The following is a 70,002-nucleotide window of genomic DNA, read 5'->3' as shown; positions in this document are numbered from 1 at the left end:
CGCGTGCCGCAACTAAGACCCAGCACAGCTAAAAAAATAAAAAAAGAAAGAAGAAAAAAAAAACAAACATCAACAACAAAAAGACCTTGCAATTAAAAATTCAATGGAAGGGATTGAAGATAAATTTGAGGAAATCTTCCAGAAAGTAAAACAAACAGAAAAAGAGAGAGAAAAGCAGAGAGAAAAAAAGAAAATTAGAGTACTGGTCCGGGATACTCAACATCTGAATAATAGATATTACAGAAAGAGAAAGCAGAACAGAGAGGAGTCATCAATTAAAAATGGAAGAAAATTCCCAGAACTGAAGGACATACGGTTCCATGTTGAAAGGCAACTCCAAGTGCTCAGTGCCATGGGTAGCAACAGACCTGTCCCAGAGGTACCATCGTGAGACATCAGAACCATGGTGGTCAGGGAGGTGTGGAGTGGGACACAAAGAGAAGACCCTGTAGCTTCCAAAGTAGAAAAGGAACTACACACAAAGCACCAGGAATCAGGATGCTTTGGACTTCTCAATAGTAACACTAAAAGAAAATAATCCCCAAAGATAGTTGTTTTTTTTCTTTTTTTTAATTTAGGCTGTGCCGGCTCTTAGTTGCGGCACGTGGGATCCTTCGTGTGACATGCGTGCAGGATCTAGTTCCCTGACCAGGGATCAAACCCAGGCCACCTGCATTGGGAGCACGGAGTCTTACCCACTGGACCACCAGGGAAGTCCCTCCAATGAGAGTTTTTTATAATAATGATGGCAAAACACCTATAGAACTTCTTATGTGCCAGGCACCGTTCTAAGAGTCTTCATATATCCTGTACCGAAGCACATTATTAAGGGGAAGGTAGAATGAAGGTATTTGCAGACTTGCAAGGTTTCAAAAATGTCACCTCACACACCCTCTTTCCCAAGAAAATGTTGGAATAGGTGCTCCACCAAAAGGAGAGAGTAAAGAAAGCAGCAGTCCCAGGGAAATCCAACACAGAAGCGAGGTGACATGCTCATGAAGACCGCAGGATCAGAGGCGGGCTCACCTAGAAGCCTAAGCTTCTGCTTCCTGCACATTCCGTGGGCCGCTGCGAGTGCTGGGAGTTGTAGAGGGTTCTCTAGGCAGATGGGAGAAACCAATCAGAGAGCACTGTTGCTAGATTGCTCAACGAGAGCTCAGAAGAAAAGGTCCTGAGTCTCTAAGGGATCTCAAGCTCCAGGAATTTATTGATTTATCAATCCAAATAAATTACAGCTAACTTTGTATTCCTTTTTTTAAAGGGCCCCCAGATTGTATAAACTTTAAACCCTACAAAATCTGGATCTTTCCCTGCCCAGAATAATAGCCGTTCACCAGATATAAAGGTCAAACGCTCCAGACTGGAGCAGAAGAAAAGTTTCTTCAAGAAGATGGAATTGACAGGGATTTCCCTGGTGGTCCAGTGGTTGGGACTTCGCCTTCCAGTGCAGAGGGAGCTAAGATCCCACATGCCTCACGGCCAAAAAACCAAAACATAAAACAGAAGCAATATTGTAAATTCAATAAAAACTTTAAAAATGGTCCACACTAGGGACTTCCCTGATGGCATGGTGGTTAAGAATCTGCCTGCCAATGCAGGGGACACAGGTTCTAAGCCCTGGCCTGGGAAGATCCCACATGCCCTGGCAACGAACAGTAGCTTCTGCTCGCCACAGCTAGAGAAAGCCCGCATGCAGCAGGGAAGGCCCAACACAGCCATAAATAAATAAATTAAAAAAAAAAAAAAAAGGCCCCACCAAAAAAAAAAAAAAAGATGGAATTGACAGAACACATGATGTGGTAGTCATGGAGTCTGCCTCCCAGAGTCCCCTTCAAGGAAGGGCTTGTGGCCCAGCTGTGGGGAGTTCGAGCAGCAGACCACCTCCAGCTGTCAGCTCCTTCAGGTTCGCTCTCCGATGCAGAGAGCTACCTCGCCGAAGATCAGATCCTTCCTGGGGCAGCCCATAGGCAGGACTGAGCCAGGCAGGGTATAAAGCCCTGGCCATTTCAGCAGGGCTCAGGACACTCATAGGATGGGCCATACTTGCTCCAAGGCTTCCTGCCAGGTGGGCGGAGGCTTTCCAGGCCTCAGTGCAGTTCTTCTGCCTCCGCCCAATCCTGCTTCCGCCCACTTCCTCTCACAGGTGTTGATCCCTAGTAAACCTGTCTTATCTCCACCTCCGCTTCCAGAGACACCAATCTGAGACACCTGATATGTAGGAACCTCTTGAGAAGAGATTTAGATAACTGGTGGAGGGTGGAATACACAGAAACTAAGCAAGTGACACAACAGGACAATTGTTGACTCTGGGAAAAACAAAAAGTTGTACAGGAAAGGAAAATTAATCATAGCTTACATATAATAATGTAAACAAAGACTACTGAACGAACCAAAATTATGTTGGCAATTTGAGGATGTGGGGATTATGTGTATGGTGGCGCAGGTGATGGGGAAAGACAAAACTTTATCTTCCATAGTAGAAAGTCAAGAGATAGTGTTTAAAACTGAAATGTCTAGAAATGGCGAAACAAGATTACTAGGAGACTGGTTCAAGATGGCGGAGTAGAAGGACGTACGCTCACTCCCTCTTGCGACAGCACCAGAATCACAACTAACTGCTGAACGATCATCGACAGGAAGACACTGGAACTCACCAAAAAAGATACTCCACATCCAAAGACAAAGGAGAAGCCGCAATGAGACGGTAGGAGGGGCGCAATCACAATAAAATCCAATCCCATAACTGCGGGGTGGGTGACTCACAAACTGGAGAACAATTATACCACAGAAGTCCACCCACTGGAGTGAAGGTTCTGAGCCCCACGTCAGGCTTCCCAACCTGGGGGTCCGGCAATGGGAGGAGGAATTCCTAGAGAATCATACTTCGAAGGCTAGCGGGATTTGATTGCAGGATTTAGACAGGACTAGCGGAAACAGAGATTCCACTCTTGGAGAGCGCACACAAAGTAGTGTGTGCATCGGGACCCAGGGAAAGGAGCAGTGATCCCATAGAAGGCTGAACCAGACCTACCTGCTAGTGTTGGAGGGTCTCCTGCAGAGGCGGGGGGTGTCTGTGGCTCACCATGGGGACAAGGACACTGGCAGCAAAAGATCTGGGAAGTACTGCTTGGTGTGAGCCCTCCCAGAGTCTGCCATTAGCCCCATCAAAGAGCCAGGTAGGCTCCAGTGCTAGGTCGCCTCAGGCCAAACAACCAACAGGGAGGGAACCCAGGCCCACCCAACAGCAGACAAGCGGATAAAAGTTTTACTGAGCTCTGACAACAGAGCAACACCCAGCTCTACCCACCACCAGTCCCTCCCATCAGGAAGCCTGCACAAGCCTCTTAGATAGCCTCATCCACCAGAGGGCAGACAGCAGAAGCAAGGAGAACTACAGTTCTGCAGCCTGTGGAACAAAAACCACATTCACAGAAAGACAGACAAAATGAAAAGGCAGAGGACTTTGTACCAGATGAAGGAACAAGATAAAACCTCAGAAAACCAACTAAATGAAGTGGAGATAGGCAACCTTCCAGAAAAAGAATTCAAAATAATGATAGTGAAGATGATCCAGGACCTCAGAAAAAGAATGGAGGCAAAGATCAAGAAGATGCAAGAAATGTTTAACAAAGACCTAGAAGAATTAAAGAACAAACATCTAGGGGCTTCCCTGGTGGCACAGTGGTTAAGAATCTGCCTGCCAGTGCAGGGGACACGGGTTCGAGCCCTGGTCCGGGAAGATCCCACATGCTGCGGAGCAACTAAGCCCATGCGCCACAACTACTGAGCCTGCACTCTAGAGCACGTGAGCCATAACTACTGAGCCCACGTGCTACAACTACTGAAGCCCGTGTGCCAGAACGAAGAGTAGCCCCCACTTGCCACAACTAGAGAAAGCCCATGCACAGAACGAAGACCCAATGCAGCCAAAAATAAATAAATTAATTAAATAAATTAAAAAAAAACACCTAGAAGAATTAAAGAACAAACAGAGATGAACAATACAATAACTGAAATAAAAAATACACTTGAAGGAATCAATAGCAGAATAACTGAGGCAGAAGAACAGATAAGTGGAAGACAGAATGGTGGAATTCACTGCCACGGAACAGAATAAAGAAAAAAGAATAAAAAGAAATGAAGACAGCCTAAGAGACCTCTGGGACAACATTAAACGCAACAACGTTTGCATTAAGGGGTCCTAGAAGGCGAAGAGAGAGAGAAAGGACCCGAGAAAATATCTGAAGACATTATAGTCGAAAACTTCCCTAACAGGGGAAAGGAAATAGTCACCCAAGTCCAGAAAGCGCAGACAGTCCCACACAGGATAAACCCAAAGAGAAACATGCCGAGACACACAGTAATCAAACTGACAAAAATTAAAGACAAAGAAAAATTATTGAAAGCAACAAGGGAAAAATGACAAATAACATACAAGGGAACTCCCATAAGGTTAACAGCCGATTTCTCAGCAGAAACTCTACAAGCCAGAAGGGAGTGGCATGATATACTTAAAGTGATGAAAGGGAAGAACCTACAACCAAGATTACTCTACCCGGCAAGGATCTCATTCAGTTTCAGTGGAGAAATCAAAAGCTTTACAGACAAGCAAAAGCTAAGAGAATTCAGCACCACCAAACCAGCTCTACAACAAATGCTAAAGGAACTTCTCTAAGCGGGAAACACAAGAGAAGAAAAGGACCTACAAAATAAACCCATAACAATTAAGAAAATGGTAATAGGTATATACATATTGATAATCACCTTAAATGTAAATGGATTAAACGTTCCAAACAAAAGACACAGGCTTGCTGAATGGATACAAAAACAAGACCCATATATATGCTGTCTACAAGAGACCCACTTCAGACCTAGGGGCACATACAGACTGAAAGTTAGGGCATGGAAAAAGATATTCCATGCAAATGGATATCAAAAGAAAGCTGGAGTAGCAATACTCATATCAGATAAAATAGACTTTAAAATAAAGAATGTTACAAGAGACAAGGAAGGACACTACATAATGATCAAGGGATCAATCCCAGAAGAAGATATAACAATTATAAATATATATGCACCCAACATAGGAGCACCTCAATACATAAGGCAACTGCTAACAGCTACAAAAGAGGAAATCGACAGTAACACAATAATAGTGGGGGACTTTAACACCTCACTTACACCAATGGACAGATCATCCAAACAGAAAATAAGGAAACACAAGCTTTAAATGATACAATAGACCAGATAGATTTAATTGATATTTATAGGACATTCCATCCAAAAACAGCAGATTACACTTTCTTCTCAAGTGCACATGGAACATTCTCCAGGATAGATCACATCTTGGGTCACAAATCAAGCCTCGGTAAATTTAAGAAAACTGAAATCATATCAAGCATCTTTTCCGACCACAACACTGTGAGATTAGAAATCAATTACAGGGAAAAAAACGTAAAAAACGCAAACACTTGGAGGCTGAACAATACGTTACTAAATAACCAAGAGATCACTGAAGAATTCAAAGAGGAAATCAAAAAATACCTAGAGACAAATTACAATGAAAACACAACGATCCAAAACCTACAGGATGTAGCAAAAGCAGTTCTAAGAGGGAAGTTTATAGCAATACAAGCCTGCCTCAAGAAAGAAGAAAAATCTTGGGCTTCCCTGGTAGCACAGTGGTTAAGAATCCACCTGCCAATGCAGGGGCAGGGGTCCAAGCCCTGGCCTGGGAAGATCCCACATGCCGCGGAGCAACTAAGCCCATGTGCCACAACTACTGAGCCTGAGCTCTGGAGCCCATGAGCCACAACTGCTGAGCCCACATGCCACAACTACTGAAGTCTGCACGCCTAGAGCCCGTGCTCTGCAACAAGAGAAGCCACGACAATGAGAAGCCCACACACCACAACGAAGGGTAGCCCCTGCTCACCGCAACTAGAGAAAGCCCGTGCACAGCAATGAAGACTCAACACAGCCAAAAATAAATAAATAAATTTATTAAAAAAAAAAATAAAGAAAGAAGAGAAATCTCAAATAAACAATCTAACCTTACACCTAAAGGAACTAAAGAAAGAAGAACAAACAAAACCCGAAGTAAGTAGAAGGAAGAAATCATAAAGATCAGAGAAGAAATAAATGAAATAGAAACAAAGAAAACAATAGCAAAGATCAATAAAACTAAAAGCTGGTTCTTTGAGAAGGCAAACAAAATTGATAAACCTTTAGCCAGACTCATCAAGAAAAAGAGGGAGAGGACTCAAATCAATAAAATTAGAAATGAAAAAGGAGAAGTTACCACAGACACTGCAGAAATACAAAGCATCATAAGAGAGTACTACATTGGCTTCCCTGGTGGTGCAGTGGTTAGGAACCCGCCTGCTAATGCAGGGGACACGGGTTCGAGCCCTGGTCCGGGAGGATCCCAAATGCCACAGAGCAACTAAGCCCATGAGCCACAACTACTGAGCCTGCGCTCTAGATCCCGCAAGCCACAACTACTGAAGCCCGTGTGCCTGGAACCCGTGCTCCGCAATGGGAGAGGCCACCACAATGAGAAGCCCACACACCGCAAAGAAGAGTAGCCCCTGCTCGCCGCAGCTGGAGAATGCCCACGCACAGCAACTGACCCAATGGAACCAAAAATAAATAAATAAATAATTTTTTTTAAAAAAAGAAAGACTATTACAAGCAACTCTATGCCAATAAAATGGACAACCTGGAAGAAATGGACAAATTCTTAGGAAGGTATAACCTTCCAAGACTGAACCAGGAAGAAATAGAAAATATGAACAGACCAATCACAAGTAATGAAATTGAAATTGTGATTAAAAATCTTCCAACAAACAAAAAAGTCCAGGACCAGATGGCTTCACAGGTGAATTCTATCAAAATTTAGACAAGAGCTGACACCCATCCTTCTCAAACTCTACCAAAAAATTGCAGAGGAATGAGCACTCCCAAACTCATTCTATGAGGCCACCATCACCCTGATACCAAAACCAGACAAAGATACTACAAAAAAAGAAAATTACAGACCAATATCACTGATGAATATAGATGCAAAAATCCTCAACAAAATACTAGCAAACAGAATCCAACAACACATTAAAAGGATAATACACCATGATCAAGTGGGATTTATCCCAGGGGTGCACGGATTCTTCAATATACACAAATCAATCAATGTGATACACCATATTAACACACTGAAGAATAAAAACCATATAATCATCTCAAGAGATGTAGAAAAAGCTTTTGACAAAATTCAACACCTATTTATGATAAAAACTCTCCAGAAAGTGGGCACAGAGGGAACCTACCTCAACATAATAAAGGCCATATACGACAAACTGATAGCAAACATCATTCTCAATGGTGAAAAACTGAAAGTATTTCCTCTAAGATCAAGAACAAGACAAGGATGTTCACTCTCACCACTATTATTCAACATAGTTTTGGAAGTCCTAGCCACAGCAATCAGAGAAGAAAAAAAATATGAAAGGAATACAAATTGGAAAAGAAGAAGTAAAACTGTCACTGTTTGCAGATGACATGATACTATACTAGAGAATCCTAAAGATACCACTAAAAAATTACTAGAGCTCATCAATGAATTTAGTAAAGTTGCAGGATACAAAATTAATGCACAGAAATCTCTTGCATTCCTATACACTAACAACGAAAGATCAGAAAGAGAAATTAAGGAAATAATCCCATTCACCATTGCAACAAAAAGAATAAAATACCTAGGAATAAACCTACCTAAGGAGGTAAAAGACCTGTACTCAGAAAAGTATGACACTGATGAAAGAAATCAAAGATGACACAAACAGATGGAGAGATATACCATGTTCTTGGATTGGAAGAATCAATATTGTGAAAATGACTATACTACCCAAAGCAATCTACAGATTCAATGCAATCCCTATCAAATTACCAGTGCCATTTTTTACAGAACTAGAACAAAAAATCTTAAAATTTGTATGGAGACAAAAAAGACCCCAAATAGCCAAAGTCGTCTTGAGGGGAAAAAAAGGAGCCTGAGGAATCAGACTCCCTGACTCCAGACTATACTACAAAGCTACAGTAATCAAGACAATATGGTACTGGCACAAAACCAGAAATATAGATCAATGGAACAGGATAGAAAGTCCAGAGATAAACCCACGCTCCTATGGTCAACTAATCTATGACAAAGGAGGCAAGGATATACAATGGAGAAAAGACAGTCTCTTCAATAAGTGGTGCTGGGAAAACTGGACAGCTACATGTAAAAGAATGAAATTAGAACACTCCCTAACACCATATACAAAAATAAACTCAAAATGGATTAGAGACCTAAATGTAAGACTGGATACTAGAAAACTCTTAGAGGAAAACAGGAGGAACACACTTTGACATAAATCACAGCAAGATCTTTTTTGATCCACCTCCTAGAGTAATGGAAATAAAAACAAAAATAAACAAATGGGACCTAATGCAACTTAAAAGCTTTTGCAAAGCAAACTACAAACAAGACGAAAAGACAACCCTCAGAATGGGAGAATATATTTGCAAATGAATCAATGGACAAAGGATTGATCTGCAAAATATATAAGCAGCTCATGCAGCTCAATATTAAAAAAGAAAAAACCAATCAAAAAATGGGCAGAAGACCTAAACAGACATTTCTCCAAAGAAGACATACAGATGGCCAAGAAGCACATGAAAAGCTGCTCAACATCACTAATTATTAGAGAACTGCAAATCAAAACTACAATGAGTATCACCTCGCACCATTTAGAATGGGCATCATCAGATAATCTACGAACAACAAATGCTGGAGTGGGTGTGGAGAAAAGGGAACCCTCTTGCGCTGTTGGTGGGAATGTAAATTGATACAGCCACTATGCAGAACAGTATGGAAGTTCCTTAGAAAACTAAAAATAGAATTACCATATGACCCAGCAATCTCACTACTGGGCATATACCCAGAGAAAACCATAATTCAAAAAGACACATGCACCCCAATGTTCACTGCAGCGCTATTTACAATAGCCAGGTCATGGAAGCAACCTAAATGCCCATCGACAGACGAATGGATAAAGAAGATGTGGTACATATATACAATGGAATATTAACTTAGCCATAAAAAGGAACGAAATTGGGTCATTTGTAGAGACATGGATGGATCTAGAGACTGTCACACAGAGTGAAGTAAGTCAGAAAGAGAAAAACAAATATCATATATTAACGCATATATGTGGAACCTAGAAAAATGGTACAGATGAACCGGTTTGCAGGGCAGAACTAGAGACACAGATGTAGAGAACAAACGTATGGACACCAAGGGGGGAAAGTGGCAGGGGGGTGGGGTAGTGGTGGTGGGATGAACTGGGAGATTGGGATTGACATACATACCTGCTGTATAAAAAAATAAATTAAATAAAATTCAAAAATCAGGGCTTCCCTGGTGGCGCAGTGGTTGAGGGTCCGCCTGCCGATGCAGGGGACACGGGTTCGTGCCCCGGTCCGGGAAGATCCCACGTGCCGCGGAGCGGCTGGGCCCGTGGGCCATGGCCGCTGGCAGCGGGAGAGGCCACAGTAGTGAGAAGCCCGCGTACCGCCAAAAAACAAAAACAAAAAAACAAAAACAAAAAACAAAAAACAAACCAAGATTATTTAGAGATAATGGAGATAAATCTAAAATACAGTCAGCTAAAAAAGTTGAAAATAGATGCCTCTGCAAAAGTGGAAATGAGGGAAAAGGTAGTGGACTGCCTTCTGTTTTCATAGAAAACCTTATAATACTTGTTATTTCTTTAAACCATGCATATGTATAACTTTTGTTTGTGAAAGAATGTAAGTTTCCTGATGGCAGGGACCATGAGAGTCTTCTATTAAAATCCCCAGTGCTCCACCTGAAGCAGGTGTTCAAAAAGTATTTGTTATTCAAGTAACTGAAGTCACCGTTCTTGAGGCCCTAAACGGCTCCTTGTAAGGCACAGCATTAAGATCAGGATGCGTGTGATGCCTCCAGGGACTGCAGGCAGGGTCTGGCCCCTGCAAACTCCTCTCCCCGACTCCTCCTCTAGTGCCTCTTTCAGGTGCTCACATGCACATTGTTCCTTCCTGCCTCGGGAAATTTGCACTTGCTGTTCCTTCTACCTAAAAAAGCTCTTCACCACCATCACCTAGTTCTCTCCCATAAATCCGTTAGACTTCAGCTCAGATGTCACTTCCTCCAGGAGATCCTGTCTCCTATCTCCCTCTTCACCAGCCTGATGGGGCCATGGTGGGCCTACCCCAGGATCCCCAAGGACCTTGTAGGTTATGTTAAGGCATTTACTCTTCTATCTAGAAGAGAATAAGGAGCCACCAAAGTGTTGCCAGCCAGGAAAGATAAGATCAAATATGCTGGTAGGTCTGGGGCTCAGAGAATTGTGAACAGCAGCAGGCAGCTTACCTGGGACACAGATGACCTTTGCTCAACAAACAGTGGCCTCATCCTACCTCCCCAGGGTACCTCCAGTAATTCCCTATGGTAGTGTTTTCCAGAATGGGGCATGACTATCACCGGGGGCTCTAGGGATAATTTTAGTGGCATATAACCACATATTTTTCAAAGATTAACATATTTATTTCAATGGGGATTCAAAAATATAACCTGCATTCTAAACCCATGATTTCATGGCTGTTATTGTTTAGGACAAACTTCATGAGGTCGATACTCAATTGACTAACTAAAGCTTGGGGCCTCTTGCTCAAGTCAAACTTGCCAAGTACCCTGAAAATCCCTCTACATCTTTCTCTATACAACTCTCCTGCCTGAAATGTCCTTCTTACCCCCTGCTTTGGAAAATTCTACATACCCTTCAAAGTCCCAGTTGAATCCCCCGCTCAGCAAAGTGGCCTTATAATTAGGGTAGGAGATTGATATGGTGGTTAAAAACTAAGGCTTATCAAATGTAAATTTTGGACTTTGGGTGATAATGATGTATCAATGTAGGTTCACTAATTGTAACAAATGCACCACTCTGGTGTTAGATGTTGATAGAGGAAGCTGTGTGTTGGCACAGGAGGCATATGGAAACACTGCATCTTTGCTCGATTTTGCTGTGAACTTAAAAATGCTCTAAAAAATAAAGTCTATTAAAAAAAAAAAAAAGCCAAGGGGGTTCCCCGGTGGCCTACTGGTTAGGATTCTGGGCTTTCACTGCAGGGACTGGGTTCAATCCCTGGTTGGGGAACTGAGATACTGCAAGCCCCAAGGCTCGGCCAAAAAAAAAAAAAAAAAAAGTCAAACCAAGGCTTAGAAATTCGATCTAGCTGTGTGACTTTAGGCAAGTTACTTAACTTCTCTGAACCTAAACTTCCTCATCTGTTGGATAGGAATAATAGTGCCTACCCTTAGAGGACTGTGGTGAGAATTTAATGTTATCACGCATATAAAAGTACTCAGTATATGTCTGGCATACAGTAAGCCTTCCTAAAAGTTACCTGTTATTTTCATGAAAGTGGGGAGCCACAAATATGAGAGGGCTTTCCCTACTTATTTTAATTATTCATCTTTGTACGCCTTTCACATAGTAGATGCTTAGGAAAAGCTGGTTGGTTGTTGGAGGCCTTGCTGCCTTTGGGAGGGATTATTCTCAACCACATCTCCACACCTCCTTATTCAGTGAGCAACAAGATGCTGGCGGATAATGGGTGTCCACACCACAATCCCACGCTGTCCTGAAGAGGATTCAGAGCGGCTGGAGGAAGGCCCGGCGACTGCTCCGCCGCCGCCATGGCAACTTCAGCCCCATTCCTGGAACCCAGCTCGGGAGGAGCAGGGTATCGAAAGTCAGTCTCCCCAAGGGCGGCTCTCCCAAGGTCTCCAGGGCCTGGCCCCCCGCCCCAGCGCCGAGGAGTCTCCGGGTCCAGGCAGGCGCTGCTCCCTGCGGCCACACGGTGGCGGCGTAGAGTCGAGCTCCGCGCCCCACCTGGGAAGCGCTAATGAGGCACAGCCCCAAAGGTTGGGCCTCCTGCTCCCCACCCTTGCCAGGACAGGTCACGGTATCCAGGCGAGAGAGCCGTTGGGCCTAATCTCACCTCACCTCAATACCTCCAACTGGACCCTCGATTCCCGATACTACGCCGGGCACTCCCAGCTCACTTGACTCGCCCTCCACCCCCGACAATCGTTCCCAGGGCCACCCCGCCCTGCCGCCAGTCCCGCGCAGCACACCTGGCGGGCACCGGGCCAGCCCTTGCTCAGATTCAGGCTCGAGCCCGCCGGACCCAGACCGAGCGTCTCGTCCCACTCCCAAGTGCGCCGACCCGGAGGGAAGGAGGTGGTGGGCGTGCGCTCGAGCTTTGTGGTCCTCACTGCCCCGACCTCCGGCCCTTTCCATTCTCTGCTTCCGCTTCCGGGCCTGCATCTTCTCCAAACTTCTCTGAACGCCGCGAACCCCCTTCCCAACACTTCGAATGCAGGTCCCAAGGGCTGATAATATAGTCAGGGTTTAACCTGTAGAGGGGTCCCCTTACAGGCACTGAGAGGTAAACAAGCTAAGCGCGGGCACGTGCCAGGGCGGGGCTTTGGGGCGGGGCATCAGAAGGGCGGGGCCTCGGCGCTTGAGTTGCCGCGGGCCGAGGAGGTACCCCAGGCGCGCGCGGGGTGCCGGGAGTGCAAACTAAGCGGAAATGGGGCGGGGGGAGACGCAGAGCTGGGGGCGGGGCGGGCACTGGGGGTGGTTTGAGGGAGCGCAGGGCCGACTAGACTTGGGAGCTGAATGGGCTGGCCGTGGGGTTGGGCCTGGACTGGGGACCCAAAAGCGAGAAGAGCCTGAGTGGGGAGGGGAAGAGGAGGCAGGAACCCCGCCCACTTTCTAGGTTGGGTTCTTGGAACTAGTCAGGAAATCCTGGGACTCAATCTTGGGGCTTGATCTTCTGTAGGCGATGGTTTTTATAGAGAGCGCTGATAGGGCACCCATTTTCCCCACATTCCGGGAACTGCTCAGGCTTGTCCCCCAAGAGTTTGGGGGCTCAGCAGCTTCCTCCCTCCACACGCTGCGGGGCGGGTCCCACCCTGAGAGCCTGGCAAGGCCCTTTGGTCCCTCCAGAGCCCCCCCATCTTCAGTTTCAACAAGATTGGGGGAGCGGGGAAGTCTTGGGGGCCACAGGCCACATACATCTAGAAAGATCTTTAGGCCCCAGGACCTTCTCTTGCCCCTGCCCTCTTCTCTGCTCCAGCAAACCTTACTCTCCTTAGCAGAGGTATTAGAAGGGTCCCCATGGGGAGAAAGGGAGCAATTTCTACTGGCTCTCTTCTATTGCAGTCTGCAAAACAGGACGTGGAGGCAGGGGGGAGCCTTCGAGGGCTGAAGATGGGGTGCCCTGTTTACCCTTCCTGCCCAGCCTAGTGGCTGGCAGGAGCTCAACCGGCTCAGCGATAGGACTTAGGTGCGCAGAATCTTGGGGTCCTTCGTTTGTCTGGTGCTCTGTTCCGCCGTGGGCCTGGGAAACACACGGGAAACCCTACCTGCCAGTTTCCCCCCCCCTTCAGTGTTTTTCTTTTATGTAAAAGTAATTCATGAGTCTTTTTTTAAAATTAAAACCTTACAAAAATATGGATTTGAAAAATGAAAAACACTCATCTTCACTGGTGAGATAGCTGCGGTTTTTCTTATTTGTAGCATACTATATATATATATATATATATATATAAAGGGGGTCACACCACATATTGTTTTGCAACTTGCTGTATACTGTGGACATTTTTTCGTGTCATTATTTATAGAGATACCCCATTTTTAAGGAGTTCATAATATTCCAGAATATGGGTACCCCATAATTCATTTGATCTTCTACTGATAAACATTTAATCCTACACCTGTGTTTATAATGATCTTTATGTTGTTTTATTTTTACAAGCATGTACTTACTATAAAATTTTTAAATACTGATAAAGGCAAAAAATATGGATAAAGACAAAATAAAGTTCACCATATTCCTCCTATCTACAGGTAACTAACTCCTTTATTTTGTAAGCTACACTTTATGGAACGCTTGCTATATGCCAGATACCATGCTAAGTCATTCACGGAACAGCAATCTGAGGTTTGGAGAAATGTCTCCAGTGAGGCTTGCCCAAGGTCACACAGCTAGAAAGTGGCAGAGCCAGGACCTGGACCCAACTTTATCTGATTCCAAAGCTTTGCTGGCATCTTCCTGTTAACATGCGGGTGTCTTTCCTTCCAATCTTTTTTTTTTTATTTCCAGGCCACGGGACAAAAATACTCACATGTAAATATGCACTGCTTTTCCTCCTTCCCAGGCTTAGGAGCCTTTGTAAGGAGGGCAGAGGGAGAGAAATAGACCTATAAGCAAAAGAGTGGAGAGACCTGGAGGAATTTCCGCCCAGTCCCAATCAGGAAAAGCTGCTTCTGAGAGAAGGGAGGGGAGTGAGGGAGCTGGCAGAGTTTGGGTGGTCAGGAATTTGGAAAAAGAGAAAGAAGGAAGAGGTTTGGGGAGCTGTTGTAATGGTGTGGAACTTTGAGGAAGACAGATTTAGGAGGATTCTGAAAGGATGTCTTGCCGTGAGCTGTGCCGTGTAATCCCTTTGCAGTGTCCTCCAGAGACCTTTGGTAAAGACGTTTGTTTCCTGTCAGTGCTTTTTGGAGTTGGATCGATTTCTTTTGGCAAAGAGGGAGCAAATAAAAGACCAGCTTTCTTCAGGTTCACATGCATTTTTTGTATTTCTTCTTTTATGAAAATGAAATAGCCTCTCTGCCTTTGCTCACTCAGTACCCTCCCCCTAGAATGCCCTGCCTTTCCCATGTCCTTCTCCATTTCCCTCATCCTCCAAGGTCCACCTCTCTCCACCTCTTTCCCCTCCTTCTGTTGGCCCTAGCTCTTTGCAAGTCCTTCATTATACCCCAAATCAGGGCAGATGACTGGCCCCCTACTGATAGGCCATATTGAGTAGGAATTTTGCCAGCACCGGAATCTCTTTGATTACAAGAAACTGTGCTGGTTTGTTGGTTTTAGAAATCTCTTTGTGTCAAGTGGAGTACCCTTGCACCAGTTATCATTCTCCGGGGAAGACTCTAAACACTTCTACCCATTTCCTCTTGGTATCTGAGTAGTCAAGGAAGACACAATGCAGTCAAGCACCGGATGGAACAACGCTTTACTCACATAGGGAAGAGACAGCAGGATCAGCTTCAGTAGTGGGTGTTGGTCCCTCATTGCCGGGGGATCTCTCCCAGTGATCAACACAGGGCACTTCACCTATGCTCACCCTTCTTGTGCCATAGTGGAAGGACCCTATCCCCTCCAAGAGGAGGACAGATAATAACCATGGGGTTGGCTAGATGCCATATGACCGACATGCTTTAAGCAGAGACAAAAGAGTACTCATGACACCTGAAACAAGGAAAGATACTCCCACACAAGGTGATAAATCCAGCACAGGCTGTGTGGGCTCTTTATCTCTTGGTTAGGAAGTGTTCCAGGCTCAGGGCCCATTCTTACATAATTGAGTAAGGGTCAAAAAACTGCAGGCATGAGACTGTCTTTCTCAATAGTTGGCCATCGTGACTCCTTTCCCTCTTTGTTTTGGCTGCTAAGAAGCTCAGAACTATTCTATTTCTGGATCTGTATTTTCTCTTTGTCCCAATTTTCTTAATTATTTACTTTAAGCCTTAAAAAATGTTTTATTATGGAATATTTCAAACACATGAAAGTAGAGAGAATGTAATAAACTGTTATGCACCTGTAACCCATCCTCAATAATTACCAACATTTTGCCAATCTTGTTTCATTTACCTCCCCACTTTTCCCTCCCACTGAAGTATTATAAAGCAAATCCCAGATATCATATCATTTCACTGGAATTATTTCAGCATATATCTTTAAAAGATAGGGCTTTTTCAAATATAACTACAATGCCACTATCATACCTAACAAAATTAATACAAATTCCCTAGAATCATTTAATACCTAGTTCATGTTCAAATTTCTTTAATAGTTGGTTTGTTCCAGTAAGAACTCAAATAAGGCTCACACATTTCATTTGGTTGATATGCGTCATAAGTAACTTTTCATCTATAACAGTTTCACTTTTCTTTTCTTCTTTTTTCATGCTATTTATTTGTAAAGGAAACCAGAGCATTTGCCCTGTAAAGGTTCCCACATCCCAGAAGATTTGGCTGATTGCTTCCTGATGGTGTAGTTTAACTTGTTCTTCTGTCTCTTGTATTTCCATTAAACTGAAAGTTAGATCTAGAGCTTGATTAGATTCAGGTTTAATGTCTTTAGCAAGAATACCTTATTGGCGATGGTGCTGTCTACTTATTAATATGTCTCATCTAGCGGCACATATTTAGTTTAAATATTTTTATTGATTGATCCATGGTTTCAGGGCTCTTGGCCTGCTCTTTTCATTATAGAATTCCCCATCAACCTTTTATCTGTTGGTTTTAGCATCTGCTGATGATCCGTTATTTCATTAGGTGTTGCAAAATGGGAACCGGGCCCTGGCAGTGAAAGCGCCAAGTCCTGGACTGCCAGGGAATCCCCCATGACTTTCTAATTCTGTCATTCTTTCTTTTTTTTTTTTGGCCACGCCCAGCAGCATGTGGGATCTTTGTTCCCTGACCAGGGATAGAACCCGAGCCCCCTGCAGTGGAAGCACGGAGTCATAACCATTGGACCACCAGGGAAGTCCCTCTGTCATTCTTTTTGCATTCATTAGCTGGAATTCTTCCATAAAGAACAACTTTTCAATAAAAATTATTTTTAAAAATAAAATTAAATTACAAAAATAATTTAAAAATAAAACTTAAATGAGTGCTTCCCTGGTGGCGCAGTGGTTGAGAGTCCACCTGCCGATGCAGGGGACACGGGTTCGTGCCCCGGTCTGGGAAGATCCCACGTGCCGCGGAGCGGCTGGGCCTGTGAGCCATGGCCGCTGGGCCTGCGAATCTGGAGCCTGTGCTCCATGGTGGGAGAGGCCACAACAGTGAGAGGTCCACGTACCGCAAAAAAAAAAAAAAAAAAAAAAACTTAAATGAAAAAATAAAAGAATAACTTTTCCTCATTCATTATTTGATTTTCCTGAAATAGTTTGTACAAAGAAAGACAGGATAAATGCTTGATTCCTTTAATGTATTTTTATAAGTTGCCTGAACTCCTTTGTGGAACAAGGTGTTAAAAAAAAAAAAAGGGCAAAAAAAAAAAAAAAAAAAAAAAAAAAGGGCAAGCAGAGTAGTGGAATGGAAAGAGCACAGGCTTTGGACTCAGACAGAATCCTGATTCCATCACTTCTTACCTGTGTAACCTTGGGCCATCCATCTGAGCCTCAGTTTCCTTAACTGCAAGTTGGGGACCAATATCCTCAACTTCCCCAAACTTTCAGTAGCATCATTTCCAGGCCTAGATCAAGCAATTCCTTGTACAGGAAGTAAAATATAGTCACTGTGGAAAATTCAGAGGATGCAGATAAACACAAAGAATATAGAAGCTTTGTGAAAAGCATCTAGCATATGCTTGGCCTATAGTCAGTATTTCTGACAACTCCAGCTTGGCTCTTGGGCTGCCCTGTGTTAGAATCCTTCTGGAAGAGAGTAAATTTAGCCAGCAGAGACTCCAGCCTCAGTCCAAGAAAATCCTAGTAAGAGTCAGAGAGGGTGTTTTGGGGAGAGAGCAGGAGGTCTTATGTCAAGAGCTAGTGAACTGAAGTTAGACCTACCACAAGCTTGCAGTGAGATCTTGGGAGAGTCACTTAACCTCCCAAGCAACAGTTTCTCACGTGTAAGATAGAGGTTGTCAAGGCTGACCTGCCAGAGTCGTTGGGAGGGCCACCTGAGATGTTGATGTAGAGATGCCCACCTTGGAGGCAAAAATTGGGCAGTGCTCAGCAAATAGGGGTTAGCTTGATCTCTCTGGGAACTCCCTTTCTGAGCTCCCATCAAGTGTAAAGTTACAAGTGTCTCTTATCACTGAAGGGCTGTGTAAGGGCTTGGCTTGGAGCCCAGGCTCCAAGTGCTGTGTGAATTGGGTAAACCTCTTCCTCTCTGGGGCTTGGATTCTTCCATCTGTGAGATGACCAGATTAGGGGTCCAAATCTAAATGCCCCCAGGAGCAGACAGGTAGCAAGTGAATGAAGTGGGGGAGGCAGTGAGATAGTAGTGGGTGGTGGAGACTGTGGTGACCAGATGAGCTTGCTTTATCTGAGACAGGCTGCCACTCCATTCTGCTGATGGCCACAAAACTGGAATGTGAGCGCAGGTGGCCTTTTTTTAAAAAAAAAATAAAGTTATTTATTTATTTTTGGCTGCGTTGGGTCTTCCTTGCTGCACGCGGGCTTTCTCTAGTTGCGGTGAGCGGGGGCTACTCTTCATTGCGGTGCGTGGGCTTCTCATTGTGGTGACTTCTCTTGTTGCGGAACATGGGCTCTAGGCATGCGGGCTTCAGTAGTTGCGGCATGCGAGCTCAGTAGTTGTGGCGCACGGGCTTGGTTGCTCCGCGGCATGTGGGATCTTCCCGGACCAGAGATCAAACCTGTGTCCCCTGCATTGGCAGGCAGATTCTTAACCACTGCACCACCAGGGAAGTCCCTTGCCTGACTTTTAACGAGGCTGGAAAGCTGTATTTTAAATTTTCTTCTTCCTTTTTTTTTTTTTTTAATACCTTCTTTTTACAAAATGTCTGTCCAGGGCTGACTTTCAATAGATCCCAGCGAGGGAGCTGCTCTATTATGTAGGAAACCCTGACCCAGAAGCAGGTCATCTATGAATGGTTTAGCACCAGGTTCCCCACCAACGTGTGCTGTGTGACAGGTGAGGGGGCTGCTGCCTTTCTGGCCGCGCCCCGTGTCCCAGGCCCAAGGGGTCTTCCAACCCGACCCCGGTCCTGAGGGGCTGCGGAATGCACTGTGCTGTATTTTTAATTTTAAATTAAAGTGATGGCAAGTTACTTGAGATATTTAGCAGCCTGTATGGACTAAACAAAATGTAAAGTAGGGTTAAGAGCATGGATTCTAAAGTAAGAGAAGTTCATGCACCAGCTTTACCACTTAATTAACTGTATGTCCTTGAGCAAGTCATTTAGCTTCTCTGTGCCTCACTTTTCTTATCTGTAAAATGGGGGTAATTATTGCACCTACTTCACGTGATTGTTGTGAGGATCACATAAGCAAGGACAGGACTAGGGTGAGGTTAACAGAATGAGGTTAATGAGGAATCATCTTGGGTGCAAAATTTAAGGGGGTGCCAAAAAAACTCAACAATCAAGATATATTTTCAAAAGTTAAAAGTAATGCAAAAAAAAAAAAATCCATGATGACCAAAATAGCAACATTTTAAGTGAAGACAGGATATGACCTTGCACTTGTGTGACTTGGCCTTAACTCACCTCACCCTAATCCTGGGTCTGTGGGGTCCTGGCTTTATTCTTAAAATAGGATGGTACACAAGGAGAACACCCATCCTACCTCCAGGCCCAGTAGTTCACGGGTAAGAGAGAGAAAGCATTTGACTTTGTTCACTGCCATATCACCAGCACCTACAATGGTGCCTCACACATGGTAGGATCTTAATAAATATTTGTTGAATGGGGAAAAAGTTGGGATGATACATGTCCAACCTTAGAACAGTGCCTGGCACCAAGTAGGTGCTCAATAAAAAAATAATGATGATTATGATTGAGAAGATAATGATGTCATTGTGGGTCCTATTCTGTCTTTTTTTTTTTTTTTTTTTGCGGTACGCAGGCCTCTCACTGTTATGGCCTCTCCCGTTGCGGAGCACAGGCTCCGGACGCACAGGCTCAGCGGCCATGGCTCACGGGCCCAGCCGCTCCGCGGCATGTGGGATCTTCCCGGACCGGGGCACGAACCCGTGTCCCCTGCATCAGCAGGAGGACTCTCAACCAATGTGCCACCAGGGAAGCCCCCCTATTCTGTCTGTAAGCCAATGGTGAACCTAGTATGTTTGACACCCAAAATGTGGTTTTTTTTCCAAGTTATCAAATTTTATTTTTCTTGAATTTCTTCTTAGATTTTCTGGTAATGTTAAAAAAATGTTTTTAAATTTTTATTTTTATTGGAGTATAGTTGATTTAAAATGTTGTGTTAGTTTCAGGTGTACAGCAAAGTGGTTCAGTTATACATATACATATATTAATTCTTTTTTAGATTCTTTTCTCATATAGGTTATCACAGAATATTGAGTAGAGTTCCCTACTGCTATACAGTAGGTTCTTGTTAGTTACCTATCTTATATATAGTAGTGTGTGTAGAAAAGATCATTTTTTAATCCCAACATGACAAGAATTATCTTCAATAATAATCATGAAATAAAACAAATAATAATAATGGCAGAAAAGCAACAGAGACAGTAAAAACTTGCTTTTATTGAACTTCATGTATATACTCAGACCAATAAAATTTTTTAAATAAAATAAAAATTATAGTACAAATGGGAAAAAAGTAAAGGACTAATAGTTTATGGTTATATTAATGTATTTTTTAAACAAAAAGGTACATACACACACACATGAAGAAATGCCTCTAAAAGAGGCAACTTGGCAGGTTCAGAGAATGACTTGCACAGAGAATGACAGAACTACAGTAACCGTTTTACAATCACTGTGCTATCACCGTTGATTTCAAATCTGCTGTTTAAATGCAGGGACATGGGGACATGAACGCTCCTGATGTGAGCTCCAATGATGCTGACCTGCTATGAGCTCTCAAACTGAAGGTATATGTTGGCGCCAGTTGTGTAACTGGGAGTTCTTCAAATTAGCTTCCATGTAGAATATGTTATTTATTAAAGGTTAGGTGATAAAATGTACTAATTTGAAGTAATATATATATCTCATAGTAATCGCGGCAATTATTTAGAACTTAGACCAAGAAAGATCTCTTCAGGAGGGAGGATTTTATCACCAACGACATTGTTTAGAATTGCCAGGGCACAGTGATAAAAAAAAGCAGACCCACCCAGTTTCATTAATGTTTTAAACTTCTCTACAGACAATGCATGCCTTATTTCTTGCACATGGAGGACTGGCCACCACCCTTAACTGATTCACCTCTGCCCCAGGCCATCAGTTTCCTATCTCTGGATGAGACAGTCCCAAAGGCCCTTCCAAAGATGACATTGCACTACTTTCTAATTGTGGCTTTGCAAGCTATTTCAAGCCATGTGACCCTGGGTAAGTCAGGTTATTTCTCCAAGTCTCAGTTTCCTCATCTGTGAAATGGGAACAATAACCCCAAGCCATGCCTTACCCCATAAGGGCTCCATGAGGTAGTGTGGGAGAAGACTTTTTGCAAAGAAGGAGGCACTGCATACAAGTGGCAGGAACACAGGTGGCAGGCCTTGATGACAAAGGTGATGATGTTCCTCTGAAGTCATAAGTAAGTTGTTCCTAGATTGAGGATCTGAGTTAGGGGAAGGGGAACCAGCGGGTGCTGGACTTTGCAAATCACTGACAGTGACTTTTTTCTTCCAGGAAAAGTCTTGATCCTCTTGGCCCAGAAGCAGGGGGCTGATCACAATGACCCCAGTTCCTCTGCTGCTGTATTACAACCCAGCTGGATGGAGCACTTCCCTTCCAGGGGAAGGTGGCTGAGGCAGAAGCAGGGTGTGAGAAACTACTGATGCCAGCTGGCTCTTGTCCTCAGAAGTACTCTGAAATTAGTTTACCTGCTTGTTTAACCAAAGAGAATGTAAGTTCCTAGAGCAGGGGTTAACAAATTTTTTTTCTGAAGAGCCAGCTAGTAAACATTTTAGGCTTTCTCAGCCATATGGTCTCTGTTGCAACTACTCGACTCTGCTGTTGTAGTGTGAAAGCAGCCCTAGACCATACGTAAACGGAGCGTGGCTGTGCTCCAATAAAACTTTATTTATGGATACTGAAATCTGAATTTCATATAATTTTTGCACATTATGAAATATTCTTCAATTATTTAAAGATGTAAAAGCCACTCTTAGCTCATAAGCACATAAAAAGAGGCCAGATTTGGCCCACAGGCCGTTCATAGTTTACCCACCCTTATTCTAGAGGGCAGAGACCCTCTCTGTGTATTCCTTTGCTGTGTCCACAGTGCCCAGAACAGTGCCTGGCACATAGCTGTCCATAAGGATCTGTTGATGACCAACTGCTTCTTCTTCTGCCCCTCTACCTCCAATTCCATTCCCATCTCTTGCTGCTACTATATCCACCTCTACTTCCAGCTCCCATTCTCTGTAACCAGCAGCAACAAGCTTCTGTTGCCCCCACCCGGTCCCGGTCTCCAGGTCAGTGGAGGAGCCCACTAGCTAGTTCTCCAGTAGCCCTGGGACTGTCCCATCTGGATGCTCCCATTTTTCCTCTTCTTCTCTGACCACCCTATCTTTGGCCTCATTCTTCTTTTTTTTTTTCAGCATCCAAAATCTTTTTAATAACAAGGCAGGATCTGGGGCTGGTTTTTGTAGCGGCAACTGGCCTGTCAGCCTCTGGTGCGCTTGAACTTCCAGCCCTTGGAACGTAGGGTTTGGTGTTCCTGAGGTCTTGCCGAGATGCCTGTACACCTCTTGGTCTTTACCAGAGAGGAAGCCAGCGCCACAGCCCTTGGGAGTGTCCAGGGCCAGTTGGTCAAAGGTGAGAATCTTGCCCCAGGCCTTGGGGATGTGGCTCCAGGGCAGTGCCCACACCTTCAGTTCGGGCACCTACTGGGCATACACATGATCAGTTTTAGTTCCTATAACCACACCTGTTTTGCCTTCCCCTCCAGGAAGCTTCACCTTCCGGATCATCTGGGAAAGGGATAGAGGCCACCAGTTGGTGCAACTCACAAACAGCCTCTTCAGCACAACTTGACTGAAGGAGTTGGTTGGTCTGGCCAGAAACCTGTACAGCTTGACCAACAGCCTTAGGTAGCTGTCCTAGCTCTTGGCCTCATTCTTTTTTTATTTTTATTTTTGGGCCATGCCACACAGCTTGCAGGATCTTAGTCCCTGACCAGGGATCGAACCCATACCCCCCGCAGTGGAAGCACGGAGTCCTAACCACTGGACCACTAAGGAATTCCCTTGGCCTCATTTTGTTTTTTTTTTTGAGTAGGGATTTTTTTTCTAGTATTTATTTATTTATCATTTATTTGTTTCTGGCTGAGTCGGGTCTTAGTTGCAGCATGTGGGATCTTTCATTCCGGCGCACAGGATTCTCTCTAGTTTTGGTGAGCAAGCAGGCTCCAGAGCACACGGGCTCAGTAGTTGCAGTGGGCGGTCTCTCTAGTTGTGGCGTGCAGGCTCCAGAGCACGCAGGCTTCGCAGTTGTGGCATGTGGACTCTCCAGTTGTTGTGCCGTGGGCTCAGTGGTTGCAGCACGTGGGCCTAGTTGCCCTGTGGCATGTGGGATCTTAATTCCCCGATCAGGCATCGAACCCGCGTTCCCTGCATTGGAAGGCGGATTTTTTACCACTGGACCACCAGGGAAGTCCCCACACAAGCATATTTTGAAGGCTTGCCACATGTCAGCTGTAGCCAGCGAGACAGCAGTAAACAAAATAAAGTCCTACCTCATGGAGCTTTGTTCTAGTGGGAGAAACAATAAACAAACAGGTAAATATACAATATGATCCCTGGTAGAGAGGCATGCCATGAAAAAAAGATAACATAAGATGATACCGTCGATGGGGAGCTATCTTAGGTAGGGTCAGTCCTCTCCGAAGAGGTGACATTTGAGCAGAGGTGCGAATGAAGTGAGGGAGCAAACTCTGAGAGCTAAAGAAAGAAATGTTCCAGGTGGAGGGCACAGCAGGAGCAAAGCCTGAGGTGGGAGTGTATGTGGCATGTCAGTGAGCAGGCAGCAAGACTGGTGGCAGGGGGGCAGTGAGTGAGTGGTGGGGGGGGCAGGGGGAGTAGGGGGCCAGGTCCTGCGGGACTTTGCAGGCCCAGCAAAGTCCTTGGATTTTGTTTGAAGTGTGATGGGGGAGCTACAGGAGGGTTTCAAGCACCTCCATCCCTCAGACCTGGATGGGGCAGAAAAGAGAATCCACCCCCTTACTTGTTCACCACTACGCACCTCTGCATACTGAGTACCCGTGAAGCCCCTTCTGGGCTGACAGTGTAGTGAAGTGAATAAGAGCACTGGATTTTGAGTCTGAGAGAATTGGGTTCCCAGCCTAGCTGTAATACTTACTAGCTGTTGGACCATGGGCGATTGCATCACTCCTGAGCCTCAGTTTTCTCATCTGGAAAATGGAAACAATAATTTCTGTCTCATGGTGTTGTTGGGGTGACTGGATGAGCTCTTGCCTCTAAAACACTCACAGTGCCAGGCAGGTCACATAGTTCTCTCTCAATCAGCTGTCATAGTTGATGATGATGATTACTATTTAAATGCTGAGCCAAGTTCTGGCATTTTGTAATCACTTGTTAAAGGGAACTACCATTATGATTGTTCCCCTTATGCTGTTCCACCTGCTGCCAGGAGACACGTGTGCCAAGACCGTCCTCTACTGAATGGCCAAGAAAGAATAATGACAGGCTCTCTTCCTGTGGGGCAGGGCCCATCCAGAATCTGTGCTCTTGAACATTATAGCAAGCACATGCCCAGGTTGCGGTAGAAGGACCTAAAACCCAGCGCTCAGCCTGTCAGCTCAGCCCCCTGCTTCATGCTAGAATAACCTCTTCCATAAGGTACAGAATAAGAACCTCACTGTGTCCAGCAGAGCCCTTTCACACTTATGAGTCATTCACTTAACAAACACCGCAAGTGACTGCCCCGAACAGCCTGTTCTCACCCCATTATGAATAATAATATTAGCTATCATTTATCCACGACTCAGAGTGTAGCATTTCAGAGCATGAGTCCTAGATTTACTGTATTGTAGCTAGATGATGTTGTACATATCACTTAGCCTCTTTGAGCATCTATGTGCCAGGTAGTGTGTCAGGTGCCAGGAAGACAAGAGCCTAGAAGACCCGATTACTGCCCTCTCACAGCTTCCTGTCTAATTGGAGAGCTAGATGTTAATCAGGTAATCACAAAAACAAATGTAAAAGTACACCTTGAGGAGCACTAAGGAGAAGTATCCATTGCCACGAGTGTATATAACAGGCAGGTAAGGGAAGATGTCCTGGAGGAAGTGATTGTGGAGATAAACTGGCTTGAGGAAGACAGACAGTTTCAAGAACAAGGAGCAAGGCCCTGGGGCAGCAGAACTGAAGGAAAGTCAGTGTGGCTGCAGCCTAGAGAGAAACAGAAAACTGTGAGCTGAGGCTGCAGCAGGATCAGCACATTGTAGGCTATGGATTGGTCTCTATAGCTCTCTGCTGAGTGACTGTAACATCCCTTCAACAATCATGGGCAAGCTGACCTGCCCAAGCTCCCAGGCAGGGCCCAGGTGTCCTCTGGGCACCCCCCTTTTCCAGCATAACCCAATACTCTTGGGAGAGAGGACACAGGAAGTGAAACATTCATAGGAAAGCAGAGTCACTACTGGGTCCTTAAATTGAGATGATGCACTTGATATGGAATCCTTTCCTGTAAAAAGGGGAAGGAAGAGGCCAGGAGCCCCAGGAAGGGGGCAGATTGAAGGTAGAATCACTCCAGTTTTCCCCTCACCCATGCCCCTCCCACGCATCCACCTCATTTTCCTCGCCCAGCAGTCCTTTGCCCTCATTCTCTAGATCTCAATGTCTCTTCCCAAGTTTAACTTAAACCGGCTTGCAGCCAGATATTTGGCACCTGGGTGCAATCTGTTCTGAGCCCTGAGTAGGATGACTAGATTTAGCAAATCAACAGGACACCCAGTTAAATTTGAATTCAGATAAACAACAAGCATTTTTTCAATTTTGAGTCTAAACATTACAACACTAGCCCTGAGCAGCAGGGGTTGGGGCATCGGAAACTGGCTCCAGGCAACTGATACTAACACTGATGTCTGTAACAGCTGCCAACTTTGGCGCAGGTTGCCTCCAGTTTAGCCCTCATTAAGGAGGTAATAGAGTGAGTGAACAAAAGAATGAACTCTAGGGACTTCCCTGGTGGTGCACTGGTTAAGAATCCACCTGCCAGTGCAGGGGACACAGGTTCGATCCCTGACCTGGGAAGATCTCACATGCCATGGAGCAACCACGGGCCGTGGAGCAACTAAGCCCATGCGTCACAACTACTGAACCTGTGCTCTAGAGCCCGTGCACCACAACTACTGAAGCCCGTGCACTGCAACTACTGAGCCCTGCAAGTACTGAAGCCTGCACACCTAGAGTCCGTGCTCCACAAGAGAAGCCACCGCAATGAGAAGCCGGCGCATCGCAATGAAGAGTAGCTCCCACTCGCCACAACTAGAGAAAGCCCGTGCGCAAAGCCCGTGCGCAAAGCCCGTGCGCAGCAATGAAGACCCAAGGCAGCCAAAAATAAAAAATAAAAGGAATGAACACTGGGCCTAGACTACCAGGGTTGTCTTTCAGCTCTGCCATTTTCCAGCTGTGTGACCTTGGAGGGACCCAGAAAATGAAACGCTTAACTTCTCTGTCCTTGGTTTCCTCATCTATACACTGGAGATAATAACAGCACCTAACTCATAAGGTTGTTGTGAGGATTAAATGAGTTTACAGGTAAAGTGCTTAGAATAGTGCCTGGTCCATAGTAAGTGCTATGTTAATGTTAGCTCTAATAATTTATCTAATCACACCAGACCGAATGTAAACTCCATGAGAACAGGGACTTTCTTTTGTTCATTGCTATATCCACAGGAATGAGGAGCAGGGCTGGTTTATAATGCATGCTCGAGAAGAGGGCCTGGCTTGTAATATAGAGCCATAAATATTTATTGAATTAAATCTAGTCCTCAGGATCTACCTGAAAGATTGGAATTATATTAATGATTCCCCTTTCACAGATAAGGAAACAGGTTTAGAGGCATGAAATGAGTTTTCCAATGTTAAGGAGGTGGCAGAGCTAGGATTCAAATCCAGATTTGTTCGGTTCCAAAGTCTTTTCCACTCAAAACTCAATTCACTTTAACAGCTGAGGTGCTACCCTTGGAAAGTGATGGAATAACAGGAGCATCTGGATTTAGGAGAAATCCTCATGGACTTTGATTTTTTAAAGTCCTAATCTGTTCCCCATCTGCTGTGTACCCTTGGGTAAGTCACCTCATCTTTTTGAGGCTGTTTTATGATGTGTAAACTAGGTGGTGGTGAGGATCCAAGGAGATCATATATTGGTGAAGCCTGACTGGAAGAAGGCTTCTGATAAACAATCCTGCTTTAGAACGGCTTTGCAAATGGACATTCTTCCCCACCCATGAAACACGCAAGCCCGTCTCTCCACTCCCCCACGTGTGAATAAATCTCATCACACCTGAACCCCTAACACCTCTTTAGACGGAGGCTGAATCTCTCCGGGGGAAATCTCTCTCCTTGGCCTCCCTGCACCCCAAGCACAGCCCAAGTGTCGGTCAATCCTGGAACGTGGTCCCTGGTCTCCTCAGAGGGGGCACAAGCCCAAATGAGCCCAGAGCTGGGCCTGCAGTTGGGAGAGATTCGGGGAGACGGCTTGAAAAGAGCAAAACATGCGTATTAAGACATCACTTTGGAGGCACTGTGGGTCCTGATGGTGGTGAAAGACTTGTACCCTACCTGGAGCCAGGGCGCAGGAGATTCCAGTGTCGCCTTCCGGGGCGGGGTTAGGGGGTCCTAGAGCCTTGTAATGGGGGGAGTAGGGCCCAGGCTCCTTTCTAGCCTTTGCCGGGGTCAGGCCCAGGACATTCAGAGTGTGTGTGTGGGGGGCAGGGGGAAACAGCCCCCGCGGGGGGGGGGGGGAGAAAGAACATCTGGGGAGCTATTCCAAACGAGGTGAGTGGGGGAGATGGGTAGCCCTGGCATGGTCCCCTCCGGGGACCAGGTTTGGGAGGGAGGAGCCAAGAGGGCCTCTTCTGGGCTGAGCAGAGCGCGGGCCCAGGGCTCGCGGTGAAGGCGGGGCCCGCACTCTCTTCGCGGCGGGGGCTGGGGGTCTGTGCTGGGAATGCCGCGCCGCGGGGGCCGGGGCGGGGCTTCATTGGCCCCGCCCTTCACGCAGGTAGCCAATGGGCGCGGCGGCGCCGGGTGACGGAGGGAGCCGAAGTGCGAGTGCCGCGGCGGCGGCGGCGGCGCGGACGGCCCAGCGAGAGCGAGAGGGACTCGGCGGGCGCGAGGGGGTTAGGGGGCGCAGGGACGAGGGGACGCGGGAGCGCGGAGCCTGGGACCTCAGGACCTGGGAGGCGAGGCGGCCCGGACCGCCGGTGGAGCGCGGGCCGCCCAGCGGCGGCGCGATGCCGCTCGCCCAGCTCAAGGAGCCCTGGCCGCTCATGGAGCTGGTGCCGCTGGACCCAGAGGTGAGTGAGCTGGGCGGGGGACGGGCGCTGGCGGCCGGCGAGCCCGAGTCCCCACAGGGGCGGGGCGGCCCGCGGCGCCTCTGTAGCCGGGCGGGCGCCCGCGCGGACGCGAGTGCCCTCCGATCTCTTGCCCCCTCTCCGGCTCCACCCCTTCTGCCCCGGGTGTGTGTGCGCGAGGGACAGTTCCGCCACAGCGCCGAGAAACCCCTTAGCCCGGAGAGGGTATGCCGTGGTGCGCTGAGATCTGACCCCCGCCTCACTCCACACACCTAGGACCTGTACCGGGAGCTGTCGGAGTTTCCTTCGTTAGGGCAGGCGGCCAGGGCTGGGGTGTCAGATGTCTCGGATTCTACAAGAGACAAGGATCATGGGACCCCCCCCCTCACTTCTCCTTGATGTCTCCCAGCGCCCTACCCCAAGAGCTCCCGCTACTCGGCTGCTGACCCTAGAAGGATTGTCCCTCTTGACCCTAGCAGTTGTGGAATTTGGGGTGACACCGTCCGTCTGGGGCTGAAACTCTTGGTTTTCTTTGCCCCAGCCTAGGGTCAGAGGACACCTGTGTCACCTGCTCCAGGCTGGGGGGAAGAGAATGGGGGAAAGCCCTTAGACATTGTGAAAATTATTCCTGGAGATGAGGAGAACGTTGGTTCCTGCCCCCTCCCATAGGAAGGACTGGGCCCCTGGGGAGTTTGGCCTCTGCCTGCCTAGCCTCTCCCAGAAGCACCTCCTGCCCTCTGAGGTTTCTATGGTGCTAGGCCCTAAGCTTGCAGAAGGCCAGCTCTTCCTGTGCCCTTTGACCCCCAGGGTCAAGGTCAAGCCCATCTGCCAGCAGATGGAAAAAAAAAACTTTTCCCTTAGCCTCATTCTGGGAAGGAGGTAGGTGATACTGCCTTTCCAGAGGGGATGTGGGGATATGCAGGGAGGGTATGGAAACCTCAGTGAGCCTGGGAGCCAAGGTGATTTTCTTCTGGCTTGGGCTCAGAGCCCCTGCTTAGATCCCCTCCTCTGCCCTCTCTTAACTGGGGCAACCACCAAGTGCCCTGCCTCTCAGGGTCACAGGTTGAAATCAGAGTGAGGATCCCTGGTCCCCAGAACCCAGGGTGTGCTGCCCCTTTAAAGGGATGGTCATGGCTGACACTGGCTATTGGAGGGTGGGCGCATGGCAGGATTAGGTAGCCAACCTGAAGGCGCAATTTGGAGTAAATTGCTTTGGGATCCCTGCCATGGGGTTTTTACGGGCCCTGCTCAGTTCAGAAGTTCTCTCGCTGACTCACCCTCTGAGGTGAGGAACACTGCCCTCTGCAGCCCCTATCCACCACAGCCCACCCCCCAAGGACTGGGGCACAGGGGGTTGGGGAGGTGCTCAGAGGTGGATTCCTTTGCCTTGGCATACCGTTGAGACCTAGGCCTCCCTAGAGGAAGGTGGACTGGGAGGGGCCAGGGAGAGACTTAATCTGAGGACTTACCATGGGTTATACTAGTAGGGAAGAAAGACACCCAGGAGCTCAATTCCCGGTCCAGGGCACTACTTCCTGTTTCTCTTTGGGGAATCCTGGGGCAGGGGCCAGGTTTAAACAGGAAACTCAACTCAGTTTTAGTACTGCTGCAGCTGAACTCTGAGAGGAAGAGACTGGCTTATTTCCTAGGATTAAGGGGGCTGTGATTTCTCTAGGAGCTTCACCTTGGAAACACTGTGTGACCCCCAATCAGTCTTTAGCCTCTCTGGGCCTCTGTTTCTCCAATGGCCAGGGCTGGGTTCTGGCCTCTGCTTTCTGGGCCTGAGAGGGTACAGAGTCCCGAGTACCACTGCCCATTTTCCTCCTCCCCACTCCATGGAGGTGCCAGGCGACTGGGTGTTATTGTTTGGGTAACAGGAGCCATGGGGCAGCCAGGGCGCGGGTTGGGCTGTTTTCACTGGAGAACAGGGCCTCGCTGTTCTTAGCCCAGGTGACATGTAAGTGATACAGCAGCCTGACCTGCAGGTATAGGCGCTGCTGCTGGCTCCTGGCCAGGAAGGAGGCAGGCAGAGGGGCTGGTGGGGGCATTTGGCAGAGGCCTGGGATCTGGACTGCCCTGCCCTCCCCATGACGCTGCCGAAAATGGGCTGCTGGGAGGCGGGGCCTTGTCTGGGGTGTGGCCCAGGTGGAGTAAACCCATTGGAAGTGTGGTTGACGATTCTGCCTGGGCCTTCCCTGGCCTTGCTGAAAGCAGTAACCTTGACCCCAGGCCCAGCCTCGCTGTGTACAGAGCTTCATTATGTGCCACCCACCCCACTTCACCACTGTTACCTTATTAAAATAAAACAACTCTCAAAACAACTTCTCAAGGTAGGGATTATTACCCCCATTTTCATATGGAACAGCTGAACTCAGAGAGGAGAACTGGCCTGTGAATTAATGTCAGAGTCAGAATTGGAACCCAGATCTCTTGTTGTCTCCAGCCTAGTTGGGGGAGGCTTAAGGACAGGGAAGAGCTGGGATCAAACTGGCCCAGGTGGAAGGTACTCCAAGAGAGGCTCCGGATGTTGGCAGACTCTCCTGTCCAGCCTTTGCTGAGGGCTGGTGGTACCAGCCGGCCCTGGCACCTGGCCCCCAGCTTCCAGCAGCGCGCAGGGCTGCCAGTGCTGGGCTCTGAACCCAACTCCTGGGGCTGCTTCCTGCCTGTGGGGCACGTGCTGTCTTTGTCCATCTGCTGCCCGGCCTCTCCAGACGCTGCCCTGGCCCCTCTTCCCGAGACAGAGCTGGTTGGGTGGGAAGGAAGGATGCTTGGTGAAACCCATCTCTGACCTCTGGGGAGGGGGGACAGTGGTCTGGAGGCCCTCCGCAGCTGTCCCCATGAGTAGTGCTCTCTGAGGAAGAGGGAGGAGAGTGGGTCTCCATCCTCCAAGAGGCCAAAAGCCCTTTCCTATACCAGACTTTTTAGACAAGGTCTTCCATTCAGTATTCTGCAAGGTCAGTATCATTGTCCTCTTTCGTTCATTCATTCGTTCATTCAGCAAATATTTATTGAGCACTTATCATGTGACAAGTACTAACCCAAGCAGCAGGGTACAGCTGTGAACAAGATGGACCTGCCCTCGTAGTACAGATGAGGAAACCGAGGCTCAGAGAAGTAATGTGACAGACACAAGGTCAGAATGAGAGGCTGGCAGACCTAGCATTAGCGGCTGTGTCTTTGTGGCTGCAAACCTGTGTTCTTTCCACCATCTGTGCAGCAGTCAGACCAGAGGGGCAAATGAGCCCTGTCTTCCCAGGACCCTGGCTCTAAGCGGGGAAGCTCACCTGTGGTCCTCTTTGCACTTACAGTTCTTTCTCCAGGGCTGCCCACTCCCCTCTAGAGACCTTGTGCAACAGCTCTTACAGGCATGGGGCTCCATGAGGATGGCATCCAAGCTAGAGACCCCTGGACTGGAGGCAACCAAATAGGGCCTGTGGAGCCCCCTGAATCCTCCAAGATACTGCTCTGTAAGCACACACCTCTGGGTACACCCACCACCTCCTCCCCTCCCTCATCAGGGATTCAGGCTTGCAGCCACATGACTCTGGGTCATGGCCCGATGTCTTAGGGACCACAGGTAAGTCCCTCAACCCTCTGAACCTTGTCTGAAAAATGGGAGTAATAGAACTTTCTCTGGGGAATTCCCTGGCGGTCCAGTGGTTAGGACTCTGCACTTCCACTGCCGGGGGCATGGGTTTGATCCCTGGTCGGGGAACTAAGATACCGCATGCCGCATGGCATGGCAAACAAATAAACAGAACTTGCTCTGGCCTCCTTGCTCTCTTTGCTGGGTTGAGCTTTCATTTGACAGGCTACATGCTGGACCCTGATCTGGGTGCCAAGGAGATGATGCTGGACAAGTCATGGCTCCTCCCTGAGTTAATCTGCAGTTTGCTCGGTGCTTTGAGGCCCAGGGGAGGGAGGAAAGGGCTTGAGACTGTGTGGGCAGAGGAGATGACATTAGAACTGAGTCCTGAAAGAAGACCAGGGGTTTGCCAAAGTGACCAGGCAGGAAAGGTTTTCTTGGTAGGAGGAGCCACCGTGCAGATGCATGGGGATGTGAAACAAGCTGGTCTGTTCAGGGTCTCAGGTTGTTCTGTTTAGCTCCGTAATAGGGCCTGATAGTAATAATGGGGACTGTTTGTGGACCAGTTACGTGCCAGGCATATGTACTTTACAGACACTATTTTGCTTGCTTCTTACAGCCACCCAATGAGGTACATCACTTTTATCCCCATTTCACAGATGAGGAAACTGAGACCTTGATAAATGAAGTAACCTCAGGGTCATGCAGGTGGTAGAAGCCAGAATTTGAACCCACATGGTCAGGTTCCAGAACCCACATTAATCACCTGTGTTGGGCAGTTGGTGATGACGGCTTTGAACGCCATGCCAAGGAGCTGGGACTTTATCCTGCAGGCAGTGGGAAGCCATGGAAGGGTTTGGGGCCTGGTACGTAGGAGGTTCTCAATAAGGAGTGAGTGAGTGACCAAGGGAGTCAATCACTCAAGTGTAACGATTACAGTTGAGTTTTAGGAAGGGTGAGGATTTGGAATGGGGGAGGCTGGTGTATAGGCCGTTGTTACCATCTGGGGGAATTATGTCAAGAGTCTAGAATGCTGGGTGAAGTGGAACTCCATCTACAAATGCACCGTGCCTCCCCCTCCCCCCAGCCCTGGTCGACCTGGTCCTTCTCCCCAGGCTTCTGAGAGATGACAGGTATGTGTATGTGTGCGTGGTGGGGCCTGTAGAACACTGGCCCCTGGGGAGGATTAGGGGCATTAAAGGGGCTCAGGGGGCAGGATGTCCGGGGAGCGACAAGGGGAGGGCTGCTCCAGGGGCAGGGAGATTATGTAATGGGCAGAGCACAGCTATGCCTGCTGCGGCCGGGCAAAGCCGCAGCTGCCCTGTGGACCCGGCCCCTGGCTCCAAAGTCCTGGGTCTTCCTGGCCTCTGCACACTCTCGCTGTGCGGGAGGGGTGGGGACAGCTTCTTTCAGCTTCCCAAGGCCCAGATGGGGTAGGTTACTCACCTAATATCACACAGGAAAAGGACGGTGTACCCCAGGGTGAGTAGCACCCACCTGAGGGTGAGGTCTGGGGGCTGGAGGACTGCCCAGGGGCGGGCTCCAGTGCCTGCCTCTCTGCAGGTAGTTCCCCTAGCTGGGCAGTGGGCTGCTTTTCCTCAGTCCTCTTTTGAGCACCTCCTGGTGTCAGAGACCGGATTTTGAATCCCCACTTACCAGCGGTGTAACCTTATGCACTATTACTAGGCCCCTCTGCGCCTCAGTTTCTTCCTTTGCCAAGTGGGACCAGGGCCTGCCTCCCAGGTCAGGAGGGTTTAATGGTGCCACAGGTGTGAGGCACTGAGCCCAGTGCCGGGCATGTGGCAGGGGCTCGGAAGAGAAAAGCTGTTAGCACCAAGCCCTAATCTCTGCCCTCCCAGGGCTCCCCGTTTTTTAGGAGGGGCAGGCCCGTGTGTAAATAGTCCCTGCGTTGTGATAAGTGGTAAAATGAAGGATCGCAGGACCGTAGTGGAGCAGCAGTGATTCTGCAAGGATAGGGAGGGGTCCCAGAGCTGGCAGGGCCAGGGTAGCCACCATCACTGGGCTGGACACTCTTCCAGACTTTGTTGCCTTCAGCCCTTGCATCAACCCTGGGAGGTGATGTAAATACCCTCCTGCTACAGATCAGGAAACTGAGGCCTCTTGAGTTGGTTAGCTGGCATGCACAGTTTGTCTGTGGCAAAGCTGGGAGTCCTTTCCTTCTCACTGGGAGAAGGTGACATTTGAGCTGAGCCTTCAAAGATGAGGTATTTGCCAGGCAGAGAGCCCGAGGGAGAGATGCCGGGAAATGGTCCGCCTGAGTTGTGAGGGGCTGTTGCAGGAGCCTTGATGCCTGTGGAGGTAGAGAGGACACAGCCAGAACTCGCACCCTCACCTCCTTGGCCCCCTAGCTACTGGGAGCAGCCGAGGGTGGGGGTGCCCCATGGGGTCTCTCTTTGCTTTGTGCCACTCTGGTAAGTTTTGACAGTGTTTCCTCATCTCCCTTCTCTTTTCCAGAATGGACAAGCCTCAGGGGAAGAAGCTGGACTTCAGCCGTCCAAGGTAAGGACCAGGGCTAGCACCAGAGCTAGGGACTGTCAGGGGTGGGGGGACCGTTTGCATGGAGTGGAAGAGGAGGGAGGCCTGCCCTCGTCCCCCCCGGGCGTGAGGCCCTTTGGCCCAGCTCAGCCTTCCTTCTCTGGTCCCACCTAATCCTCGAGGCAGCCCTGTGTGTCAGGATTACTTGCTCCAACCTTCCTATTTCTCAGGTGAGGGGACTGTGGCCCAGACAGGGTCAGAATCCAGGCTAGACCTCTGGTTACCCATCACCCAGACCAGGACACTTCCTCAGTTTATTTACTCGTGGCAGCTTGGCCGACTGTATTGAGAAGGTGAAGGGGTGCTGAGAGAGGCTCAGGTCTGCTGGGCCTGACGTGGGCCTGGAATCATCTGGGCACCTGGCGCTGGAGGGAACCTGGTGGCCTCAAATCTAACCAGGGCCCAGTGCCTGGCATGTGGCGCACAGGCCATTTCTCAGGGACCCCACCCCTCAGCCCCAGGCTGGCTCCCTCTCCTCTGCTCTCTCTGCTTCCCCTGGGTTCCTCCCTTCAGCCCCTCAGCTCCTGTTGCTGGTTTTGTGTGTTGACAGAAGTGCCAGGGCTGGGTGACAGTTGTGTGACCTTGGGTGGGTCGTTTGTTTCCTCTGGGCCTGGGCTTTCTCATCTCCACGTTGAGCTCCTCCAATTCTCGAGGAGCTGTGAGGTCACAGAGCTGCTGGCTGTGGAGGGGCTTTGGAAGCCACCAGGCAGGACAAAGTATGGGTTCTGGCAGCAGAGCCAACCTGAGTTCGAGTCCTGGCTCCACCATCACCATTTGACCAGAAACTTCTCAAAAGTTTCCTCAGCTGTACCTTGGGAATAATAGTAACCTACTTCTCAGGAGTGACGTGAAGGACAAGTGAGGTAGCAACCGCCTGCCACACAGTGCCTTCAGCAGCAGCAGCATGGACGCCCTGCTGTATCGCTCAGCGCCACTGCCTGTTAGTGGCCACACCCTCCTGGCCTGGGTCTGCCTGGGCACCAGACCACGAGCTCGACCTTTGAGATAGACCCAGAGCTGGTCCTGATGTTTGCCTTGACTCAGCCTCCTAGGATAAGGGAGCTGAGCTACCCGGGGTGGGGCAGGCTGACAGAAGTAGGCTCCCACCCCCTCCTTTTTTTGGTACTGTGGCAACCTTGGACCACCAAAAGCAATCCACGTGGTGTGGACTGGGCCCCTTGGCTTATCTCAGCCCCATGTCTGGAGAATCTCTTCCCACAAAGGAGCTGCCACTGGTTGCCTAGGAACAGAATGAAGGGCTGTAGGTCTCCAGTGCAGACCCAGAATGTTCAGATCTTGGGGCTGTGGTTCTGGGAGTTGCAGAACTGCTTGCAGCTTTGAGGGAGCTGGTGGTGAGTGCAGCTTCTCACCTCAGTGCTGGAGAGGCTGGTTGGGAAAGGGCAGGAACTTACCCAGGCGGGCGCCCTATATTTGATCCCAAGCCTGGGACTCCTTGCTCTAGAGCAGATCCTGGGCTGGGAAGGGAGATGTGGCTGGACACGATGGGTCAGGGAGAACCTCCAATGCCACGTTAAGGGAGAGAAAGCGCCATATCAGGAGCTTTGCATTTGGTTCTCATAACACCCCTGGAGGTTAACTCTCCCCATTTTACAGATGAGAAAATTGAGGCCCAAGGTCAAATAGCTGGTGGGCGATAGGGTCAGATCTTGCTTGACCAGAGAGCCCACCCTCCTCCCAGCCCAGGAAACACACTGAGCGCTGAAGAGGAGGAGCATTGGGTCCCCGTGACCCCAAGTTCCATCATTCCTCGGCACCTGCTCATTCACCTTCTCCATTGCTCCAGAACCTCCTAGCATCCCCAGTGCCCACTTCTGGGCTCAGCACACCAGGGAGCGCTCAGCCTGTGGTCAGGACCTCATCCCTTTGTTTAGTGGAACAAACTGGCAGCAAGCTGGTTTATGTTTTGCAACATCAGACTTTCAGTGCACCCTGCTGTAGCACTGGGGACCCCAAAATGAATTCAACACCCACCCTCAGGGAGTTCCCAGTGTTGGGGGAACGGTAGTAACAGGAAAGCTGTGTGGAGGGCGCTGTGATGGGGAAGAACAGGCTGTGGGCACCTAAGACCTCCATTCTGCGCCGGGCCTCATAGTGGGCAGTGAAATATACCACCTTCCTACATGTCTCTTGGGGGCATGATGAGATGAGCGCATCCCGGGGAACCCAGCCAGTGGCATCTGAACTCAGGGCTGAGCGTGGACCAGAAGGACAGTTACTGCTGTGTGTGGCAGAAGAGGAAGAGTTGGGATGGACCGTGGGGCACCAGGTCACCTTCCCTGCAGAGCTGGCATTTGGCTGGGCCTCGAAAGGCAGGATTTGGGCAGCTGGAGAGAAAAGTGGGCCTTCCAGGTGGAGGAGAGGCCTGACTTGGAGGGGGACTTGGGAGGCAGGGGCTCTGAGTTCAGAATCCTGCCCCTCTTTCTTGTTTGCTGTGTAACCTTGGGCAAGTGATTGCCCCTCTGAGGCTCAGATGTCTTTTCTGTAAAAGAATAGGGTCCACCCCACAGGGCCACCCAGAGGAGGGAATGTGATGTGTATAAAGTGAAGAATCCAACAGGGTTTGAGGCATACTGTTGGTGTTTAATGCTTGTTTATTTTATCCATTTCAGGCAGAAGGGGAGATTGGGGTTTTAGCAGCTATAGTGAGGACTGCAGTCTAGGGTGAGAGCTCCTGGAGTGCACCTGGTGCCCTCAGGCATGCTGGGGCTCCATTCACCCTCCCTCCCTTCCTGGGGGTGGACTGGGTGCCCCAGGCCCCCTCCCCCGGCTATCTCCGGAGCTGGACCCCTTTGAAGCTCCTGCAGGTCTATTTTGAGAGCTGAGCGTCTCCCCCCTCCCCTCCTCTCTTCCTGTTTATGAAACCCTGATCCCTCCCGGATCCCTCATGCTCCCCCTGGCTGGAGCTCAGGCAGGATGTGACTGTGGACTTCGGGGAGCCTTGGGAGCTTCAGGTGTTGAGGGGAACTTCCCTGGGACTAGCCAGGGCAGGCTAGCCCACCTTCCCAGCACCTGAGACCTGCTGGGCTCTGTCCCTTCAGCCTGCCCAGAGGAGACCCTGCGGCAGTAAGAGTGCCCGTGTAATCCAGGGAGTTCTGTTTACCACATCCCTTTGTTTCTGTGGCCCATTTTGCTTCTAGAAACAACCTTTTGGGGGTGGAACAATCTAGTTTTGACCTCTATTCTATAGAAGAAGAAACTGAGGCTCAGACAGGGAAAGAGATTTGCCTGGGAACACTCAGCTAGTGAGTAGATGGTTCTTAACTTCCCACGCTGTACTCCTGGCCTCAAGCCTCTTTTCCACGCTGGTTTCTTCCTACATGGAGTGTCTATATTTTTCCTCCTTTCTGCCTGGCCAACTTCTGTTCATCTTCAGGGTCCAGCTGGACTGCCCTGTCTTCCTGGACCTCACCCCAGGCAGATAGTTAGAGCCTCTGGGCACCTACAGCACCTTGACTGCACTGTGTCCCAGGATAGTTGTGTTTTGTTAGTGTGTATTTATTTTGGGGACAGGTCTGCCTTAACATGTGCGCCTCCTAGTGTCTGGTTCCTGGCCTGAGGACAGAGCAGCGGGCCAGTAGCTGTGAGTGATTTCCAGAGGGGAGGCAGGCTGGCAGGGCTTGCAAGGAAGGTGATAATGAAATGCTTAGAGTGTAGGCTTTGGAAGTGAACAGGTTGATTTTGCCCTGAGCTCTCCCCCTTTCTGGCCATGTGGCCTTGGGCAAGTCACTTTCTATCTGAGTCTAGTTTTCTCCTTTCTGAAATGGGATCAGTACTTCCTTGGAGCTAGGACACAGGGCCTGGCAGAATCCACACCAACAAAAGTTGAGGGAAAGAATGACTTCATGCAATAAATGTTCAATTAATAGGCACAATTCTCATTGTCATTCCATGCCAGTCCTGGCCTCGGGCCCAAAGCCACCTCCCCTATCAAGGATGCCTGGGAAATGTAGATCCCTCCTCACCTGCCCAGAGGCATGCTGGGAGAGGCGTCTGGGGACATCTGTCCCACCAGAGGGGGCAGTCCTGGGAGGCCCTGCAGATGATGCCAGCTGGGGGAGGGGCTGTTGGTGTCCATTAGGGCCAGAGATTAGCAGGTGGGCTTGGGTTGCAGCTGCTGGAGGGAGGCCCAGTGTGGGGACCCTACGGGCCAGGGATCAGGTGGGGGGGATCTGGGCTTCTCTCCAGCTGCCTTGTGGGAGGAAGTAAATAAGAGGAAGTATCTCTAGGGGGAATGGGGCAGGGACCAGGGGGTGGGGTCTGGTGCTGTCCTCCCTACTCCTGCCACCAGCGACCTCACAGGCCCTGCACATTCCCTTCAGTGAAGGCAGTTCCGAGACCGTTTCCTTCCTGTTGCCCCTTCCCGTAGCCTGCTAGCCATGGCGAGTCTTCTTTGCTTCCGAGGGATGCAAGGGTTGGGGGGCCCCAGCCGGCACTGGACCAGAGAGCTTTGGGGCTCTCAGGACTGCCCCAGCCTCCAGACCCCAGACGCTCCAGAAGAAGCTGGAGTACAATGAGAGGCCTCGGTCTAAGGAAGCGTCTTTCACAACACCCAGCAGGCCGTCATCAGGCAGTTATCGGAGGCCCTGTGGGGACTGGAAGGGGAAGTTCGGTGTACGGGGGAGCGTTTCCACATAGGGGATGTCTGTGGAAATGGTTTCCGATCATCGGACTGTGTGCATTTGCGTGTGTCACTTTCTGTGGGTGTACTGGTGTCAGGGATGTGGTGAGGCTATGTGGCAAAGGGCTGGGCCTGGTCAACCCCTGCCCCATGGCTACCTGCTCCTCCTCTCAGGCCTCTGTGAGGTCCATGCTAGGGCCTTCTGCCCCCTTGCCCGTGCCAGGGCCCTGGGCTGGCAGGCTTCTTAGGGCAGGGTGGTGTCCGCTCTGTAGGCTGCCATTTTGGGCGGGCCCAGCCATGGGAAGGTCATTACGGGGGAAGGATTTCCCATGCTCTGGACCGGGACAGTCAGAGATGGTGGCCTTGGTGACCTCTGCCCCCCATTCTCTCCAGGGGATGTTTGCAGGTGTGGGGTACCCACTGTGTCACTGCCTCATCTCCTTGTAACTTCTGTCTGTGTTCTAGTCTCCTTTCCTTAGGATCAGAGGAGATGAGGGGGGTCTCTCTGGGCCCACCCTGGAGCCCTGGGTTTGGGGTCTGCATTGTCCCCTCCTTAGCAGGGGAGCCTAAGCCGTCTTCTGTCCCTCCTCCCTGCAGAGGGGGAAGTGAGAAGGAGGGGGTCAGGGACCCTGCCTGCTCGGCCAGGAAAGCTGAAAAAGCAGAAGTAAGGGGAGTAACTGGGCCCTCTGACCGCCAGCTTGGGCCCCACCATGCAGACCCCGGCAGATTTCCCCAGAGTTGAGAGAGACTCACTCCCCTGTCCCAGAAAGGTGAGCAGAGGGTTGGCCTGCCTCCAGCGGGGTCTGTCATGACTCTGGGCAAGGAATGGGTTTGGGGGTGGCTGTGTCCCCTGGGGTTTCCGGGTGACTGCCTGTGTCCCCAGGGAGTGTTCTCAGTCAGAGGCAGACAGACAGGTGGAGATTCAGACCTCAGGATGGGGTGGGTAGGGGTTGCTGTGTGGTCTTGGCCCTCCCCAGCCCCTCTCTGAGCTGGGCTTTCTGCCTGTCCCACCCACTGGGTTACACTCAGGGGCCTGATTAGCCTGCAGCTTTTGTGGCTATTCAGGAGCCCCTGAAGATGGGGCTGTGTCTCTGAGGGTCAGCATCTAGAATGGGAAGTCCCCAGACTGTCCTGGTGCTAAGGGAGGGGGCAGGATTGGAAAGGCAGGACGTGGCTCTGGCTGACTTACCTGCCCACGCTTTCCTGGTACTTGAGGTCTGCTGACCCCAGGCCAGGCAGTAACCAGGGGAAGAACTTGGGTTTGAGCTGGCTCTGCCACCTGTGCACATTGAGCCTGGGTGAGTCACTGTCCTGTGGGCCTCAGTTTCTTGTTCCTGAAGTGGGGGATGACAGCTTTGGGATATTTGGATCAAAGCCATCAGTTTGCACTCAGGAGACATCTATCTCGGTCTCCAGCGTCTTGATCCTGGGCCCTTCAGGCCATAGCATGGGAAGGAAACTCCAGAGAAATGGAATTCCTCAGAGATGAGTCTGCCACGAATACCAGACTGCTCTCCCAAGTGCTGGGAGTTTGCAGGTGATGTCCCATCGCTTTCCTGCCCCCAGGCAGACCAGCAGGAACCTGGAGGTCTTCCCTTAAGTCCAGAGTCTGACTCTCGGGGTGTCTTTGTGTCTTTCCTGCCTGTATGTGTGCCCTGGGTATCTGTCAGTCTCTTTGGGCCTCACTGATGCTGACTGCTGCCCACCTGCCTCTGTTGTTGAGCTCCTGTCTCTGTCTCCACTTCATGAGTGTCTGTCTTCACCTGTTGGGTACATGTCCCGTATTGGGTGCCTGTTGGGTCGTGTCCCCTTCTGTCTCTGCCTGTTGAGTACATGTCCCCATCTGTCTCCACCTGTTGGGTGCAGGCCCCCATCTGACTCTGCCTGTTGGATCCCCATCTGTCTCTGCCTGTTGGGTACTTGTCCCCATCTATCTTTGCCTGTTGGATATGTGTCCCCATCTGCCTCTGCGTGTTAGGTATGAGTCTCTGTCCACTTCTGCCTATTAGGTATGAGTCCCTTCCTGCCTCCGCTTGTTGGGTACATGTCCCCATCTGTCTCTGCCTATTGGATGTGTGTTCTTCCTACGTCTGCCTGTTGGGCACATGCCCCTATCCATCCCTGCCTGTTGGGCATGTGGACTCTCCTACCCATCTGTTGGATGCCCACCTTCATCTGTCTTCACCTGTAGGATGCCTGCCTCTGCCTGTTGGGTGTCCCTCTTTATTTGCCTCTACATGTTAGTTGCCTGTCTCTCCCTGTTGGGTACCTATCTACTCCTCAGTAGCTGGGTTGGCATGGGGCTTTCCCTTTGAAGGCCCACAGGGAGGATGGGGAGGAGGGCCCGAGGGCAGCCCTCAGGCAATGGGGAGGGGGAAGAGAGAGGAAGGGAGCGTGGTAAGGGAGCTGGGAAACCACAGGCCCTGAGTGATTGGCGGTCCTGGGCTCGGCCCAGCCCCCGCCTTCACCCTGCACATCCGCCTTGGGCCTGGCCACCTCCGCAGCAGCCCCGGACGCTGCCTGCTCCTGCCATGGTGCCTCTGCCCAGCCCAGGCGGATGGAGCGGGATCCCAAGCTGCCCCGTCTGCGGCTCTGGGCCCTGCTCCCCTGGCTGCCCAGGAAGCAGCGGCCCAGGATCAGCCAGACTTCTCTGCCTGCCCCTGGCCCTGGCCCTGGCCCCGGCCCCAGGCGGGATTCGGTGAGTGTGCCCAGATGTCTGGGCCTGGCCTGACTGTGGCCCTTGGAGCAGGTGCCTTGGAAGCCAGTTTAGCCTCAGCTGGCTGTGGGCTCTCCTTGCCCACGCCTGTCCCTGCTGGGTGATTGGACCCTGCCCAGAGTTGATTCCTGGGGAAGTGAGGAGGCACTTCAGGGCTCCAGGGCCATATGGACAGATTGGAGGGAGGGCAGAGGGGTCCTAGAACAACTGGGACGTGGCAAGGGCTTTCTAGTAGACTTGTATGAAGGAAGTTTCAGAGGGTGGAGCATAGAGTCTCTGGCCTTAGCTCCTACCCACCCCAGACTGGCACTTACCCGGTTGGTGGGGGAGTCTGAGGTGACTCATGGGTTCTTGTGTATCTCAGCCCTGTCCTTCTAGCCAGAGACAGCCCATCTTCCATCTTGACCAGGAACAAAAGCCCAGTTGTGCCTTCCCAGTATGAGAACAAACCCTACTTCCTATTGTGGCAAAACCAAAACCTTTGCAGCAGGGGGAGGGGAGCCGCACGGGGAGGACCTGGGGCAGGTTCGTGGGCCTCAGCCAGAGCCTGGGCTTGCCTCCACCTGGCCGTGCCTGGGCATCCCTCTGGGCCTGAACAGGCTGGAGCAGCAGGAGGTACAGGAGCTCACCTGACCTGGCACCTTGGTAATTTTCCCCTCCCCGGCTTTTGCTATTGATGAACTGGGAGGCCCTGTCAGGGTAGCTGGCTGGTTGGGCCTGTAGGACCCTGTCTGCTGAGATCCGGTGGGAGTAGACTTGGATGGGGGGACATGCCCTGTGCTGACCTGAATGGGGCCCACCGTGCTCACCCGCTCTGTTCCTCCATCAGGATGAAGACGTCCTCAAGGAGATCTCCATCACGCACCATGTCAAGGCTGGCTCCGAGAAGGCCGACCCATCCCACTTTGAGCTCCTCAAGGTTCTGGGCCAGGGGTCCTTTGGCAAAGTGAGTCCTGAGCCCACAGCTGGAAGGGCAGCGCTGGTCATATCAGAGGGCAGGTGGGAGGGTCGCCTTGGAGCTTAAAAGATCAGAGGGCAAGGGTTGATGGGTCTAAGGGGAGGAGGAGAGAGGTCACCTTGGTACCCAGTGGGGACACAAGGTCAACTTGGTGCTTAGGGAAGTTGGAGGTCAGCCTGGGACCTGGAGCGTGTGGGAGCTGATATGTTCGACCCCTGCCCAGCTCCTCCCCTGGTTTCCCCCCCGCTGCCTTCTCAGGTCTTCCTGGTGCGGAAGGTCACCCGGCCTGACAGTGGGCACCTGTATGCCATGAAGGTACTAAAGAAGGCGACACTGAAAGGTGAGTTGGGGGTACCTCCCCATGCAGAGCCCAGGCTGGGCACAGATGGAAGGAGACAGCCCAGCTCTCAAGGGCCTTGGGTCTGATGCAGGAGATAGCTCTGTCACCAGGAGTACCTGGTCTGAAGGTAGAGAAACAGGCCTATTCTCAGCCGCTCCTTATCCCCCACCTCAGCTGATAGCAAAGACAGGGTCCATTCAGAAGCACAGACTTCCGGGGATTAACCCCACCCCTTCCTGCTCCCCTTAAGCCAAGTGCTGACTGTGGCTGAAGGTGCCTGGAAGGAGGCAGGGGGTGAGTGCGCTGTGTTTGCGGGGGGCCTTGTGCTGTCAGCAGAGCTGCTTTGCAATGTTAGGAGAGTCAGCGGGAGACGTCTCGGGGTGGAGAGGGGCGTGAGAGGAGAGGAGGGAACCCGGGAAAGGAGGCAGCTGGGTGGGTAGGAGAGGGTGGGTCAAGGCAAGGCCGCAGAGATGGATGGGCTCGGAGAAGGGAGCTGAGCCCAGGTCTAGAATCTCTGGACCTGCAGAGGGCGTGAGGGTGGTTGGAAGTGGGCTTTGGGCCCGGTAGTGTCTCTTTGACCAGCCTGGGAACCAGTGTGGCCACTGACCAAGTGAAGCGGGCCCCGGCTGGGCTGGGGGGCGGCGCATAATAGGAGGAATTGGCCTTGGGGTCATGGAGCCACAGAGGGCTGTCTGTGGGGCGATGCAGCTGTGGTGCCCCAAGGCCATCCTGGTAGGGATGGGAGTCCTTCCCCAGGAGGGATGGTGGGAGGAGGAGAATGCTGCGAAGGGCTCCCAGGCTGGGGCAGGAGAGGCTGAGCAGACTGTGCAGCGCGGCGCAGTTGGTGCTGTGACCAGGGAGCCCGGGAGAGCGTGGGTTGTAGCCTCAAAGGGTGTGGGCTCACATGGGAGTAGCCTTTTTTTTTTTTTTAATTTATTTATTTTATTTATTTATTTTTCGCTGTGTTGGGTCTTTGTTGCTCGCGCGGGCTTTCTCTAGTTGCGGCGAGCGGGGGCTGCTCTTCATTGTGGTGCACGGGCTTCTCATTGCAGTGGCTTCTCTTGTTGCAGAGCACGGGCTCTAGGCGCGTGGGCTTCAGTAGTTGCGACGTGTGGACTCAGTAGTTGTGGCTTGAGGACTCTAGAGCACAGGCTCAGTAGTTGTGGCGCACGGGCTTAGTTGTTCCATGGCATGTGGGATCTTCCCGGACCAGGGCTTGAACCCGTGCCCCCTGCATTGGCAGGCGGATTCTTAACCACTGGAACGCCAGGGAAGTCCCGGGACTTTTACTCCTTAAAAAAAAAAGGGGGGCTTCCCTGGTGGCGCAGTGGTTGAGAGTCCACCTGCCGATGCAGGGGACACGGGTTCGTGCCCCGGTCCGGGAGGATCCCACGTGCCGCAGCGCGGCTGGGCCCGTGAGCCATGGCCGCTGAGCCTGCGCATCGGAGTCTGTGCTCCACAATGGGAGAGGCCACAACAGTGAGAGGCCCACGGACCGCAAAAAAAAAAAAAAAAAAAAGTGTTTGTGGGATGTCTGCTGAGACCCATGAGTCTGAATTTCAGGCCCAGAGAATCTGCCCTAGACTGGAATTAGGGATTTTTATGCCAGATGGAGAGGGGGCTGATGAAGGCATCCCAGGGGGAGCCACGGGGGCAGAGGCTAAGGGCACACAAGGAACAGGATGCTTAGACTGGCTGGATTGAATGGCCTCCTTGGGGCATGGCAAGAGACAGGGCTAGAGAGATGGGCAGGGCCAAGGGCCAGCCCTGGGCACTGCCGAGAGATGTGAGGAACAAGTAGAAAAGAGAGTCCTTCTTAGCCAGGGCTGGGCGTAGCTGTGTTGGGTGGCCAGACCCTTGGTAACCGCCTTCTTCCTCTGACCAGTGCGTGACCGCGTTCGGACCAAGATGGAGAGAGACATCCTGGCTGATGTAAACCATCCGTTTGTGGTGAAGCTGCACTACGGTGAGACCGCAGACCCTACTTGAGCTCCTACCCTACCTGCCAGCCTTTGCCCTTGCTGGTGGGCTGTTGCCTCCCCTGTATGTTGCCCTGTCTGCCACCCAGCAGGCTAAGGAAGCTGGGATCAGAGGGGCAGGGCCCAGGGCCCAGCTGGTTCCACCATGGCCTTTTCCCGTCTCCCCAGCCTTCCAGACTGAGGGCAAGCTCTACCTTATTCTGGACTTCCTGCGTGGCGGAGACCTCTTCACACGGCTCTCTAAAGAGGTGAGCTGACACCCCACTGCCAGGGCACCAGGATGGAGCAGTGAGACCTCAACCTGAGACTCCCCAGACCTGCCCAGCAGTCCCTGACCCACCCTGGGACAGAGCCCATTCCCTGGCAAAGCCTCTGAGAGTTTCCCCCAAGATGGTCTGAGGAGAATCAGGCTCTGGATCTGATGCTGCCCTGATTCCAGAAGCTAAGGGTGGCTCTCACCTCTTTCACCTCCATTCTTTCAGGGCTTCTCTGCGCAGGGCTATGAAGGATGCAGAGAAGCCCAAATCCACCTAGAAAGCTAGATGCTTTAACATTATGTCCCGTTAACCAAAAGGATTTTGAACTCACATAAAAGAATTTGAGGACTTCCCTGGTGGCGCAGTGGTTAAAAATCCGCCTGCCAATGCAGGGGACACGGGTTCGAGCACTGGTCTGGGAAGATCCCACGTGCCGTGGAGCAACTAAGCCCGGGCGCCACAACTACTGAACTTGTGCTCTAGAGCCCGCGAGCCACAACTACTGAGCCCACATGCCACAACTATTGAAGCCCGTGTGCCTAGAGCCCGTGCTCTGCAACAAGAGAAGCCACCGCAATAAGCCTGTGCAATGCAACGAAGAGCAGCCCCCGCTCGCCACATTTAGAGAAAGCCCGCGCGCAGCAACAAAGACCCAACGCAGCCAAAAATAAATAAATAAATTTATTTGGGGAAAAAAAAAGAATTTGAGCCAAATATAAAAATGGGGCCATTAATACAACTTAAACTTTAGAAGAGAACCAAACTTTTTAGATTTTTAAAATGTTATTTTAACGTTTAAATAGATAATACATGATTGAAAAGAAAAATATTCATTGAGAAGTCTTCCTCCCACTCCAGCCCCCTCTACCACCCCCCCACAGGTAAACATTTGATTGGTTTTTATCTAAGCTTCCCACGTTTCTTTGGAAATACAAACCAATTCGTTGTGTGTTCTGAATCCTGACCCCTGCTTTCTTACATACAAAGTACTGTTCTGTAGGTACCGTTCTTTATCTTGCTTTTTTCACAACAGTGTATCTTGGAGATGGACCATATCAGAGCATGGAGGAATCCTTGTTCTAGTTTATGGCTGTGTAGCACTCCGTTATGTGGGGGAGAGAGTTTATTCTAGTCCACTGCTTGACCCTTGGGTTGTTTCCAGCCTTTCGCTGTTTGCATTTCAGTGCTACCGTGAGTGACTTGGACGCTAGTCATTTTATTCTTCGGACCCCTTCATACAGAGAAGGGTGTATGGCACTGGAATCTCCAAGGAGGACTGGGAAGCTACTGACTGCCCAGTGACCCAGCTCCTGAGGAAGAAGCGATCCCAGCTGAAGCCCTCTCCCGCCTGTTGCAGGTTATGTTCACGGAGGAGGATGTGAAATTTTACCTGGCCGAGCTGGCTTTGGGCCTGGACCACCTGCACAGCCTGGGCATCATCTACAGAGACCTGAAGCCTGAGAAGTGAGTGAAGGCCCAGCCGCGCCCGGCCTCCCTAGGGTGTACAGAGGCAGGCCCTGGGGCCTCTTCTAGGACAGAACCAGCCTGCTGGGGTACGGAGCCAGCCCGATGGGCTGCCCCATGAACGGGTGGGTGGAGCAGAGTGGTGGAGGCAGCAGGCTCACCCGAGGGCTGCCTGATCTCTACTAATACCATTACCAAGGGCCAGGTACCTCTGTGCCTGGGTGTTGCCTACTTTTTTTGCTAATCCAGTGTGACATCTGAGATGCCACCATTGAAGGTCATTCCTTGATATGGCCCTTTCTAGAATTTTCCTTAACATCTGAATATCCTCAAGTGGTAACTTGGGAGCCAGGGGCAGGTGCTGAGGTGGAATGAGATGTGGCTTTAGAGTCAGGCAGACCCGAATTCAAATCTTGTCTCTACCACCTACTAGCTCTGTAACCGGGGGAGTTATTTAACCTCCCTGAGCCTTAGCTTCCCCATTGTTAAAATGGGGCCATAAAAATACCTACCTCACACAGTTGTTTCAAGAATTAGCAAGAAGGTAGGCAACACACCTACAGGGCACCACCAACACCCACTCCACCTGCCCATTCATCAGATGAGCGGCCCTGGGTGGATCACCTTCTCTGGGCTGGACCCGACCCCCGCAGGCCCCATGGTGTCCCCTGAACCCACCGAGGGCCCACAGCTGGGGCGCCCTGACTCCCATCTCTCCATTGCAGCATCCTTCTGGATGAGGAAGGCCACATCAAACTCACTGGTGAGTGGAGGGCACCTGACCCCTCCGGTTTCAGGGGAGGGCAGGATGGGCTCTTGACGGGCCTGGGCTGAGTGCCAGGGGATCCGCTTTTTCTGAGAGGCTGTGCCAGGTGCTTGGAAGCGGTCAAAAGCCCAGGCCCCAGACCTGGAAGGGCCTGGGTTTGAATCCCAGCTCCCCACTGTGTAACCTTGTGCAGGTCACCTAACCTCCCTGGGCCTCAGCTTCCTCCTGAGTGTGATGGGGGTGATGCCCTCAGGCCTCTGGGCAGGAGGGATAGGTGTGCAGGGGATGGCAGCAAGGAAGGCAGGGGGTCCTGAAGATGTGTCTTCTTGCCCTCCTTGCCACAGACTTCGGCTTGAGCAAGGAGGCCATTGACCACGAGAAGAAGGCCTATTCCTTCTGTGGGACGGTGGAGTACATGGCCCCCGAGGTCGTCAACCGCCAGGGCCACACCCACAGTGCAGACTGGTGGTCCTATGGGGTGCTGATGGTGAGTGCCCAGGCCCTGGGCCTCAGTTTCCCCATCTGTGTAAGGGGGTGGTTGATGGTCTCTAAGGCTCTCCTCTTGTCCTCTCACAGCTAAGCTGGCCTCACCCTCCACCCAGCTGCAGTTTCCTTCCTTGGAAGGATTCCAGGCTCAGTCCCCAGCCCTGTGCTGGGCGTCTCCCCAGCTTTGGACCCCTAGCACTGTTCCTCATGGTCTGACTGACAGAGTGGGGAGGGGCAGATGCAGTTCTTGATCCAGGCGGAACTCCTAGGCCTGGAGCTGAGTGGCTGGGGTGGGAGGAGGTGGGGGGCATGGGAGATGGGACCAGAGCCTGAACAGACCCTTGTCCTCTGCAGTTTGAGATGCTGACGGGCTCCCTGCCCTTCCAGGGGAAGGACCGGAAGGAGACCATGACACTGATTCTGAAGTAAGCTTCAGCCCCTCTCTGACGCCTCAGGGTCTCCTCCACGCCTGGCCCCAGTTTGGGGGCCAGAGTAACACCCCGCACCTGCCTCAGATTCCCCATTAATGAGACGCTCCTCTGGGCTGGGCATTGTGCTTTCCAGGGCTCCCTTTTCATCCACAGGGGCCTGTGGGAGGGGAATCCCTGCGTCATTGGGAGGGGAGTTTGAGGATGGCTTGTCTGGACTGAGCTGGAAACTAGATGTGGACAGAGGTGGGAGGTGAGATGGGGCCTCTGGGGCGGAGCTCAGCCCTGACGAGACCCGGGGGCCATTTCAGGGCAAAGCTAGGCATGCCCCAGTTTCTGAGCACGGAAGCACAGAGCCTCCTGCGGTCCCTGTTCAAGCGGAATCCTGCCAACCGGCTCGGTAAGCAGCCCCAGCTCAGGGGAGGGGAGCGGGGTACAGCTGCGGCCTAGGCCATGGGGCCACATCTGGGGCTGAAAGGGGCCGTTGTCCTTTGTGTGGGGAGACAATGCCTCTGGCCACCCTGCTTTCTGGCTCCATGTGTGGCGTTTGGGGCAGTGGGGTGACCTGTGTGTAGGGGGAAGGCAGGAACTGAGTCATCTGTACTCCCCCTGGGGATGAGGACAGAGGCCCCGCACGGAAGGAGCACGAGCTCAGGCGTCAGAGGCTCAGGCCCCAGTCCCAGCCCCATGACGGGACCCCACTGCCTTGGTACACAGTGGTCCCTCCACAAATATGTGTTGATCGAGTGAGTACCATTTGTGAGCGAAGTGACCCAAGGCAGTTGACTTCTCCCCCCAGAGCCCTAGGTCCTCGTCTCCATGGAGGACAATGATCTCAAGCTCTGTTGATTAAGTGAAGTCAGCGAATGTGTCTGTAGCAGCTGCTCAGTATGTGTTGACTCCTTGGCTCCTGGGTTCACCTGGATCATGACCAGCTTTGTAAGGTCCCGTCCAGGTCCCTGGGCTTGAATGGAGTGAGAGCCTGTCTGGTGGCTGACAAGGGCAATGGGATAAGAGCAGCAGAGATGAGGCCGGAGCTGGGAGGGAGGTGGGGGCCCCCTGCAGATCTCGGAACAGGTTCGGCCTGTCCTGACTTTGGCCTTGGGCGCGTTGCCTGGCCTCTCTTCTCTGGGCTTTCCTTCTCCTGTCAGTACATTGGAGCTTGTTCATAGAGGGGCTCCAGACAGTGGAAAACGCTGAGTGGGCAGTAGGCCTCGGGGTGATGGCTGGATGGATTTGGGGCAGTGTGAGCCCAGCCACTGGTCCCAGGCCACAGTGAGGCGAGGCTGCTCGGAGGACAGGGCGGGTGTCTGCGGGTTGGAGCGTCCCAAGGCAGACCTCTCATCTGGGCTTTTTCAGGCTCCGGCCCTGATGGGGCAGAGGAAATCAAGCGGCATGTCTTCTACTCCACCATTGACTGGAATGTGAGTGTGTCTGTCCACCCCAGAGCCCCAGTCAGGGATTCAGCTGTGGTCGGAGGGGGCTTCTACTGCCTAGGGCCTCCCATAAGAAGCAGAGGTGACACCATGGCCTTGGAGGCATGGGCTCGCCTCCCAAGGGCAAGCGGTCATGCCCTGTCTGCATAGCCTGTGCTCTGTCCAGGCCATTGACTCCTGCACGGGGCCGCTGGCAGGCTGTGGAGGTGCCAAGGTGACCACTGTGCCTGCCCCGCCTTGCAGAAGCTGTACCGGCGCGAGATCAAGCCACCCTTCAAGCCGGCTGTGGCACAACCCGATGACACCTTCTACTTTGACACTGAGTTCACATCCCGCACGCCCAAGGGTGCGCCCTTTGTCCGGTTTGTCTTGGACTGGTACAGGAGGGAAGCAGGGAGTCAGGGGTGTTCAGGGCTGCGGCAGGCCCAGGTGTGTGGGCAGACAGGTGGATGGGTCTCTGACTCCTTGTCTCCATCTCATTCTGCCTGGTCGTCCCACTCCGGGATCCTGTGGGCCTCTTTGTGCCTGGGTGAGGTGGTGGGGGTGGCCTTCAGGCCACAATAGAGAAGTCGGGACTCCTGCCCCAGGCATCTTCAGCCCACTGGGAAGACCACACGCATCAGGCTCACACTCACGTCAGGGCTGAAGTATCTGACCCGGCAAACACGTGAGGTGGAGACGGTCTGGCAGCAGAGGTGACAGTGCCCACAGGTCAGGGGCAAGCGTGGGAATCGGCTTTGGCTCCTCTGACCACTGGGCTTCAGTGACTCATCTGAAACGTGGGCTCAGCGATAGACCCACTCGGTCTCTGGGGTTACTGCTAGAAGCCAAGTAGGGGGCTTCTGGGAGGGAACTTGGTAAATCCTAACATTTTGGCTAGATATTGGGGAGGAGTGTTCGTTCTGGAAGGTCTCCTGGAGGGGCAGGTTTAGCAGAGGGGGTGCTTTTCTCACTGTGGCTTGCACATCTCTGATGTCAGGGAGCTTAGCACTTCTCCAAGCAGTCTGTCCCATCTTTATTTGTTGATCTGACAAATACGTACCAAGTCCCTACTGTGTGCCAGCCATGGGAGCATTGATGGTGAACAGGACAGACCCAGGCCCTGCCTTCATATGGCTCAGGCTGTAGTGGGGGAAGAGACATGAGGACAGCTCTGGGCAGCACGACAAGTGCAGCTTAATGAGGCGAGGGCCTGGAGGAGCGGCATGAGGCCAGGTTTCTCAGAGGACAGTGTGTAAGCTGAGCCTCAAAGGATGGACGAGGAGTGGATTGTAGTTAGCAGGAACAGCATGTGCAGGGGCTCGGAGTCTTCCTTAAGGACCTGAGAAGCTTGGCGTGGCTGAGCTGTGGAATGGGGAGAGAGGAGGCTAAGCTCACAAGCACCTTATTGCCAGGCTGAGGAGCTGGGCTTTCCTGAGGGCAGAGGGGAGCATTTGAAGGGTACAGGCAGGGGGTAGACTTGTGGTTGGAACTATCCCTCTGGCTGCTGCGCAGAAGATGGACCTGAAGGGGCAGACCAGAGGCGGGGAGGCCTCCAGAAAGGGATAAAGTGCCTTGGCCTGGGCGGGTGGCGGAAGTGAGGGTCTTTCTGTTCCTTGTGTGTAAGGGCTGGGCTGCTCTAAACACACATGGGCAGATGGGCTGAGGCCGGGGATGAGGGGCCCTGCCCAGGCTGCCACAACGACCAGCTGCTGAGGCAGGCCTGGAAGCCCCTGTGGTCCACTTTGCTGGGCTGCCTCGGGTCAAGGGTACCTCCTCTGGCTCACATCCCTCTCCTGCCCCTGCAGACTCCCCAGGCATCCCCCCCAGCGCTGGTGCCCATCAGCTGTTCCGTGGCTTCAGCTTCGTGGCCACTGGCCTGATGGAGGACGACGGCAAGCCTCGGGCCACGCAGGCGCCCCTGCACTCGGTGGTACAGGTGAGGGGCAGGAGGCTGCTGCTCAGTTGTCCTTTTCCACCTAGAAGCCACAAGGCAGACGGCTGAGAACACAGGCTCTGGACTTGGATAGGTTTGGGTTCAAACCCTGACGCCACTGTGGAGCCCATTGGGCCTCCAGCCTCCTTGAGCCTCAGTTTCCCCATTTGTAAAACAGGGATAACAGCACGGTTATGAGGTTCCTGACACAGCCAGGACATTGTAGGGCCTGGGTAAATGCCAGGGAGTGCCCAGGGTGGTGCTGCTGGGGAGTGGCTGGTCCTGACGGGGGTGGGTGGCGTGGCACTCGGGTCTCCTTCCACTTGTCCCCCATTTGCACACTTTCCCGGCTCTGTAGGAAATTTAGAGTCGAGAGGCAAGAAGGTGGACTTCGGGAACTTCCCTGGTGGTCCAGGGGTTGAGACTCCATGCTTCCACTGCAGGGGTTTGTGGGTTCAATCCCTGGTCGGGGAACTAGAATCCTGCATGCTGCGCAGTGCGGCCGCAGAACGACAGCAACAACAACAACAAACAAACAAAATAAAAAAAAATGTAGACTTTGGAGCTCCCTGCCTGGGTCAGAGCTTCCAAGGTCAGGGGCTGTGGAGGGGACATTCACCTTCCCAGTGCCTCAGTTTCCTCATCTGTAAATGGGGTTGATGATAAAACCTTTCTCCAAGGATTGTTTCGAGGATTATGTGAGTTGACGTGTGTAAAGTTAAGGTGACTGTGTGATTTATTATCCACCTGGGATATCTTGGTCGCGGACAAACATTAAACCAGACTGGATGTGAGGACAACAGACATGAACCAGGGCCGTCCACGGGCCGTGGGTCACCTGGTGAAAAGTGCTCGGAATAGTGCCTGCCACACTCTCAGCACCATAGCAGCATCTGATACTGTTAGTGTCTCAGAGCCTCGAGACACCCTTGAGGTGGGCTGTGTCACCCAGAAAGGGGAGGCAACTCACTGAAGGCCACGTAAGTGGCAGAGCTGGGACCTGGCTCAGGACTCCTTCATCCCTCTCAGTCCTGCCTGGGCTTCTCGGAGCTTCAAACCGCTCCATGTGTGTTGTGGCCTATTGCCTGCCCCCTCCAGCACCCACTAACCACAGACTGCAGCCAGGCACCCTGGAGAGAGTGAGTGTGCCCATCATATAGTGTAGAAAACAGGCCCAGACAGGGGCAGGTTCTTGCCTGAGGTCACACAGCCAACATTCTACCCCGGGCCTCCAGCCTCTTGCCCAGTGCCATCTCCACAGTGCCAAGGCCTCGGCTTCTGGGGGGATGACCTCTGCATCCTAGAGCTCGGGGTCAGTCCTACCTGTTGGTCTCCTGCAGCAACTACACGGAAAGAACCTGGTTTTTAGTGACGGCTATGTGGTAAAAGAGACGATCGGTGTGGGCTCCTACTCCGAGTGCAAGCGCTGTGTCCACAAGGCCACCACCATGGAGTATGCTGTCAAGGTAGGCCTCTCGACCTTGTCTCGGCCGAGGCCGCTCGGCGGGGTGGAGGTGGGGGGCCACGTAGCCCTGGCCCGTTGGTGGGGGAGAGTTGGTGCCTGAGGCTCTGTGGATGGGTGAAAGGTGTGCGGCTGAGACTCCACGCCCTGCAGCGTGGGCTCTGTGGCGGGAAGGGAGTCTGGAGTCGGTCCCTCGGACACCACCACACGCACCCCTCTCCTCAGGTCATCGACAAGAGCAAGCGAGACCCCTCGGAAGAGATTGAGATTCTTCTGCGGTACGGGCAGCACCCCAACATCATCACTCTGAAAGATGTAAGTGGGGGTCCTCGAGAGTGGGCTGGGGACGGGGGCCCTCGACTCTAGGACCGTCTCGGGGCTGCCATTCCTTTGGCTTCTGATCCTCCTGTGCTTATGGATGGGGAGGCCCCTCAGTGCCGCGGATCTGGCTGCACCCAAGTGCCCTCCACTTCAGACCCAGGCAGTCTCTGAGAGCTTTCCTGCCCATCAGGACAGAGCCAGCACCCTGTCCAGGGGCCCAGATAGGTGAAGGCCCTGCCAGGGTGACTGAAGAGCAGAACACACGCCCAAGCCTCATGTCATTCCTTCCTTCCTGTCCTGGTGAGCTGGTGGCCAAGGGGCCCAGGCCTGGCATCAAGGGGAGGGGCCTGATGGCGAGGTCTCTGGCAGGTGTACGATGATGGCAAACACGTGTACCTGGTGACAGAGCTGATGCGGGGAGGGGAGCTGCTGGATAAGATCCTACGGCAGAAATTCTTCTCAGAGCGTGAGGCCAGCTTCGTCCTGCATACCATCGGCAAGACCGTGGAGTATCTGCACTCCCAGGGGGTAAGTCTTGGGTCGGGGGCACCAAGTGGGCGTGGGGGGCGGCCAAGGGTCGTACCGTAAACGTGTATGAACCATGACTGGCCCAGGCAGTCTTCAACCAGCCAGACAGAGGGGAGACTTGGGATGAGTGAGGGGGCGAGTGGATGGACATAAGGAAGGGAGGGAGGGAGAGATGAGGCCAAACTGTGAAAATGAGCATTTGTTCAGGACCTAGGCAGGCGTCATGTTGACTTCTTTCCTTACATTATCTCAACTGATTTTCACAACAACCCTGTTAGGTAGGTGCTGTTATTGGCCTCACTTTACAGGTAAGAAGGCTGAGGCTCAGAGATGTGAGCTCACTTGCCCAGGGTCACACAGTCCAGGAAGAATGGAGCCAGAATGTCTGACTGAGGAATTTGGGTGGAGAGCTACAGATGGGGAGTGAGGCTTTAAGTTAGGAACGAGCAGGATCACTGTGGGAGCTGCAAGGCTTCAGGGTGGTGAATCCGGCCATGGGTTCGGCTGTTAGGACAGAGGAAGTGGATGCAAGAGGAAATGCTGCTGGAAACACAGCAGGTGCTACAGAAGAGTGTGTGTCCGAACCGTAGGACTTGTCCTTATCATTGCACAAGGCAGAGCTAGAAAAGGTCCTTATAGGGTATCAAAGCTGAAAACAGAGTCAGCGTGAGTTTCTCTCTGGACGAGATGATGTTTTAGGGTGCTTCTGGTCAGGCAGTATGGGGGTTAAGGACGCAGGCTCTGGAATGAGACTGGCTGTCACCAGCTCTGCGTGTTAGGTTGGGAAAACCTCCCACCTCTCTGAGCCATTTCCTCATCTGCAAACTCATGACAGTAAGAGCTGCCCCTTCACAGGTTGGATGAGGCATGAAGTGAGGTGCTGTGCCAGGGAAGCATCATGGTCCAGTGCAGGCCCCTGGAAAAGGCCACATAAACATTACGGGGAAATAGGACCAGATCATTGCTATGCCTTTTTTTTTTTAACATTAACTTTTTATTATTTTTATTTATTTATTTATTTATTTATTTGTTTGTTTGTTTGTTTGTTTATTTTGCGGTACACGGGCCTCTCACTGTTGCGGCCTCTCCCGTTGCGGAGCACAGGCTCCGGACGTGCAGGCTCAGCGGCCATGGCTCACGGGCCCAGCCGCTCCACAGCACGTGGGATCTTCCTAGACTGGGGCACGAACCCACGTCCCCTGCATCGGCAGGCGGACTCTCAACCACTGCGCCACCAGGGAAGCCCCACATTAACTTTTTAGTATGAAAAATTTCAAACATATACAAATTGTACAAGAATAGAAAAATGAACCCCCTGTAACCAGATTCAAGAATTGTCAAGATTTTTACCCCACTCCCTCCCTCTTTTCTTCCTTCCCTCTCCTTCTCCCTCCTTCTCCCTCTTTCAATTTCTTACTTTCTTTTTTGTTGTTGCTGGAGTATTTTCCCCCACTTTTTATTGAGGAAAAAGTTCAAACCTATATAAAATTTAAAAGAATAGTACAAGGGATGTACACAGTGCTATATTGAAAATGGATAACCAACAAGGACCTACTGTATAGCACAGGGAACTCTGCTCAATATAATGTAAAAACCTAAATGGGAAAAGAATTTGAAAAAGAATAGATACATGTAAATGTATAACTGAATCACTTTGCTGAACACCCAAAGCTAACACACGGTTAATCAACTATACGCCAATATGAAATAAAAAGTTTTTTAAAAAAGAAGAGAATAGTACAAGGAAGAACATTTTCCTTTAAGATTCACCAAATCTTTTTTGGGTTTTTTATTGGCCGAGCCACACGGCATGGGGGATCTTAGTTCCCTGACCAGGGATTGAACCTGCGCCCCCTGCAGTGGAAGCGCGGAGTCTTAACCACTGGACTGCAAGGGAACTCCCAAGATTCACCAAATCTTTTTTGATTTTTTTTTTGGCTGTGCCGCATGGCATGCAGGATCTCAGTTCCCCGACAAGGGATCGAAACTGGGCCCTTGACAGTGAGAGCGTGGAGTCCTAATTACTGGACCGCCAGGGAATTCCCTATCCCACATTCTGAATGTGTCTGTTTGCTTCCTCATGGCATCATTTTAATTGTTCCTCTATTGCCTATATTTCCTGTAAACTGCAGGGTGCTCCAAAGTCTTAATTAGGTTTAGCTTCAACTTCTTTTTGGGATCAAGGAGTCAATAAACACTCCATGGGAGGCACAGTGTACTTCACAAAGCATCACGTCCCTGAGCCAACATCTCGTTGCCCCCGTTAGTCATCAGTCGTGTCAGTGGTCACAGTCTGGGGATGCGTGAATGGGTGGCGGGCAGTGGGTGGGCCTGAGGTGTATCATAAAGGTCCTCACCAACCCTTCATGCAATGGTTTCACCCTTTCGGGACCTTGGCCTGAATCAATCCTTTCATTAGGGTTTGTAAAAATAAAGTAAAAGTTTTGTGAAAAAGATCTTTACCTCCTAACCAGAGCTTCAGTTTGTTTACCACATGTACTGTTAATGGTCATGTTTGAAGTGGTTTAGTTTTTTGAAAAGGCCAGTGCAAACAGACTGATATGGAAACGTGTCAGGTCAGACAGTAAATGTGCTTCCTTTTCCTGTTTTGTTCTCACGTGAGTACTAGCTCATGTTACCCACAGAAGGTTTAGAAGACAGAGCTGAAGCAGTGCGTTTCCAGTGGGCCCCCTGAACTCAGAGCAGGGAAGGGCTTTGTAGAGTGGGAGCTGCCTGCGAAAGGAGTGAGCCCCTCCAGGAGGGGCAGTGAGCTCCAGGACAGACAGCTGCTCGGTGGGGTGTCATGGGAGAATGTTGTTTCTTGCCCAGAGAAAATCTTTGGGATTTTGGAATCTATGGGCTTCTAAAGCTTCTGGCCCTTTCCAAATACCAGGGGTAGATGATGAGGAAATGGGAAGCTCTCTTGGAGGTATTTGGAGGGAGATTCTCGGGGCTGATTATACTTTGGCAGCATCTGTGGTCTAGAAGCTGGGAATCTCATAACAGCCGAGGAATGGGAAGGGGCTGACCAGGAGCAGGGTCCACTGGGACCTCCTGTTTGTTTTAACGTTATCTTCCTATTGAAATATCACATAAACAAATCATCATGTATAATTCAATAAATCTTCAAAAAGTGAATACACCCATGTAACTGAGCCCCCAGATCAAGAACTGAAGGATTTCCAGTTCCCCCCCAACCCCCTCGAGCCCCTTCCAGTCCCTGCACCCTCCCCAAGGATAACCATTCTAAGTGAACTTCTAATTTGTGTGTGTGTGTGTGTGGTACGCGGGCCTCTCACTGTCATGGCCTCTCCCGTTGTGGAGCGCAGGCTCGGGACGCGCAGGCTCAGCCGCTCCGTGGCACGTGGGATCCTCCCGGACCGGGGCACGAACCCGTGTCCCCTGCATCGGCAGGCGGACCCTCAACCACTGCGCCACCAGGGAAGCCTGTGAACTTCTAATTTTATATAAATGTACTCTTTCGTATCTCACTTCTGTCACTCAGCACTCTCAGATTCATCTGCGATGTTGTGTGACTGCAGTTCACTCCTTCTCGTTGCCGTGTGGTTTCTACTGTATGAATAGACCACAATTTAACTGTTCTTTCTACCGTTAATGGACATGGAGTTGTTACCAGTTTTTTGACTGTGACAAATAATGCTGCCGTGACATTCTTACCCTTGTCTTTCGTGAACACTTGCCCATTTTAACGCTGGGTGTAAACCTAACTGTGGAATTGCTGGGTCATAGTGCAGTGTATATTCATCATTAGTAGATGTTGCCAGTTTTTCAAAGTTGTTTTACCTACTTACACTCCTCCCAGAAGCGTGTGAGAGTTCTGGTACTCTCCAACACTTGGTATTTTCCATCTTTTTAATCACAGCCATCCTAGGAGATGAGGAATGGTATCTCATAGTGGTTTTAATTTGCATTTTCCTGACGACTGAGGAAGTTGAGCACCTCTTCGTGGGGTTATTGCCATTTGAACAGCCTCTTTTATGGAATGTCTGTTCAAGTCTTTTGTCCGTTTGAAGAAATTGGGTTGTCTGCCTTTTTCATCTATTTTGCAAGAGTCCTTTGTTTAATACGTGGGCCCTTTCAGGTCTCTTGCTTCCCTCATATTGTTTCTGTAAGGGCCCCAGCATGCCGGGGACAGCTTGTCTGAGAACTCAGCAGGGCTTCACACTTTGGCTTCTCTGTTTAGCCAGATGATTCATGTAGAAGAACTTCACCCTTTTGTGTGTGTGTGGCTGGTCACAGGCGCCCTAACGCACATCCTCCGACGGTGCTGGTGATGACAGAGGTGCCGCCGCTTCACATAGCACTTTCCACAGGCCAGACAGGTTCTAAGCACTTTGCACATCAACTCATTTAACTGTTCCAACGAACCTATGAAGAAAGTATTAGTATTATTCTGCCCATTTTATAAGTGAGGGAGCTGAGGCTCTGGGAGCTTAAGTAAAGGCCTCATCGCTAAGCTGTCCCCAGAGTCTGTGCCCCTAACTTGTGTGTGATCGGATGCTGCTTTGGACAGCATCTGCCCCTTCATTTTCCTCCCCTTCTTGTCTTCTAATTCTTAAGGGCTTCTTAACAAGCACTCACTGTATCTTAATGTCCATCATGATGGTGGGGCTCAGCCCCAGGGAGTGCTGGCGTTACTATGGCAGCAGCTGCCACTTTCCAAGCCCTGTGCTAAGTATTCCTGGTACATAACTCATATGCTCCTTCCCGTAACCCTGGGGGCCGAGCACTCTCATCAGCCCCATTTTACAGGTGAGAAAACCAAGGACTAAAGAGGTTAAGTGACACATCAAGACCACACAGCTACTGCTGGTAAAGCCAGGATTCACACTCTGGCCCATCTGCCTCCTGACTGAAATCACAACTCCGCCCCAGCCACAGCCTGTTGACTCAGTGGCTGCATTTGGCCTCCACAGGGCGGGTGTTTTCTTGTTTGGGATTTGGTTTGGTTTGGTAATTTGGCCGCTTTTGAAACCGGGGCCCGAGTTGCTGTATGGTGCCTGTCAGCTGGAGTGCGCAGCGGCTGCCCCTTGAGCCTGTTGGCCTGGCTCTACGGGGAATATGCAAGGACCATCTCGTGAAGCCAACTAACCTGCGAGACTCAGCTGATCTAACCTGCAAGGTCTCTGTGTGTTTCAGAGGGGTGAGTCATTCATTCATTGCACAGCGTTCACGTAGCACTTGTTCTGTGCGAGTCCCTGTGCTCGGTGCTGGGGGTGAGCCGGTGTTCCACAGAGAGATACGGCTATTTATGGCTGAAGGAACCCCCACTGGCCTGAGCTCAGGGCGCTTGAGGGATGTGGTGGACAAAGGCTGGAACGGACAGCTGAACCTTCCACACCAGGATGGGGACTTCAGGCTTTATCTTGCAAGTAGTAGGGAGCCATTGAAGGTCTTTGACGGTGCTCAAGGCGTACCATGAGCTCATGGGAGGAGGAGAAGGAGGGTGAGAATGAGTTTAGTCTGGGATGTGTTGGGTTTGAGGGCCTATGGGACATTCAGTGGTTGCCGTCTGGTAAGCAGCTGTATGAGCCTGGACTCAGGAAAGCTCTGGGTTAGTGTCAGAGATCTGAGAGTTGTCGATAATTAGGTAATAGTTAGAGGAATGACTATGAATAGAACCATGCCAAGGGAGAGGGTGGTTGAAAAGTAAGTGGAGTGGTTCAGCCCCCTCAGGTTACAGATGAGCAAATGGGGCCAGAGGAAAGTCATTTGCTTAAGGCCTCAGTAGTTAAGTGTCATTCATCCATTCATTCAGCAGTTCATTCAGCAGTTATTTATTGAATTCAGCAGTTATTTATTGAATACCTACCTTGTGCTGGGAACTATTCTAAATGCTGGGATGCAGCAATGAGCGAAACACCCGTGGAGCTTACATTCCAGTGGGTGGGTTCAGAAGACAATTAAGTAAATATCCAATGGTGGTAAATGCTGTGGATAAAGATAAAGCAGGGTGAGGAGACTAAGGAGTACAGGTCCGTGATTGCTATTTTATATGGAATGGTCTAGGGAAGGCCTCACTGATAAGGTGACATTTGAGCTGAAACCGGAAAGAAATGAGAATGAACCAGGCCGATGCTTAAGGGAAGAGTATTCCAGAAAGAGGGCACAGCAAGTGCGAAGGCTCTGAGGCAGGAGTGTGCTTGGCATGTTGAAGGAAGAGCGAAGAGGCTGGTGTGGCCAAAGCCAGCTGAGCAAGGAGGAGAGCGCTAGAGGAGCAGAGAGCGCAAGCGACGTGGGTAGGGGGCAGGGGAGAGATGAGGTGGGGCCATCAGGCCGTCGTAAAGACATTTCCTCTTGAGAGCAGAACCCTTGGAGAGGACACGATCTGGCTTACATTTCATAGGACCGCTCTGGCTGCTCTGTTTAGAACAGGCTGTAGGGGGTGAGGTCAGAAGCAGGAAGACCAGTTAGGAGGTTGCTGCCGTAACCCCGGGGGAGGGATGATAGTGGCTGGGATCAGCGTGCTGCCAGGAGAGGGGCTGAGAAGTGCTTGGGCTCTGGGTGTGTTTTAATGGTAGAGCCAGCAGAGTTTGCTAATGGATTGATTGAGGAATACGAGAAAAAAAGAGGAATTGAGAATGACTCTTAAGATTTCAATCCAAGCAATGGGAAGGATGGAGTTGCCATTAGGTAAGATTGTGTGATGGCGGATTTGAGGAGTTCTGTGTGGACAAGTTAGAGCTGCCTCACAGACATTGACCTAGAAGTTTCAAGTCGGCAATACCAGCAGCACTAAGGCCCCTTTGTAGCCCCTTCCCCTCTCAGATTCTGGGTCCTTCTGCCCCCTCTCTGGGCCCGTCTTCTAACTCTCCCATCCCTGGCAGTGGACCTGGGCCACCGGCAGCCTGCCCACATGGAGAACTGACCCGGGCCCTCTTCCCCCAGGTTGTGCACAGGGACCTCAAGCCCAGCAACATCCTGTATGTGGACGAGTCTGGGAACCCTGAGTGCCTGCGCATCTGCGACTTTGGCTTTGCCAAGCAGCTGCGGGCTGAGAACGGGCTTCTCATGACACCTTGCTACACCGCCAACTTCGTGGCGCCGGAGGTGAGTGGCCTGGCCTCCTCAGCTGCAAGAGTGAGGGGACCTAGCACGGGGAGCCTCATGTCCCTTCCAGAGGCCCCACGCTGTCCAGAGCCCGTCTCTGCGGCCTTGGCCCAGGGACCAAGGGAGGATCAGCCCAGGCCTGGGACCCTTGTCCTACCCTTTGGGGAGGAGCAGGCAAGCATATGGGGCCACTTGTCATTGCCCCTCAGACAGACCCTCCCCTGCCTCCCTTCCTGCCAGGTACTGAAGCGCCAGGGCTATGACGAGGGCTGCGACATCTGGAGCCTGGGCATTCTGCTGTACACCATGCTGGCGGGGTGAGTACCCCACTGGCCTGCCCCCCTCAGCCCCCCGCCCCTTCCTCCAGCCCTAGTGTAGCTGGGGTGGTGCTTGTCTGATGGGAGAGACTCAGCCCTGCCTCAGGAAGGCTGAAGACAGGGACATGGCCCTGCCTTTGGGAGCTCCACCTGCAGGAGGAAGTCCCACACTTGGGAGCACCCCATCTGAAGGGGGAGACACAGCCCCCTGCCCCTCCCCACCCCTGGCCCCAGGATGGAGGCCAGAGGCTATACCCAGACTGGGTGGACTTTTCCCCAGATACACTCCATTTGCCAATGGACCCAGTGACACACCAGAGGAAATCCTGACCCGGATCGGCAGTGGGAAGTTCACCCTCAGCGGGGGAAATTGGAACACGGTTTCAGACACAGCCAAGGTGAGGCTGTAAAGCCTGGACCCTGCTCATTTGTGGGAGGGGGGGGGAGGCAGGGTCCCATCCCAGGGCTTTTCAGCATTTCACGAACAGGTGACCTGCAGCCTCATTTCTCCAAGTGGAATGTCCCACAAATCTCTGTTGCCCTATTTCTCCAAGTGAAAGATTCCCAGGCAGACTGCCCCCCACACCTTGTTTGAAAACAACTTGGTGATCATTTACTGGCCCTTCCCATGTTCTGGGCCCTGTAGGGGAACAGAGGGCTGCATCATCACAGCCCCTGCCGTGGGAAAACTTAGTGTGAGGTGAGAGACAGGCTTGCGCACAAGGAACAGAGATGCCAGGTGCGGAGAGGCAGGTCCTCCTGGTCAGGGGTACAGGCAGTGGAGACACGAGGAGAGCCCCGGGCTACTGGGCAGAGAGGCCTTCTCAGAGGAGGGGACGTTTGAGCTTTCACTGTTAGCAATGGGTTCCAGTCATGGGAACCTCTGTGTCAGACAGAGGTTGAGCCCTTAATGAACAGTGCCACCTTGCATTAACCTATGAGTCAGGTATTTTTGTTATCCCGTTTCTCAGAGGCGAAACTGGGGCTCAGAGAGTTAAAGTAACTTGCCCAGGAGATGCAGTTGATGAGCAGGGGAGTCAGGTTTTGAAGCTGCCCAACCCCAGCCTTAGGTTCTTCCCACCTTCCTGCATGGCTCCTAGAAGGTGAAAGAGAAAGGAAACGGCCTTCCAGGAAGAAGTCCTGAAGAAGGGCATGTGCTTGGGGAGGCCGTGGTGTGGAGAGTGGATCGAAGGGGCCACTGCAAGGGTCCAGGCGGGAGATGGCAGGAGATGGCTGCCTTACAGACACAGCTGTGTGCGCCCCTGCTAGCCCTTCCCACCAACCCCTTCCTACTGTTCCCCCAGGACCTGGTATCCAAGATGCTGCATGTGGACCCGCACCAGCGCCTCACAGCTAAGCAGGTCCTGCAGCACCCGTGGATCACCCAGAAAGACAAGCTCCCCCAGAGCCAACTATCCCACCAGGACCTGCAGACTGTGAAGGTACAGACACCCAGGCTGCCAGGTCAAGGTTCCATGGGCAGGGACTTGGGGTGGCAGAGCCAGGAGATGCCATGTGTGTCTCTTCCCAGGGAGCCCCAGTCTGACATGCAGGGGTGTCTACAGTGCACTCGTGGCCCCCCTGGTCCTCTAGGGGGCCCAGCCCCTGAGCTCTGAAGCCTCCAGTCTGAGGGATGAGGCAGGACTGATGACCATGAAGAACCACCAAGGCGGGATTAACAGGGGCCTGTGGGGGCTGTGGAACACTGGGAGGGGCTGGCCTGGCCCTGGAGCACATGCGCCTCCCACCCGGGAACTGACTCCCACCTCCTCCCCCAGGGAGCCATGGCAGCGACATACTCTGCGCTCAACAGCTCCAAGCCCACCCCTCAGCTGAAGCCCATCGAGTCGTCCATCCTGGCCCAGCGGCGGGTGAGGAAGCTGCCATCGACCACCCTGTGAGGGGCCAGAGCGTCCGGGCCGCAGGGCAGTGCTAGCTCGACGGAGGCAGCGTACTTCCCAGAGGGAGCGGGCCTGAGTCACAGGGCCAGAGGGAGCGGAGCCCCGAGGGGGCCCAGATCACCCCGGGGAGGACGTAAGAAGTGCCTTCTCCTCCCCCAGGACGCACTCTTCTCGGTTCAGGCTCTGCTGGTTGAAATCGATTCACTGTACAAACTCTTGTCTTCTTTTAAGACAGAAATGGCACCAACCACCTACCATGGGTTTTTACAAGATCCATTTGCCTTTCTGGGAGCAGAAGTAGCCAGTGCAGCCCCAGGAGGGGCACTGAGTCGCACTAGGGCTGTCTGTAGCTGAGACTCCTTAGAGCAGCTTCGGGGTCCCCCTGGGGGGACCCCTACAACTGGCCATGTGTAGCCGTCTGCACCCACCTCCAAGGCGGCCCAGCACCGCCTTCCAGAGCCCTTGGCTCTTCGGCAGAACTTGCTCTATCCCCATCGGCTCCTTTTCTCTTCTGTTCTGCTGGGGCTTCTGGAACCACTTTCTGCTAGAGGAGAGGACCAAGGCCCCGCGGCTCCCAGCTCCAGGCACCAGCATCCACATTGGCCGTACCACTGGGTCCTCTGCAGTCAGGTCGGGCAGCCCCTGAAGGAGCATCTGGAAAGCACTTTTTGGCTGACTTCTGTTGGAGTCTGCCACAGGACAGAGTCCACAGGAGGCCTGTGGGGCAGGCCAAGAGGGGCAGGGGCTTTTTTCATTCCTTCCTCAGCTGGTAACTCAGGGTTCATCTGTCCACAGCCTTTCTAATAAACTTACAGTTGAGTTGAAGCTCGCTTGTCTCCGCTTGTCATCCCTGGATTTGCCCTCCCTCTGCTATTGGGTGTTGAGGACTTTGGCAGTGACAAGTAGTGGGCCAGGGCCAATTGGCCCAGCTGCTTGGAGCTCAGTTGGGGAGCATGTGGGAGTCCCGCTGGCTCTGCCCACACATTCCTGTCAGGGATTCCAATATGGTATTGATCGTAGTAATGGGATTACTAGCCACTAGTGACCAAGTGCCAGGGCCTTACACGTATTTCTCACTTAATCTTAACAACCCTGTGAGGAAGATGCTATTATATTATTATCCCTGTTTAATAGATGGGGAAACTGAGGCCCAGAGGGGGAATGACATTTCCTAACACAATTTTTTTCTGAGTACCTATGCTGGCCCTGTTCCAGATGCTGGTGAACCAAGTGGAAAACAAGGTCATTGTTTTCCTGGGTCTTACTTCCAGTGGGGAAGCAGACAAGTAAACAAAGGTCAGCTACTGATGAGACATGCGGAGTTAAATTGGGATGAGAGATGAGGTGATCAGGGAAGGCCTCTCAGGGGAGGTGACCCACAAGCTGAGATCTGAATGATGAGAAGGGCCCAGGCAGGACCAGGAAGCAGAGGGCAGAGTCAGGACGAAGGCTCCAAGGAGGAAACAGGCTGGCCATGCTCAGGGACTGGAGAGAAGCTGACAGGGCTGTGGTGTCAGGGCCAGGGCCAGGCATGCTGGGCTATGTAGGCCAGAGTAAGGAGTTAGGATTTAATTCTAGATGAGATGCTAGCTCCTAAAAGAATTTAATTAAGCAGGAGAGTGACATGATTTGATTTATATTTTAAAAAGACGACTCTAACATGTAGAGAAATGATGCGGGGAGAGGGCAGGCAAGAAGCAGGGTGGCCAGGTCGGTGGCTTCTGCAGTAGCTCACACGAGAGAGGAGGTCGCCTGGACTAGGGTGGTGGGAGTGGAGATGGGGAGGGAGAAGACAGGGTCAGGATATGCTTCGGAGGTAAAGTAGACCGCACTTGCTTGCTGTCAGTTTGGATGTAGAGGCTAAGAGAGAAAGGAGACACACAGATATCTCGTAGGTTTTTGACTTGAGCAGTTGAGTACTGAAGGAGAAGTTGGGGGGAAGCAGGTTTGAGAACTCTGGGAGATGCCTTAAGATATCCAAATGGAGGTGTCAACCAAGAGTTGTAATTAGAAGTCGGAGTTCTGGAGAGAGGTCTGGATTGGAAGTATAAATTTGGGAGTCATTAGTTTGGAGAAAGTTTGTCGAGCCAGGAAGCTGGACTTTCATAGTGTGGTCCATGGACCGGCAGCATCCGCATCACCCGGGAGCTTGTTAGAAGTGCAGAATCTCAGGCCCATCCCCAGACCTGCTCAGTCAGAGTCTATATTTCAATGAGATCTGCATGTGATTTGTGTGCACGCTAGAGTTGAGAAGTGCTATTGTAGGGACTGAGCAGAGGAGGAGACTGATTGAGCCCTAGCACATGCTAGCATTTAGAGGTGACCTGGAGCGGGGAGAACCAGCAAAAGAAACTGTGAGATAACAGTCAGTGAGTGGGGACCTGCCAGTCCGGCAAGATTCAAAGCTTTATGAACCAGGGTCTTTTGCTTCTGGTATTTCTCAACCTCCTCACTTTATAGATTAGAAAGTAAGGGCCCAAGAGGTAAGTCTTCTTATGATGGAAGGAGATTGTGACACTAGCAGCTCAGCTTCTGAGCTGGCCTCGGCTTGCAGGTTCTGAGCTAGCAGCCTCCCCACAGGAGCAGGGAAGGCTGCACTGGAGCTCTGGTGAACACCACTGACACACATAGTACTGAGTCCCTGACCTGGGTGTGTTCCGCTTCTCTGTGCAGTGAAACCAACATTTTCTGTCCCACCCACCACCCTAGGTTGTCCACCCTGGACCCCATCATCACAGCTGGAATCCTGAGCACCATCCCTGACCCCTTCCCCCACTTCCTACATCCAGTCTTCCTCCTGGTCCCATCAATATCGTTCCCTAAATATTTGTGGGATCCATCCCATCCTCTCCATTCTCCCTGTTCACCGCATTTTTTCTTTGCCACAGGCTACTAATTCCCTTCAGTCTTTTTTTTTTTTTTTAATTATTTAGTTTTGGCTGCGTTGGGTCTTTGTTGCTGCGCGCAGGCTTTCTCTAGTTGCGGTGAGCGGGGGCTACTCTTCGTTGCGGTGCGCGGGCTTCTCATTGCAGTGGCTTCTCTTGTTGCAGAGTACGGGCTCTAGGTGCGCAGGCTTCAGTAGTTGTGCGCGCAGGCTCAGTAGTTGTGGCGCATGGGCTTAGTTGCTCCGCGGCATGTGGGATCTTCCTGGACCAGGGATTGAACCCATGTCCCCTGCATTGGCAGGTGGATTCTTAACCACTGCGCCACCAGGGAAGTCCCCCATTCAGTCTTTTGTGTCCGCAGCATACTCCATTATAATCACAAATCTGACCCAGCATCTATCCTGGAGTGGCTCCTCTCTGCCCACAGAGAGAGCCCAGACATCCTAGCCTGACAGCCAGTGTCCTGTCTGATCTGGTCCCCGCTGAGCCCCAGCATCAGCTCTCATAACTTATCCCCATACTGCTCACAAGACCTGAACATGTTCCTGCCTCCACTGGATTCTGCCTGGCTAACTTCTACTCATCCTTTAGGAAAATTCAAATGACACCTCCAGGAAGCCAAAAAGGACATCCCAGACAGGGTTTGGCAGTCGTCCTTTGGGATCCCCAGACGCTCTCACTCCATCTCTTTGTATATCACACAGCTTTGGAGTTAGCTGATGATGTGTTTTCTCCCTACCCAGTCTGTGAACTCGAAGGTATGGGCTGTGTTTTGTTCATTTCTATCCCAAGCACCTAGCACCAGGCCTGGCACACAGTATATTGGTCCTCAGCTAGTGTTTGTTGAAAGGGTGAGCAAGAGAGAATGCAGGAACAGTGGACTTGGTAGTGCTGGAGGAAGTATAGATACTTCACCCACAGAGTTGCAGGAGCCTGGAAAGGCATCTAGGGAGGAGGAAAGGAAGCTGATGCTCTGAGACACCAAGCAGTGTCTTGCCCCAGGCACCAGAGGGAAGATTCAAGAACTAGGAAATGGTGATGGGTAGAGTGGGAGTCCACAACTGCTTTCTCAGCAGCTAAACCCCAAAACTCAAATATTACTTCCCTTCTCTGAGCCTCAGTTTTCTCACTTGCTAAATGAGGATCAAAATCTGTGCTCATCTCACAGCATAACCTGAAGATCAAATGAGCAAGTGAGTGTGAACATGTTTTGGAAGGTAAAAAGTGTGGCTTGTACAGTTAAGCTTGTTCTAACTTTCATAAGGTCGGGACGGCCCCCCAGGAACTCGGTGGACTCCAGAAACACAGTTCCAAGCCACCAACATCTCAACCAGGAACTTTCCTGAGTGCTGACTCTTTGGGCAAAACCCACTAATAGAAATTACCTGGCTTGGGGAAACAAATTGTCAGTCCAGATGTCCCCAAGTTCCAGAGTCACTCTTCCCTTCAACACTTGAATAAGAATGCCTGAGCTCCCACCCTGTAGGATGCCCCTTCCCATGAAATATCCGCTCCAGTCTATTTTTTTTAATATATATATATTTTAATTAATTTATTTTTGGCTGCGTTGGGTCTTCATTGCTGCGCCTGGGCTTTTTCTAGTTGTGGGGACCGGGGGTGGCTCTTCATTGAGGTGCACAGGCTTCTCATTGCGGTGGCTCCTCTTGTTGCAGAGCACGGGCTCTAGGCGTGCAGGCTTCAGTAGTTCTGGCACACGGGCTCAGTAGTTGTGGCTCGCGGGCTCTAGAGCACAGGCTCAGTAATTGTGGCACACGGGCTTAGTTGCTCCGTGGCATGTGGGATCTTCCCGGACCAGGGCTCGAACCCATGTCCCCTGCATTGGCAGGCGGATTCTTAACCACTGTGCCACCAGGAAGTCCCCGTTCCAGTCTATTAAACAAATACTATGTGGAGATGCTGGATGCCAGGTGTTTTCCAGGCTTTATTTCATTTGATCCTCATGTGAAGGAGATATGCTTTTTTTTTTTTTTTGGCTCACCGCGTGGCTTGCAGGATCTTAATTTCCCGACCAGGGATCGAACCCATGCCCCCTTCAGTGGAAGAGCAGAGTCCTAACCACTGGATCACCAGGAATTCCCAGAGATATGATTAATTCCATTCCACACATGAGAAAGTTGAGGCTAAGAGGTTAAGTGATTTGCCCAAGGACACAGCTAAGTGGCAGAGCAGAACTCAAATCGAGGTTTGTGTGGTTCTGAAACTCACCCTTTTTTTTTTTTTAAGTTTATTTAATCTATTTATTTTGGCTGTGCCAGGTCTTAGTTGCAGAATGCGGGATCTTTAGTTGTGGCATGCAGACTCAGTTGCGGCATGCATGCAGGATATAGTTCCCTGACCAGGGATCAAACCTGGGCCCCCTGCATTGGGAGCACGGAGTGTTAACCACTGGACAGACTACCAGGGAAGTCCCTGAAACTCACTCTTAACAGGGTGTTGTCCCACCTCTCTGCTTCCAAGATGCCCAAGATCTACTTACATGTTCCACAGACCTGTCTGGTTATCACTTTTCCCCTCAGCCAGCCATGTGGTCATAAAGGTTCCTATAATATTGGGGTCTGGTCTCAATTAGAAGATGTAGTTGTTAGAAAATTACATTTACCAGCTGGCAAACAGCAGGAAACACCTTAGGGAATTTGAGGAGTTTCCTATGGACAGTCTCAGAAGGTAGTGAGTTCCCCATCACATGGGCTGCACATGCAGAGAACTAATGGGACTTGTCAAGGTCTTAGAGAATATTCCTGTTCCCAGTCGGGGACTCTTTAGATGATTTTACACACCCCGTCGGAGTCAGAGACGCCAATTCTCAGTTGTTGGCACAGGCATTGAAGTCCCTAGTTGTTTCCTGTTTTCACCCACTTACATTTTGTGTTTTTGATGATTATTTCTGAGACAGGCACCGTCAGAGAAAAATCTGGTTTCCCCCAAATGTTATGCATCCAAACGTTTGGTACTTTGGTTAACACGTGGCTTTAATCCTTGATTTGGCCATTCATTTAATGGCTATGATAGTAGGCATGATTGAGTTCCCACTTTTTACGGGGCACAATATATACATCACCCCTAATACTCAAAGCAATCTCATGAGGTAGGTATGATCATTTCCATCTTATAACAAGGAAACTGAAGCTAAGAGAGGAAGCTTGCCCACGGGTCTCCAGCAACACACGAGGTGGCTGAGCCAGGTTTTGAGCCCACGTCTAATTTGGCCCCAAAGCTCATACTAAGCCACCTTGCTGCATAGGCTAAATTTCACCTTACAGTGGCTCATAAAATCTCACAGTTAGAAGGGTTCTAAAGGCCTAGACCCAGTCTCTGCCCATGACAGGAATCTCCCATAGATGGTTATCCAGTTTCTGCTCAAATACCGCCAACCACTACAGAGACCCCACCACATCACAAGGCAGTCCCCCGTACGGCTGGAAAGTTCCTCCACCTTGAACTGAGGTCTTCTGAGTAGCTTCCATTTCTTGGGGGGGTTCCCGCTAACTCCAAGGACTCGAGGGAGAAATGACTCAGCAGTAGCAGGAGGGAAATCTAAATGACACTCCCACCCCCACCCCCAGTGAAGGCAGCTGCAGCCACAGGCCAAAGGTTGCCTTTAAGGCTGTGCTGTCAAGAGAGA

At 51.2% G+C, this 70,002-nt stretch overlaps 1 protein-coding gene, 1 long non-coding RNA gene and 1 pseudogene across 8 annotated transcripts; 2 read left to right on the top strand and 1 right to left on the bottom strand.

Annotated features, from left to right (window-relative positions):
• The first annotated feature begins 12,208 nt into the window (after positions 1-12,208).
• LOC113621991 (uncharacterized) lies at positions 12,209-21,898 on the top strand. Its single transcript, XR_003433372.1, has 3 exons — positions 12,209-12,323; positions 20,667-20,738; positions 21,496-21,898. It is a non-coding gene; the product is annotated as an uncharacterized LOC113621991 (long non-coding RNA).
• A 525-nt stretch (positions 21,899-22,423) lies between these two features.
• Positions 22,424-24,183, bottom strand: LOC113621452 (60S ribosomal protein L18 pseudogene; annotated as a pseudogene).
• Positions 24,184-28,189: 4,006 nt separating this feature from the next.
• Positions 28,190-64,299, top strand: RPS6KA1 (ribosomal protein S6 kinase A1). Of its 7 annotated transcripts, XM_027109589.1 has the most exons (23): positions 28,278-28,351; positions 33,022-33,067; positions 34,410-34,454; positions 42,675-42,791; positions 43,062-43,143; positions 45,029-45,109; positions 45,291-45,370; positions 46,737-46,843; positions 47,569-47,606; positions 47,954-48,096; positions 48,450-48,520; positions 48,835-48,923; positions 49,883-49,947; positions 50,203-50,305; positions 51,747-51,877; positions 53,215-53,340; positions 53,562-53,651; positions 54,027-54,185; positions 61,095-61,256; positions 61,497-61,573; positions 61,854-61,971; positions 62,878-63,015; positions 63,352-64,299. In XM_027109589.1, exons 5-23 carry the CDS (start codon positions 43,113-43,115, stop codon positions 63,472-63,474), a joined length of 1,932 nt encoding a protein of 643 aa, XP_026965390.1. In that variant the 5' UTR covers positions 28,278-28,351; positions 33,022-33,067; positions 34,410-34,454; positions 42,675-42,791; positions 43,062-43,112; the 3' UTR covers positions 63,475-64,299. The 7 variants fall into 7 exon arrangements, with proteins under 7 accessions (XP_026965385.1, XP_026965390.1, XP_026965389.1 ...); XM_027109584.1 differs by lacking the exon at positions 33,022-33,067 and having other exon boundaries at positions 28,190-28,351; XM_027109588.1 differs by lacking the exon at positions 28,278-28,351 and having other exon boundaries at positions 28,387-33,067.
• Positions 64,300-70,002: the final 5,703 nt, after the last annotated feature.

This window comes from Aethalodelphis obliquidens, unplaced genomic scaffold (genome assembly GCF_003676395.1).
Source record: "Aethalodelphis obliquidens isolate GAN/ISIS:26980383/991018 unplaced genomic scaffold, ASM367639v1 scaffold9, whole genome shotgun sequence".
Classification (NCBI taxonomy): Eukaryota; Metazoa; Chordata; class Mammalia; order Artiodactyla; family Delphinidae; genus Aethalodelphis; species Aethalodelphis obliquidens.
This window is presented reverse-complemented; position numbering and strand designations above follow the sequence as displayed.

Bases quoted from the DNA above. Each gene is read 5' to 3' on its own strand.
- RPS6KA1 (XM_027109583.1), top strand. From the start codon at position 41,687: ATGGAGCGGGATCCCAAGCTGCCCCGTCTGCGGCTCTGGGCCCTGCTC. The intron at 46,844-47,568 runs GTGAGTGAAGGC...TCTCCATTGCAG, and splicing joins AGAGACCTGAAGCCTGAGAA to CATCCTTCTGGATGAGGAAG. The intron at 51,878-53,214 runs GTGAGGGGCAGG...GGTCTCCTGCAG, and splicing joins CCCTGCACTCGGTGGTACAG to CAACTACACGGAAAGAACCT.